Source organism: Boleophthalmus pectinirostris, unplaced genomic scaffold (assembly GCF_026225935.1).
Source record: "Boleophthalmus pectinirostris isolate CB_2022bp ecotype Guang Dong unplaced genomic scaffold, ASM2622593v1 HiC_scaffold_21, whole genome shotgun sequence".
In the NCBI taxonomy this organism is placed as follows: Eukaryota; Metazoa; Chordata; class Actinopteri; order Gobiiformes; family Gobiidae; genus Boleophthalmus; species Boleophthalmus pectinirostris.
Window position 1 is genome coordinate 22,845,575 of NW_026571175.1, and position 72,089 is coordinate 22,917,663.

The 72,089-nt window shown below is 38.4% G+C and overlaps 1 protein-coding gene across 2 annotated transcripts; it reads right to left on the minus strand.

The window, feature by feature from the left end:
• Positions 1 to 3,312: 3,312 nt before the first annotated feature.
• efna1a (ephrin-A1a) lies at positions 3,313 to 38,568 on the minus strand. Of its 2 annotated transcripts, none has more exons than XM_020932757.2 (5): positions 38,240 to 38,568; positions 9,006 to 9,301; positions 7,457 to 7,522; positions 6,027 to 6,125; positions 3,313 to 4,423 (listed from the first exon to the last, which is right to left on the minus strand). In XM_020932757.2, the coding sequence occupies exons 1-5, from the start codon at positions 38,335 to 38,337 to the stop codon at positions 4,302 to 4,304; spliced, it is 681 nt and encodes a 226-aa protein (XP_020788416.1). In that variant the 5' UTR covers positions 38,338 to 38,568; the 3' UTR covers positions 3,313 to 4,301. The 2 variants fall into 2 exon arrangements, with proteins under 2 accessions (XP_020788416.1, XP_020788415.1); XM_020932756.2 differs by having other exon boundaries at positions 3,313 to 4,426.
• Positions 38,569 to 72,089: the final 33,521 nt, after the last annotated feature.

The following is a 72,089-nucleotide window of genomic DNA, read 5'->3' on the forward strand; positions in this document are numbered from 1 at the left end:
TGGCCTGACTTGCTTCGTGACAATAGAAGATAATGGTTGGTGAAGGTATCTGTGGGTGGAGGCCCGAGGAGAGATAACACAGGAACAAGGAACCTGAACCAGAGCCAAAAGGGACAACACTGATAGTGCCATATCCGTGGGTTGAATTCAGGTCAATCTTCAAGCTTTCTTAGCATATTGTTTCATTGCAAACATACCTGGAGTTGTATTTTGTTTCATTTGCATATGTTAAACACATAAACCATGCATTTTTAGGCTCTCAAACTGAAAACACTCTGTGCCATCTTATAATGTCTTGTCATCATACAGGAAACTGTGCTTTTAAACTCAATACACTTTCACTATAATTATTTGGATAATTTTGGGCCTGGCATTTCCTGAACTAAAAGTAAAAGAAGCTCTTAACATGAAAACTACCACTTCATGACATCACAAGGTGAAGCAGAGCATTTTCAGCTTTAGAGATGTATATAGACTAATAATAACTATACAAACATGTGTGAATGAAACAAAACACTTGTTTTTGACAAGGTTACAACATTATAACTGCAAAAAGATAACAATAGTAATATAGGACTTTTAAACTAGAGCATATAAACACTAATGCACCTGAGAACACTTAAAGATGCATGCGTGACTTTTCTGGTGGAGGATCTTGGAGATTTGATTTTTTTTTTGCCTGAAAAGCTCCATTGTAAGGCACACTGCAAAAAACAAAATCTAGTCAAGTTAAGATGACTTAAATTAAGAAAGTTTTATTATGATTTGAGTAAATTTCACTTGACAAGTAAAATTATTTGCCAGTAGTTAAAACATGAAAATACATCTTGCTACATTTAAAATAAGAAAAACAACAACTTTTGCAGTTAAAATAACAAAAAAAAAAAAAAAAATCAAATGTTACTTGAATGAATAAAAAGTCACTTATTCCATTGGTAGTTAAATTTACTTGTCAGGCTGAAACTACTCAAATAAAGTCAGATGTTCTTAATTTAAGTTAATGAATGAATGAATGAATGTTTATTTGGACAGTAATGCATAGAACATGCATAAAAAAAAGGTAAATACAAAAATACAAAAAGTAAATATTTCTTTTCTATAATAATAAAAATAATAATAATAATAATAATAATAATAAATGTCACTCAGATTTTACTTGTGTCCGAAAAAGGAGTGGGAGGAAGTAAGTAATTTTAGATATTGTTTTTTTCTAGTGCATTCAGTTAAAGTTTTCTTGTATATATTAAATACTTGGTGTTTTTATTGGTTTAAAAACATGGAAGCATACATTTTTGGTGGGAGTGTGGTTGCCGCTCCATAGATCAGACCTGTAACTTGGCCTAGTGTGATTATCTGCAGATGACTTGCCCTTCAACAGAAAAGATACATAGCAAACCTTTAAATAACCATAAATGCATAAATAAACATGCAGGCATACAAGAATTACGTTTACAGTGTCACTCCCTATAGTCTCCCATCTCACTTTTGGTCCAGTTTGTCAAAGCAGTGAGATGTCGTTGCAAAGAAGCTTAAATCCTCACAACAATTTTATTATCATTCATTTTTGTTCAAAAATTGTATACAGTATTGGCACTGTGTACTTCTCAAGGTTTCAAACATTCAGTAGAGGAATGACAAACTCTATAATGTACCAAGGCTACCAGTTTGCACTTACACTTTTTCTTATATTAAGTATGTGTCCCTGTATTGACACTTCCATATCTCTATTTTGTGTTTTTAGCATCTGAACATTGATTTTTTTTTTCTTTTTCCAACCTTCATATGAACCAAAGCATAGCATGTTTCTTTTCATTTCCAACTTTGTACTGAGATCATTATTTCTGCTTGTTGCTGAGGGATCGCAGATCCTCATTTAAGGTCCATTCTTTGCATGTTCTGTGGTTTTGCTGAAGGCATTAGGACTCTTGCCAAGAAAGATGAACCCCCCACTGGATAAACTGTTAAAGCGCTATCTCAATGTTGCTTTCTCTCTATCTGGTCACCTTGGCCCAGATCCCATTCATTCTACTGTATACAAACCTTTTCATTTATTTTCCTACCTCCACAGTGTTCGTTATCTACATCAGAAATTGACTAGTTTTCCTCACAGCTTTTCCAACACCAAAACCACCCCATGAACCCAGATTAAACCTGTGAAAAAGCTCATATAAATCTATTTTCTGTGGTTATTTTCTGTTATAATGTTGTCTTCTCACCAAAAACATACCAGGAGTTGTGTTTTGTTTCATTCACACGTTTAACACGCAAACCAGGAATATTTACACATTAGAGATTTTCTGTCCTACAGAAAATACACTGTTCCACCTTGTGATGGTCGTGATGTCGTGGTAATACAAAGAGTGCTCCACTGTGTTTTTAAACTCCATACACCTTCACTAGAATTATTTGGATAATTTCTGCCTTGGAATTGCCAATCTCTAATGAAGAAAAAGTAAACTGTACATGAAAGCTCCTCTTCATAACATCTCAAGGTGGAACAGAGGAATATGAGCTTTGGTGATCACTTAAAATTAGTCCAGAACTCAACTGCACATCTTTTAACAGGGAGCAAATGCACATTACCCCAATTCTTGCATCATTGCACTGGCTTCTTGTTAATTTTAGAACTGATTTTAAGATTTTATTGGTTGTTTTTAAAGCTTTAAATGGACTGGCACCACAGTATATCTCGGACCTCATCCAGATTTACAACCCTGCATGTGCTCTGAGGTCCGAGGATGAGACTTAAAACCAAGGGGAACAGGGTCTTCTCCGTGACCGGCCCCAAACTCTGTAACGCTCTGACCCCCCGACATCCGAACAGTGTTTTAAGTCTTGTCTTAAAACCCACTTTTATTTCTCTGGCTTTTAACACCACGTGAGTTGTGTGGCCCTCTGTGTCTTTTATTTATTTATTGTTTTTATCTATTTTATATTTTTTTGTACTCCTTTTATATATTGAGTTTATTATTTTTGTTCACTGATTTATTATTATTATTTTATTTACTGATTCTATTGGTTTCCTAATAAAGCACTTTGTTTTGTTTATAAAATGTGCTATAAAATTGGATTGGATTGGATGTAAACAGACTGATAATAAAGGGTCTGAACGAAACAAAACACAACTCCAGGTATGTTTTTGATGAACATTATAACATCGCTTAAAGCTCACATGAGTCAATTTTGTGTAATACAGGACCTTTAACACAACCAAAAACAAGGACGTTAGTTTGAGTTTCCAAAAATATCTTTTATTTCACATGAAAATTTCACATTTAGCATATTTCTCAAACAGTTTAATATAATCTTATGTAGGCTATGTACATATAATACACTCTTAATTACACATGTACAAAATAAGTAACAAGAATTCATGGTTTTACAAAATGGTAGTCATACACTGTTGTGCTTTTGTCCGTCAGTGTGGTGTGTGCTTGGCAACTTGGGAGCCGCGTCCAAATATAGTCTTTTCAAAAAATCCGGTGTAGCTAGAATTTGTGAACAAGAATGAATGGGAGAGCACCATAGCACACAAGGTTAGCATTAGCTTCAAGATCATCCATAAACCAGTTTCTTTTTGACATTTTATGCAGAAAAAAGTGGCAAAAATCCAGCAATCTGAGAAGTCCTGCCTCTCGCAACAACAAGTCCGTATTTGCTTTTTTTGGCAGCAAAACATACCATGCCACATTTTTCCTCCTTGCGCACATATACAAGGAAGGAAAACTAGTAAACATTTTGAGAGAACTTACTTAGTATTTACAGTAAAACAGCTGTCATAAATTATCTTCACAGAAATGTACACAAAACCGCCGTGTGGCACAAAGCGTTTGACGTCACCGTAGCGATGAGGAGATTGAACTGTGCAGTGGAGTGCTACAGCAAAGGTAGAACGACAGTATTCCCCTGCTACATATACAGAAAAACACAGGGAGATTTCAATACTTTTACGAGAACAGTACAACCAAAAGTACACAATGCACAAGGGTGGACAGGTCAACTGGTTTTGGACTCAAACCAGAATACGCTGATTGTTCATCTGCCGTTTTAGAAATCCATAAATCTTCCAAGGAACATTGTCACATTCAGAAGACAGACCTTGCATTGTCTTGAATTCTCCACAACGGTTTCAAGATCCGTCTCATCTTGTTCCCATGTGACCAGCACTGGGCAAAGGCAAAACCGCCATCTTGTTTTTTTTTTTTTCTAGTTTTAAGTCAGTGGTTAGATCCCCTACGGACTTCATGTCTTCATTGTAAGTCCCTGAAAAAGTCTGTAAACAGCAGTCTCATTGTCTCTGCTCAGTGTAATAGGAGCAATAATGAAAAGGGGATGAGTAAAGAGAAGATGGAGAGTGACGTCGTAATTGCTGAGTTTGTCCGGACACTTTTCTGGACATCGGGGAATATCACCACCGGGTCGTCTGCTTGAAAAACAAAAGAGAAACCAATATAAGTTAAAACTGTGGAAACTTAAGCCTATCTATATAATCCCATTGTGCTGTAATCCCAAACAACACCAGATACATTACAGTGGTTCAGAGTTCTATGACTGATGGATGATCCTCATATATAGATTTTATTTGAATATTTAAAGCTGCATTGTGTAACTTTTCTGGTGGAAGGTCCATCACGTACTTGTTTCTATAGATATGTCATTGCTCTGCCAGAAATGTCCAAACAAAAACCTTACATTTATTCAATTACAGGTGGTTTTATAGCTCAAAGAAACCTAGAAAAACAATTATTCGGACTGTGAGCAGAGTCGCCTCTCCGCAGGTCTGACCTGTAACATGGTCTGGTTTGGTCTCCATGAAGATAGGAAGGTTTATCGTACTGTGAAACATTTTAGACAAAGCAATTACATCTCCATGAAGAAAACCATTTGACAGACCCTCTACCAGAAAAGTTACACAATGCACCTTTCGCAAAAAACAAAAATAGACAAAATAAGTAAATAAAAACGAAATAAAATAAAGTAACACCCTCTCACGCCCCATCTCTCTCTTCACACGCTCAACGCAAACATAAACACTCTGAAATATTGTTTTAAAGCAATTGAAAATGCAAAAAAATATGTATAAATAAATAAACTGCTTACTAAAGTAATGATGATGCCATTTTCTGATTTATGTTATAATGTTGTTTCCTTTTCACAAACAAATCTGAAGTTATGTTTTGTTACATTCACACATGTTTATTACACAAACACTGCATATTTAGGCTGATTTCTTCTCTCAAACAGAAAACACTCTAACTAAATAACATCATAAGTTGGACCATAGCATTTTGAGCTTTGGAGATGTAGATAGACTAATAATAAAAAGGATTACTCAAACAAAACACAACTCCAGGTCTGTTTTTGAGGGGGTAACAACATTCTAACATGGCTTAAAGCTCACAAGAGTAAATTCTGTGTAATATATGACCTTTAAAACAATACAACAATATTCATTAATAAAGTTAGAGCTACAGAAGGGCTTTGCAATTTTCCTTGATTGATTACGATTATTACACCACAATTAGAAAAACTGCCGAACAATTCAGAGCAATTAAACACTGCAAAATGTCTGTGATTTTCAGTGTTTTATTTTTTCCACTACTCAGTTGCAAACAACACAGCACCATACCCTTGTGTCTTATGTACTAGTATTATGACAAGATAATTTAAATGATTTACAACCAGCTGACCACCTCCCTATTATCTCATTTATAACCCAGCCATAAACCCATTACAGTGTTTTCGTAAGGGCCCATCGAAGAGTAGGAGCTAAACACGCATTAGTTACACGTGTTGGAGTTTTAAAGGTCCCAAATTATGCAAAATTGACTCTTGTGAGCTTTAAACCAGTTTGGGATGCTGTTACCTATGCAGGATTTGTGTGTTTTAACATGTGTGAATGAAACAAAACACAACTCCAGGTATGTTTGTCATGAGGAAACAACATTATAACATGGATTAGAAAAGTGAGTGTATTGTTTTACAGTGCATGGTAATTAAGCAGGACTTTAGCTTGGCCCATATACCTGCTGGCAGTCTGTTGGACGGGTTGTGAGCTCCGCCCCCTGCCCCGACTGTCGCTGTGCCTCCTGGACCTGCTTTGCCCACACGAGCTTCTTTAGAGCCTGGAGGAAAACAAAGAATGTTAACTCTACTTAACCTGAGCATTGCAAGCATAGCCACGCTGTACGTAAGAGTGTTGTGGTCTTGTATTTTTGCTGTAGAGTTAGATGTAAAGATGCTCTTGCTATTTCTGCTACTTATCTGGAATTTATTATATCACTTTTCTTCGTTATTATAATACGCTGTGAGCTACTGTGTCCAAATAATTTCCCTTGTGGATCAATAAAGTTTGTCTAAGTGTGTCTATTGTGTAACTTTTTTGGTTGAGGGTCTGTCAAATGCTTTTCCCCATGGAGATGTTTTGCTTTGTTTGGAATGTTTCACAGTATTAAACCTTTCTTTCTTCAAAGAGACCATACAAGGCCAAGTAAAGGGTCAGATCTGTGGAGAGACGACCCAGCTCACAGTCAGAATGCCTGTTTTTCTAGGTATTTTTGAGCTATAAAACCACCAGTAATTGAATAAATGTAAGATAGAGCTGTTTAATGTCATACTGTGGAACATTCCAGGCAAAGCAATGACATTTCCATAGAAAAAAGCAGGTCTGTTTCTAAAAGCAAGCAAATTAATCTTCACTTTGATTACTATTCTCCTGGTGTTCTTGAAGTTGCATATGTTTCTTACCGTTGACAAGTACTGACATCCAGTCATACATGTGTAATATGCAGTACTTGACAGTAAGATAGATTCATATGTGGTAATGTTTGTGTACCTGTGTAAAGGAACTCATTCTGCCTGTACCATGAATTAATTAAAAGGATGAATTACATCAATAATGCAGGTACTTTTCTTCTCCTCAAACTAATGAAGTCAAAGTTTAGGTTTTGATATTTTTTTAAGGTCCTATATTAAACTAAACTGACTCTTGTGAACTTTAAGCCGTGTTATAATGTTGTTACCTCCTCAAAAACATACCTGGAGTTGTGTTTTGTTTCATTCACACATGCTTGAGTAATCCTGCACTCAAAATGCTCTGTTCCACTTTATGATGTCATGAAACAGCAGAGATTGGTAATAGCAGGGCTAAACTCATCCAAATGATTCTAGTGGAAGTGTATGGAGTTTAAAAACACAGTGGAGCCCTTCCTGTATTAACACATGACATCATAATGTGGAACGTGGAATGTTTTCCGTTTGAGAGAAGAACCAAGTCTGAATATTCAGGATTTGTGTGTGGGAATGAAACATGTGAATGAAATAAACACAACTCTGGTTGTTTTTGATGGGGAACCAACTTTAAAACATAGATCATAAAATAGTGTAATATGGGACCTTTAAAACACTATATATGTCATAACAGCTTGCTTTGATGTCATCACTGTGGGACACTCACCGTCTGCGGCCACCACGTCCACGCGGAGTCGGAGGCAGTCCTGTCCGTGATGATGCAAGGGTTTGGCTGTGAACAGGGACACAAGAGGCGTTAACATCCCAACTTAATGCACTTATCCTCCCATAGGCCCCTTAATCCACTGACCCCCATACACGAGCTCTTGGCAGCGAACAGAAGGCTGGACAGAGATTTAAGGGGACCATCTGTGACCAAGTATGTCCTATGTCCTACTGTGTGTCTAATTACGCTTATAGGCAGCACTGCTCACTTTGCGGTTGTGTTTTTGGCAAAGGGAACTCCACAGCGCTTGCCAGAACTAAGCAGCTTCAATTCAAGTCGCCAACAAGTTCTATCATGTCCCAACAAATCAGCAAGCACCCAACTCTGACCCAATTACAGGCCTGTTGTAACCCAATCTGACTATTACTACCACACAAGAGATTGCTATCAACAGTGTAATAAACTTTGCTTATTCTGGGCATATACTGTACTGATTCAAGTTTGAGAAATTGCCACATTTTATTTTTTATGACTTTTCTTCTTTTTTTCTGAAACCAAATTGTAGCCACAGTGGAGCATGTGTTCCCAAAGCCACCATTACAAGCAAAATTAAACATTTTCGACATTTCTCTTGGATATGAGAGGTAATGTTTAATCCTAATTGCATATTATAGAAGGAAAATGTAATTATAACATAGGCTGCTTTAAAACTGAGTGTACAGTCCTCTTTTGAAACTTAAGCCATGTTATAATGTTGTTTCCTCCTCAAAAACATACCTGGAGTTGTGTTTTGTTTAAATAACTCCACCTTGTGATGTCATGTAGTGGTATTTTTAAAGTTAACAACTACCTTTCACCCTTTATTCAGCAGAGATTGGCAATTCCAGGGTTGAAATTATCCAAATGTTTCTAGTGAAGGTGTGTGGAGTTTAAAAACACAGTGGGGCACTTCCTCTATTACCACATGACATCATAAGGTGGAAGCCTAAATATGTAGGATTTGTGTGAATGAAACAAAACACAACTCCGGGTATGTTTGTGATGAGGAAACAACATTATAAAAAATACACAACTGATTGTGTATGAAAAGTATATTTTCATACATTTTACTAAAAAATATTATCACAACATTCTGGCCTATGACGCAGCATAGAGATCGATTGTTAATAATTTCTTTAGTATTTGCAAACTTTTTTCAAATTCAGTGGTTAGTGGTCAATAATAAAAATTATTCTAAGAAAATAGCATTGGAAAAAATAATGTACAATGTCAATCATCTTATCATTTTTGCACTGCTTTCCTTACAACCTCATGTATCTAGCTGAGATATATTTTTATAACTATATTTTATTTTTACTTGAACATATGCATATAATACTCTCTTGCTATTTCTGCTACTTATTTAGAATTTATTATACAAATTCTCTTTGTTATTATAATATGCTGTGAGCTACTGTGTCCAAATAATTTCCCTTGTGGATCAATAAAGTTTATCCAAGTCTAAGTCTATAAATTCAAACTATGTAATTATCATTGTGAATCTACTTACAGATATAATAGTAGCTTTCTCCTTGGCGAAACTCTTTGCCCAGCGTGAATGGCGTGAAGCGTTGAAACTTCTCAGAGAACTTCTCCGGGGCGTGAGGGGCAAAGGGGTGTCCACACTCCCACCTCATCTGGTCATAGGACTGGGGTTTGCAGGTCTCATAATCCTCTCGCTCCACCATGTAAAGAACATAACGCTCTGCATCCACCTGAGGCACCTCCCCCTCGGGATAGTGAGGGCACACGATGTCCAGGTAGTCATTTAGTCGCACCTCTACTGCATAGTCATCCCATACAAACCTGTACAAACAGAGAGAGAGAGATGATTGGTCAGTGAGATTTTAAATATCGTGTAACTATATGAAATAACTTATAGGTGGGATGTCTTATGCAACCACCATTCACTCATCCAAGCTTGGGGGTATGAATAAGAACTATTGCAACCCACATACTGATCACATATTTCCCCGATCCAGCTTTTTTATTTCCGATTCCAATTGCTTTATGTATCTTCCAATACTCGATATTAACCAATATCAGTGCGGAGAGTGAAAACAGCATTTATTTCCTTAAAACTAAAAATACAATAAGATAAAATGTATCCAAACGCGTTATGTAATCTGTTATTTATCACTCAAGAAACTACAGAACAACTTGTGTAAATAAAAGTTCAAACATTTCTGGGCTGACTATGACCAGTATATAATCATATCACATCTGATTTATACTGTATGTCTAACCAGGGTATCGAACGAACCAATATTTGGAAGCCGATACCTGATCTAGCAAATTTTTCAGTATCAATGCCAAAGATTAATACCAGTACTGTTATCAATTAAAGAAATTACTTCAATATTAATTTTCTAAATATAAACCATACAGACTTTAACCATTTAAAACTCAAAGTCTGAACTTGGCTCCAAACTACATGTTTCTACTCACTGATCCAGCTTTTTCTGTTTCGATACTGATGGTGATACTGTGGCTTTAAGTATCTGCCAATATCCAAAATCAACCGATACCAGGACGGATTATTATTTATTTATTATTTATTTATTAAAACAATGATCCAAATGTGTTGTGTAACTGTTATTTATCCTTTAAGGTAACTACAGAGCAGCTTTGATAAAACACAAGTTCAATTTTACAAGGTGTTTTGGGCCAACATTGTCCAGTATATAGTCTAATTACACCAGTTTACAGACCAAAATAGGATATAAACTGAACCGATATCTTAGGACTGATATCTGATTTACAAAATTTCAGTGTCTGTGCCAGTATCTTATGGGTGCATGTCTATAATAAGGCAAAACTATGTATTCAAAGACAGTCGGCACAATTTTAGGCTCAAGAAAAGTTATTAAAAGTTGATGTTGTGAATTGATGATTGAGCTATGCTACGCTAATCCAACTAGCAGGAGACTGATCACACAGGTAATGGCATCTGAGTGGGGACAAATATACGTCTCAAAAGCTGATTACGTATTGATCAAGCGCGTGCCACAGAGCAACAGGGAAATCAGGAAGCAGAGAGGGGGGAGAGAGAGAGGGAGAGAGTCTGGAGGCGCGGCAGTGGAGGTGTGAATTTGTACTAAAATGCACATAGCGTGATTTGCAGAGAACATGTGTATAAATATGGATGAGGGAGCAGCTAGCGTAGCATCCTCAGATATGTTTTTGAGAGCACTGATCCAGCGAGCCGCCCTCAGAGCCTCAGTGTTTACAGACAAAGATTAGTAAGCCGGTCCAGACAGAGGGGACTGCATCGACCACTGTGGAGATTCACAACGCATATGTATTTTACTACAGCAACAAATAAGTACTGCGGGAATGAAGTTCTATTCACTTACACAACTAGGATCGGTTTTAATTACACTGTAGGACTACTACTACTACTACTACTACTACTACTACTACTACTACAGAACTACCAAGTACTACTACTACCACCTGCTACCACCTTCTACTAGAACCTACTACAACTACCACTACTACTACAACTACTACCGAGCCACCATGAATTACTACTACTACCTACTACAACCTTCTACAAGAACCTACTACAACTACCGCTACTACTACTACTGAACCACCACATACTACTACTACTACTACTAATACCAAAATACTAGATACTGATACTGAATCACCTCATACTACTACCGCTACTTAATACAATCGCTACTATTGCTACTACTACTAATACTACTACTACCTACTACCACCTACTATTACCATTACCTACTACTACTACTACTTCTAACATGACCTACTACTACTACTACTACCACTACTACCGCTATTAATACTATTGCTACTACCACTACTACTGTTACTATTACTACTACTACTACCACCTACTACCATGACCTACTACTACTACCACCTACTAGTACCTACAACTACCACCTACTATCACGAAGTACTACTACTACCTACTACCACCAACTAGTACCTACTACTACTACTGCTACTGCTACTACTGCTACTACTACCACTGCCACTGCCACTACTTCTACTACTACTCGTCCCTTGCATGTAGTGTATATAAACACGCAAACTGCCTTAAGAGGAGCAGTGGTAAAAATAGTCCGTTGGACATGTGTAGTAAACCACTCATTAGGGTCAAAGGGACTGGTCTGTGGGTCTGAGCTGTATTGAGACCTGTCATTACACCGACAGACAGTCAGGCTGCCTCCCCTCGCCCTCGCTCCTCCACCCGCTGCTGCTCCAACAGATACACCCTCCTCCCCTCGCTCCTCCACCCGCTGCTCCTCCAACAGATACACCCTCCTCCCCTCGCTCCTCCACCCGCTACTCCAGCAACAGATACACCCTCCTCCCCTCGCTCCTCCACCCGCTACTCCTGCAACAGATACACCCTCCTCCCCTCCTCGCTCCTCCACCCGCTCTGCCAACAGATACACCCTCCTCCCCTCGCTCCTCCACCCGCTCTCCTAAACAGATACACCCTCCTCCCCTCGCTCCTCCACCCGCTACTCCTGCAACAGATACACCCTCCTCCCCTCGCTCCTCCACCCGCTCCTCCTCCAACAGATACACCCTCCTCCCCTCACTCCTCCACCCGCTACTCCTCTAACAGATACACTCCTCCCCTCGCTCCACCCGCTCTACTCCACCAGATACACCCTCCTCCCCTCGCTCCCTCCTCCTCGCCCTCCACCCGCTCTCCACAACAGATACACCCTCCTCCCCTCGCTCCTCCACCCGCTACTCCAGATACACAATACACCCTCCTCCCTCGCTCCTCCACCCGCTACAGATACACCCTCCTCCCCTCGCTCCTCCACCCGCTACTCCAACAGATACACCCTCCTCCCTCGCTCCTCCACCCGCTACTCCTCTAACAGATACACCCTCCTCCCCTCGCTCCTCCACCCGCTACTCCAACAGATACACCCTCCTCCCCTCGCTCCTCCACCCGCTACTCCAGCAACAGATACACCCTCCTCCCCTCGCTCCTCCACCCGCTACTCCAGCTCCTCGCACACAGATACACCCTCCTCCCTCGCTCCTCACCCGCTCCTCCAACAGATACACCCTCCTCCCCTCGCTCCTCCACCCGCTGCTCCTCTAACAGATACACCCTCCTCCCCTCGCTCCTCCACCCGCTACTCCTCTAACAGATACACCCTCCTCCCCTCGCTCCTCCACCCGCTACTCCTGCAACAGATACACCCTCCTCCCCTCGCTCCTCCACCCGCTACTCCAGCAACAGATACACCCTCCTCCCCTCGCTCCTCCACCCGCTGCTCCTCCAACAGATACACCCTCCTCCCCTCGCTCTTCCAACAGATACACCCTCCTCCCCTCGCTCTTCCAACAGATACACCCTCCTCCCCTCGCTCCTCCACCCGCTCCTCCTCCAAAAGATACACCCTCAGACCAGACAGACGCTTACGTAAACAAACTGATTTCTCGGCTTTTTGACCCTTTTAGACTTGTTTGCGTTGCCAACAGTCATGATAAAACTACACACATCTAGAAGGATTTCATACAAAAGAATACATATCCAAAAACAGATTTGCAATGTGATTGAGGAGAGTTTTTTTTTTTTTTTTTTGAAAATTACAAATGCCAGAAACTGCTAGAATTAGAAATACAGGAATAGTAGTAGCCGAAGCAGTAGCAGTAATTGTTGCAGTACTAGTGTATGTGGTAGTAGTAGTAGTAGTAGTAGTAGTAGTAGTAGTAGTAGTAGTAGTAGTAGTAGTAGTAGTAGTGGATGTAGTCATATAGTATTTGAAGTAGTTGTAGTAGCCATAGTAGTATTAAAAGTAGTAGTAGTAGTAGTAGTCGTAGTACTTGTAGTAATAGTAGCAGTAAATGTTGCAGTAGCAGAAGTAGTATTAAAAAGTAGTAACAGCAGTACTAATAGTAGTAGTTGTAGCAGTAATAAAGATGTTAGAAGTTTGATATAGCACTTATAATTAAGTCTAGTTTTTAAAGAAGAATAACACTGCATATTATTTTGAGTAATTTTTCCCAATTCACTTTTTCTCGTTTTGGTGTTAAAATTCTTCTGACGTTCCACTTATCACCTCTCGCAGCTTTTACCACAAAGGTCAGACTCAACTCTCCAAACTAAATCACCTTTGCCTTCTCATTAACATCAGTAACATGAAGTACCAGGGCCCAGCAGCTCTAATCCTGTTTACTGCCCATGAGAAATGTCAGATATGCAGACAATTAAAATAACTACTCTGTGTCCATAAGCCCGGCCTTATCTGTGCCCCCCTGGCTCCCCTTTCACTTATATTAGTTTATCTCTGGGGAATAGTCACTGGAGGTATTTGAGCTTTTGTCCCCTCACCCCTGACGGAGTGGTCGCTTCAAGGGGGGCTAATGCTTTCTTCTCAGTCAAACTCGTCTCTCAGCAGCCCCGAGCAGTAGCGCGCCGCCAGTTAAAGATATACACTTCCCCGTAATTCTCATCTATCAACAACCTCAAAGCAGTGGCCACATAGACCAACAGTTCTCAAGCTGTGGGCCAAGGGCATTACCAGTAGTTTTAGTGAGGTTTTAGTCCATAAGTGGAGGCTCAGATTGCAAGACTGGTTTGATCTTGGTTTAGTCCTGATGTAGGCTGGGTTTAGTCCTGTTTCTGTCTTAGTTTATTCTTGGTTTAGTCCCAATTTTGATGTGAGTGCGTAGAATTCTTCTTAATCCCGGTGTAGACTCAGATTGCAATACTGGTTTGATCCTGGTTTAGTTCTGTTTCTGTCTTGGTTTACTCTTGGTTTATTTGTGGTTTATTCTTGGTTTATTATTTGTTTAATCCTGGTTTAGTCCTGGTTTAGTCCTGGTTTACCTCTGGGTTCTGCCCCAATTTTGATGTGACTGCAACCTCAAAACTTTGTAGAATTCTTCTTAATCCAAGTGTAAATTCAGATTGAAAGTGATTCTGGTTTAGTCCTTGTGTAGATTTGTTTTAGTTCTGTTTCTATCTGGGTTTATTCTTGGTTTAGTTCTGGGTTCTGTCCTGGTTTAGTCCCAATTTTGATGTGAGTGCAAAATCAGATTTGTAGAATTCTTCTTAGTCGCTTGCAATACTAGTTTGACCCTGGTTTAGTCCTGATGTACCCTTGGTTTAGTTCTGTTTCTGTCTTGGTTTATTCTTGTTTTATTCCTGGTTTAGTCCTGATTTAGTTCTGGGTTCTGTCCTGGTTCAGTCCCAATTTTGATCTAAGTACAACCTCAAGAAATTGGTAGAATTATTCTTAATCCCGGTGTAGGCTCAGATTGCAATACTGGTTTGATCCTTGTTTAGTCCTAATGTAGATTTGGTTTAGTTCTGCTTCTGTCTTGGTTTATGCTTGGTTTAGTCCTGGTTCAGTTCTGGGTTCTGTCCCGGTTTAGTCCCAGTTTCGATGTGAGTGCAGTTTAAAATGTGTAGAATTATTCTTAATCCCGGTGTAGGCTCATATTGCAATACTGGTTTGATCCTGGTTTAGTCCTAATGTAGGCTTGGTTTAGTCCTGTTTCTGTCTTGGTTTATTCTTGGTTTATTCCTGGTCTACTCCAGGTTTAGCTATGGATACTATTTTGATGTGAGCTCAACCTCAAATGTGTAGACCCTTTCTTAGTCCTGGTTCGCTCTTGGATTAGTTTAATTATGGATTACTTTAAGTTTGTTTAGACTTAAATTATAAATAATGTCGTCTTGTTTAAGCCCAGTTTATTCCCTGTTTAGTCTTAGCCATAATTTGTTTGCACTACTTAGTGCTATTTAGTCTCAGCGGTAAAATGTCTAGACTTAACCTATAGTCTTTGTTCGGACCCGTTTATGCTTAGTCCTGGTTTGGATCTGGTTCAGTCCTAGTTTAGTCCTTACTCTGTTCTTCCTGATTTCAGTTCATTAAAAGTTATTAGCCAGCTTAACCCCCCACCAGCCCATCTCCTCTTGCCCGGCCTCCAGAGTTAATACCTATCACTTTACATCTCCTACTGTCCCAGACCACAGGGGGTGAGACAAAGGGGATATCAGATTTGACAGGTCTAAATATTTGGACAACACTCAGATAGACTGTGTGTGCTATATAGGGTTTTGTTGCCTTTGGAATCAATATATGCGCAGGTCAATGGGCAGCGAAAAGTGCAAGACTCCACAATGTAGACTGCAGTTGTATTTACATAGGTCTGACACGGCTACATTTGAGACGAGGAAGTGGTTAAAGAAATATCGAAGTCAGGATTTAGGGTTTTGTCTACAACAGTGATGTTTTCAAAGCGTGGCAGATTGAGGCTTCTCACAGCGTTTTGATAAAATATGAGACTAAGTGACGACATAAGGGTTTCCGCAAAGCAAATACCGACTGCTACTTTGGTTTTGAGGTATTTTTACATTCATTCTTCACTTTTCATTCAAAAATTGACATAAAGAAATTATTTTAAGATCATGAATTGGACCAGTTTTTATCTGAGTTGTTTTCATTATGTTTAATTTTAAAAGTGCATTGCGTAACTTTTGTAGTGGAGGGGCTGTTTGTTGCTATGGATATGGCATTTCTCTGCCTGGAATGTTCCACAGTGTGACATTAACCAGCTCTATCTTACATTTATTCAATTACAAGTGGTTTTACAGCTCAAAAAATACCTAGAAAAACAGGAGCTTTGACTGTGAGCGGGGCTGCTTCTCCACAGACCTAACCCGTAACTTGGTCTGGTTTGATCCACCAGAAAAATATGTACTTTGAAAACTGAAAAAAAGAAAGATCATGAATTGGAGAACTGTTCCCAGATTAGAGTTGCTGAACAAATCAAAACATAAAAATATGTACTAAGCTGGTCTCAGTCTATATCAAAACTAGCTTGTAAAACCACACAATAATCTTAATGAAACTGTAATTCTTTTTTATTGTCATTGTGGTTTTGAAATCTGCCCTTTTCAAAGCTTTTCCCACATGTGCCCTATAGTTTTTCCAACTTCGTAACGCCATTTAAACCACATCCTTCCCCTTCTTAGCCTTGTCCATTTATTTCTGTGACGCTCCTTAAGTTAAGTGACAAAAACCAAACTTTAAATTTATTTTCCCAAGCCTTCCGGGGGTCCACAGTGCAGCAGGCCCCCACTGAAAAGGCATTTGTTTCATTTTGGAGGCATGTTCTCATAAAACTTCAGCGTGTAACAAGTAGCATTCAGGGGTGTTAGCGTGACAAGGTCCATATGTCTGATTAACGATCAAAGTGGCCAGGCGCTAGTTAGTTTAGAGCTGTTGTTGTTTGCTACCGGGGGTCCACCTTATGACCGCCCCGTAGTAACAGGACAGACTCTGTGGCTACTAAATTACTACAACCCAGACCCCAGCGGAGGAGGAAGTACGTAAGGGTTGATAGTTTTGGACACAGATCAAAAGAAACAGGGAGAATAATTGCTTCAGAGTTTTCTATGGAATTGTTCATTGACTATTGTGAGCTTTAAGTCATGTTCTAATGTTGTTACCTCATCCAAAACATACATGGAGTTGAGTTTTGTTTCAGTCACATGTGTTTGAATAATCCTGCATTATTTGTCTGTCCACATCTCCAATTGCTCAAAATACTCCACTTTGTGATGTCATGTAGTGGTGGTTTTCAAGTTAACAGCTCCTTTTACTTTTAGTTCAGTAGAGATTGGCAAGTCCTGGACCCAAATGATTCTAGTGAAGGTGTGTGGAGTTTAAAAACACAGAAGAGCACTTCCTGTATTACCACATGACATCACAAGGTGGATCAGAACAGTTTTAGCTCAGACTAAATATGCAGGGTTTGTGTGTTAAACATGATGGACGAGTGTGACTGAGATGTTTGTTATTGCACGAGTTAACACTCTGCAAGCTGTACTAAGAACTTCAATCTACAGTTTTGTTAGCAGACTGAACAAATCAGACAGTGAAATAATAATGTCACTCACAAATTTGAGATTCAGTGCAATACGACACTGGGGAAAAGTTACAAACCTTTGCGACCCAAGTCAGTAGACATTATTCATAAATCACAAAATAAAGGTGGATTTGACCATTATTGAACATTAATGAGGATATTTTATTGTTGCCTGAGTGATCGTGTCTCTCTGAACAATTAGTATTACTCAAGTTTTAAACAATGAAAAAGAGTCATTGAACCAGCAATAAAAGGATCCATAAGTCGCCTATTTGAACATTAAATGTAGCCCATTTCTTTCTCTTTTCAACATTCAATTGAACCAGCAACATTGGAACAAAATAGTCTGTAGAACTGTTTATCACAGACCTACGTGCAGATTGTGACAAGGTGACCCCAAAAAAATCTCTTGAGACCCACTTGAGGGTTGAGACTCAGTCTTTGGGAAACAATGCAATACAATAAGAGTCCAGTATGTAGAGACACTGGTATGGCTGTCTTTTAAAAACATAAATGTTTATTGTTTTGTACTGTCACTGTCCTTGTCTGTTTTAAAAATGGACCATGACTCTGGAATAAAGATGAACTGAATTGAAAACACAACTCCAGGTATGTTTGTGATGAGGAAACATCATTATAACACAGATCAGAAAATAGCGTAACGTGCCCTTTAATATAGTCCTAAGAGTTATTGTAGCACTTGTCAGGTCCATTCAATTCCAACTGTTTTAATGGCTTCCAGTTATGGTAATCTAGGGTGAAAAGTTTGACTATTACAGCTGGGAAATAGAGTGCTGAAAGCGCGCACCTCGCGACGTCCATCATAAAGTAAAAATAAAAATAAATTGTACTTGTAATTTCGCAGCTGCTAGTCCCCGGACCTGGACCCGTGAGCCCTCTCCCGCACACCCTCACTTCTGATGATTAGATTAGAACACAACACAAGTCCCCTTTTCTTTTCCACCAAACTTGCGAAACTCCCAACTAACTGCGTCGTGATAATGGGACGCGCTTTCCAACTTTCGAGAGCAATAATTATCGTTTCGCCACAGTCCAAGCGGCTTATGGAGCTTATCTCCCATTCGGCCTGCCACGCTGTGTTGACCAGATTGCTGCTAAAATGTTTTTCCCCACTGCCACTTCAATTGAATCGATAACGGTGCTAAGCTAGCAAAACACTGCTGTCAGCGTGTCCCTGCTGAGTTATTGTCTCAAATACAAATATAAAATGACTCTACGCGTACCTCGAAATACGACTACTACTATATAAAAGAAATGAAAAATCAACATTGCAACTAGTAAACCAAAGTGACATATACTTCTTATTATCCAGTTGCTTTTAAAGGTTTAAATTACGTTATATTCTGATCTATGTTATAATGTTTCCTCAACGCAAACATACCTGAAGTTATGTTATGTTTCATTTACACATGTTTACCACACAAACCCTGCATATTTACGAGTTCTCCACCGTGTTTTTAAACTCCATAGACCTTCACTAGAATCATTTGGATAATTTCAGTCCTGGAATTTCCAATCTGTACTGAAGAAATGGTTAAAAAATGGTTGCTGTTAACTTGAAAACTACCACTTTATGAATAGGGGTGAGCAAAAATATTGAAATATTGATATATCGTATTGTTTAATTTGATGATACAGTAACGGTACCATGGGCTGCTGTATTGATATATCGCCAAGAGCATTTTTTGGTATATTGGTATATTTTGTTGCTTGTTCAGTGGAAGGAAACTCGTTTATGTAACATATTTCACATTTTCACTTTTTTGATGATTAAAATATTGGCATTTCGAACTTTGCACAAGAAGTGGTTTAACAAAGACTTTTCGTATCACAGCCATGACTTAGCCTTTGTTTTTCACTGAACCATGTCGAATCGATTTGAAATATATCATACTGAATTGCCTTTTGAGTTCACTCTATCAAGGTATGAATCTTATCGTGGCCTATGTATCGAGGTATGTATCGCATCGGCAACTTCTGAATGATACTCAGCCCTATTCATGACATCATAAGGTGGAACCGAGAATCATGAGCTTTGGTGATGCAGACAGAATAATAATAAAGGAGCATAAAAAAAAACCCAACTCCAGGTCTGTTTTGGTAACAAGCTTCTAACATGGCTTAAAACTCACATTTGCATAATATAGGACCTTTAAATTATTTTTGTATAAGAGTTGTCAAATTATTTTACTTTCTCTGCCTAATCTATCATCTCAAATACAATAAACCATGCAGAGAAAGTCAAAATCCCGCCTATAAGCATGATCCCAAACTGGTCATAGTATGGTCCCAATGTGTTGTGTCAAAAGAGGGTCTCAGGGGGGCGCAATTAAAAGACAAAAAAGGGGTATTAAAGTTGTCCCAGAGGGTGGTAATTATGTCCCGGAGCATTCACTTCCCAGAGTCTTTAGATGGGGGAGATTTTGGGGGGTGGTATGAATAGGTGTGGGTGAAAAAGGAGGGGTCAAAGGCCTTAAGCTGGGCTGGCTTTTGAAGTTGGACTCAGTAAAAGTTTCTATGCTACAGTTGCTTCATCAATGCCAGTTTCATACAGCGTCCCTATTCACAACCGAGATCGCTCTTTTCGCTGCCGCTCAATACGCCACGCAGGAGGTAGAGCTTTTTACTGCTTTTCTATATATATATCTGTAATATCAGGGTTATACTAAAGGGAAACCAAGATGAAAGCTCTCAATTATCAAACTTAATCATAACTTGGACTGAATATAATCCTAAAAAAGACCTAAGACTAAAACCAACAGAAAAAAATTATGTAATAAGAAATTAAAGTATATCTGGTATTTTTCTATATTTTTATTTTTACTTGTACAAATACATTTATATAATTATGCCTTCAAATTTATTATTACCATTTATATTTTTGCTCTTTGTTGGGTTATGATAATGGACTACTGTGTCAAAATAATTTCCCTTGTGGATAAATAAAGTTTGCCTAAGTCTATCCTTGGGTTTTGGAGGGATGAAATTTTAGCACAGTTGCCATAGAAGTTGGCAATTTTAAAACATGCTTTGAATGGGCAAGCATCCTCAGAATAACACACAGCTGAAATCCACAAATACTGTGGCTGAATCTGGAACTAAACCTAGACTAGACGAGGACTAAACCAAGTATAAACGCAGCCTAAAACCTAAAAGTGCATTGTGTAACTTTTCTAGTGGAGGGCTTGTCAAGTGCTTTTCTTCATGGAGTTTTTCTAGGTATTTTTGAGCAATAAAACCACCTGTAATTGAATAAATGTAAGGTAGAGCTGTTTAATGACACACTGTGGAACTTTCCAGGCAGAGCAATGACATATCTGCAAAAAAACAAGGAGGTGATGGACCCCCAACCAAAAAGCTGCACAGTGCACCTTTAAGCAGGACATTCACATTCAAAACTACAGCAACACTACATAAAAATGTAACTTTATCAAAACCAGGTCAAAAGATAGAGATAAAGAGCAATTTACCACAATTTTTTCCTACAGCGATCCTATTCAAACCTGCACTAATGGGGTAGCCTATTTAGCCTGGGCTCAATACAACCTGGGGCCTGCCTCTACCCCCCTTTTATTAAATACTTTTAATTATCTCAGTGCCTTTTGTTCCCCTTTGACGCCTCTGTATTGAAACGTTCCTACCTCATCAGCGTAATTAACCAAACGCACTAAACGAGCTTCAAAACAGAGCGCAGAAAAGGTTTAGCAAACAAAGTCCTGCCAACTCCACTTTGCACTGCCCAAATCCACTCTCCCCTCATGACACCCTCCAGGCGTCTCTTGTTATTTTCCTTCCAGACATTTACCCCTCTTTGTCAATAAGCTGTCGGCATTTATCTGCATTGTTTATCCAAGGATTCTCACTTTTAATGATAGCGAAGCCCGCATGTAGGAAGCAGGAGGATCTATGGCGTAATTATAGAGACATTTTGAAGATAGACGGACTGTGTGTCTCCTATTATATCAGAATGTATGTGCAATACACATCGAAATAACAGTCAAATTATTCAGTGATGGATAGCGCAGGGTTTGCATTTCAATAAATACTGTCAATTAGATAGACTGATAGAGGAGTAGAGGAATAGAGGAAAGTGAAGCTTACTCTTTGACTTGTGGTGTTTTGGTACGGGCAAGACCACATCACCACAGTGCTATTATTACATAAATAAAGAGTATAATGCCTTAGTGGTGGTCTTCCCTAGCCCAATGTGGTTCTTCTTGTTTTAACTTTTCCCTTTTTAGAGTTACCGTAACTAATATGCTGCCCACTAAATGTTATTGCAATTGCTTTTAAAGTGCCCATATTATGCTATTTTCTAATGTTAGAGAAAATATGTTATATCGCAAACCTACCTGGAGTTGTGTTTTGTGTCATTCACACTTGTTTAATGCACAAACACTGCATATTTAGGCTGAGCTCTTCTCTCAAACACACACACACACAAAAAAGCCCCCTGTTCCACCTTCACTAGAATCATTTCCTGGATCATTTCAACCCTGGAATTTCCAATCTTTACTCTACTAAAGGTAAAAGGCAGCTGCTAACTTGAAAACTACAGTACTGCTTCATGACATCACAAGGTGGAACAAAGCATTTTAAGGGGAACCAACTGGAAAGTCTCCTGGCTGGAAGGTCCCTAAGCTCCTGTACCCTTTATGAAACTAAGTTAGTTAATATATATACATATTAAAAAAACAAATATATATATTGTACACACATAAGTTACAATATATCTCAACACATCTGTTTATACATACAAAAAAAAAAAAAAAACATGCAAAAATGATGTGGTCTGAACTGTGCAGCAACTATTTCAGGATTTTACCTTTCTAAATGAAATACATAGTTAAGACCTTCCTAAAAGTGCTTCTGAATGATTTTTTAACTGAACTTTCGAAGTTGCTTGTGTTGCGCTGCTTGCAAATTATGTTCATGGCAGGTAAGGAAATCATTCATATTTCTTCCCATATCAACAGTTACAGATGCTATAGGACTCTACACAAGAAACAAGGGAACAAGAAAAAAATATTTAAAATAGGATTTCATAGTAAACTTCTATGAGGATTATATTGATATTACATACTGAAAAAGTGTGCTGCTTCGGGAAAATCAGTAAAATTACATAAACAAAGCCGACGTTTGGTCTCGCTACATTCACATTTCATTTTATCGGACATTCCTGCTGACAGAATAGGATGTTCAAGCTGGGACTTTCAAGCCAGGGGGACACTTGAGCCGGTTTTAATGTTAAGCTTTGGGGATGTAGTTTTTGTGGATATAACAACATTCTAACACAACTTAAAGCTCACAAGAATCCACTTTGCGTATTACAGGATCAGGTTTCATTTCGTAAAGTAACTTGGGACTAGCAGAGAGATGCTTGTTAACCATTGCAGCTGGATTGCCATTAAACAAGTTGATAATTTCCCAGGTTAACTTGAAACTGGAAAACGCCATAATCAGCGTCTATCTCTGTCTGTGGTATGTTTTTGTAATACACCCCGTTTCAAAATATGCATGTCTTCTCTGTCTCCAGACCTTTGGAGGAATCTGGGAGTTGGGTCATGATAGCCGTTGATAAAAACACAGGGATGAAAGCAACAAAAAGTCTATGTCAAATCTTCAAGTATGCACATGGTGAAAAATGGGATACGGGCTAATGTTAACATTCCCCCACTCTCGCAAATGCAAGGAATTCCTGATTTATCGCAGCTTCTTCAGGAGTCTAATCTGTCTACTTTAATCTTTGGTGACTATATAGCGTTTTGCTTTCTTCTCCGTCTCCTCCATCCATCCATCACCCCCCCGAACGTGCACTCTTCTGGGGCAGAGGAATGCTGGTGCCTGGGCCCTGCCTGGATCAAAGGTCGGAGCTGCCGCCAACTCAGCACTGGTCTGGAGAGGGTTTTATACAAGCAAAAAAAAGTGCCTCAGAGTCAGCAAGAAGTGGACCTGCTACAGCTATGTGAGCAACAATCAATTCAGATCTCATTTAAAACATGTAATGAGTAAAACCAAATTAAGGTTATTCATCACTTTTTGAAATTTGCTGGTGTATGCGGTTTGTAAAGTTTGTGTACGTTGAAAGATTTTGAAGTTTTATACCTGTGGGGATGTATTGCGGATTTTGTAAGTTAAATGAGAAAATTGTTTGGGCAGATCACAAAACAGATTACAGCGCTTTCTGTTGCGTTTGCATAATCGATTTGCATTTACAGCATAAATTCTCACATTATGGGGAGTCAAAATTGTGTTTCTGAATAAGATTTGGTTAGACAATAAAGCAAAGAGAGGACGACACTGCAAAAAACTCAAATTAGAAAGAAGAGTAAATTTCACATGACAAGTAAAATTATCTACCAATGGAACCAGATGTTTTGTACTTAAAGGTTCATTCAGTAACTTTTCTAGTGGAGTGTTTGTCACTTTCTTGTTTCTATGGATACATCATTGCTCACCTTGGAATGTCCCACAGTATGACATTACACAGCTCTACCTTACATTTATTCAATTACAGGTGGTTTTATAGCTTAAAAATAACTAGAAAAACAGGGTTTCTGACTATAAGTGGGGTCGCTTCTCCACAGATCTGACCTGTAACTAGGTTTAGTTTTGTCTCCATGAAAATAGAAAGGTTTAATGTCATACTGTGAAACATTCCAGACAAAGCAATAACATAATCTGACAGACCCTCCACCAGAAAATTTACACAATGCACCTTTAAACCAGAAAAACACATCTTATTACACAAAACATAAAAATAACAACTCTTTGCACTTAAAACAAGAAACTAAATCTTATTTTGCTTGAATTGAGAAAAATCGTTTTACTTGTCAAGTCAAATCTACTGAAATCTACTGAAATCTTCTTAATTTGAGTCATTTTAATTTACTTAGTTATATATTTTTGGCAGAGTACAAGATTTATCCAAGTAATTTTGCCATTAATTCACCATTATCTTAAAAGCCGCGATGGTACACCGAACATGTCTTGATATTCTACTGCAGTACTAACATCAAAATACATCCAAAGAACATTTTCTTCTGATTGCATCATTGGTGAAACTGAAAACATCATTATCTTGAAGTATTTTGACCCAATTTGTCCAACCTCCTCACCTTTACTCGGCTTGCGTGCATGCCTCATTTACAGTATTCAATTTAACTAACGAACTTTAACAACGTCCACTGGGCCCCTGGCTGACCGTGTAAACAGGGCTATTTACCTTTAGTTTGTACACATGCCAAAGCAGTGACCTCAAAGGTGACTGATCAACCGCAACATGGATGACTGAACCAGAATACGGGGACCACCTAATCGTCCGCTCCGAGCTGGGATTACAGGCTGGGGCTAGGACCTATTCACCAGGCTCCAGAGCTGGCTTAGTTAAGGGGCTTATGGTGGACGGCGAGGCCCAAAATGAGGGGCGCTGCCTGGGTACGGAGTGAAGGGGCGAGGGGGTGAGATGTGGACATGGGTGGGGCTGCAGTGGGATGTCATTGTTCTCGCACAGAAAAGGGTATTAGTCCTTTAAACTGGACTTATGCAGTTCAAAAAGACTGACTCTGTGTGTGGGGCAGAGAGTGGGAAGTACAATGACTCCTACTGCTCTAACCGCCACAACTACTACTAAAGTACTACTATAAAGGTACTACTACAAGATACTACTGTAAAGGTACTATTATAACGTACTAATATAAAGGTACTACTATTACTCCAAGATACTTCTATAAGGTAATATTACAAGGTAGTACTAAAAGATATTACCATAAGGTACTACTACAAGATGCTAATATAAGGTAATATTATAAAGGTACTAGTACAAGATACTACTATAAGGTACTATTATAATGTACTATACTATACTATTATTACTCCGAGATACTAGTATAAAGTAATATTATAAGGTACTACTATTACTCCAAGATACTACTATAAGGTACTATTATAATGTACTAAAAAAAAGGTACTATTACAAGATACTACTATAAGGTACTATTATAAATGTACTACTATAAAAGTATTAATATTACTCCAAGATACTACTATAAGGTACTATTATAAGGTGCTGCTATAAAGGTACAACTACTACTAAAAGATACTACTACAAGATACTAGTATGAGGTACTATTGCAAGGTACCAATATAAAATGGTACTACTACTAATCCAAGATACTACTATAAGGTGCTATTATAAGGTACTACTACAAGATACTGGTATAAGGTACTATTATAAGGTAATACTATAAGGCACTACAACCACTACTACTACTACTACTACTACTACCTACTACTACTACTACTACTACAAGGCATGAATATAATTACTATATTATAAGTACTAGATGTGTAAAATGCTGTTATATACCACAGTACATTTGTTGATGAAAAGTATCTTGTTCCCTCACACTATTCACACATCGCAGCTAAAAAAAGGATGCACTAAGTTAACCCAGACTGTTAAACGCCGTTGTCCTAACTCTTCTCTTTTTCTATCTGTCCATCACTTCATCCGTCTCCGTCAGGCTGCTCCTCCCACACCTTGTCCATCTTTTATCACTCAATAAGCAAAGCAGATCCTCGTGTCAACAGGCCCTCCCCCACACGGACGCCCCGGCCAATCAGAGCCCATCGCTGCTGTGGTATCCCAACTATGCAGCTTGTTCTGTCCCACAGCGTTTGCAAAAGAGCAGACACAATGCTCTCTATGGGGTCGTCATGGTGACCAATATGACCCCGCCCACTCAACATCATATTCCCATCCATCTCCATAAGCTTGGCCAATTCGTTATTCAACTTTTGTCATGGTGTGTTTCAATACTTCATTTAAATATGCAAATGTGGAAATACAAACGTTACTACTGCTGATACTACCACTACTTTAGTTATGAACCTTTTCTTTCAAAGTTACCATAACAAAAACAAAACATCAACTTTCTATACATAAAATTATGCCAGATGCCCTCCCTACTGTGTCTCTCTTCAGTTATCTAGACTTGGGACACTGGTTTGTGCAAAGATTGTTTTAGTAGTCAAATAATTTTATTCTACTGTACATTGACTTGTTTTAACCAAATTTGACCAAATAAAAATTTAAATACAGGAACTTAAGACTTCTAGAGAATATTTACAAAACAATTAAAAGTACAATTGCAAATAATTACTACTACTACTACTACTACTACTACTACTACTACTACTACTACTACTACTACTACTACTACTACAGGCCTAACTGGCTCATAACCACTCTTAGTAGATTTTACAACTGTTTTCACTACAGTTTGAATCTCTAAACAGACTGCCAACATTTTCATGTGAACACCTTACATAAATCCTTCTTTGAGCACTGATCCAAAAAGCTTCCGACTATAAAAAGTAAATAAGCTATGACTAATAAATAGTCAGATTTACGTTCAATTCTCCGCCTGTGTTTTCTGTGATTGGGACATCCCCCCCACACACACTTCCTTTACTCCCTCTTTCCCTTTAACGTAGTTCAGTCCCACACAACACGCAGGAAGCAGCTCTCCGCCAGTCAAGTGTTCTTCGATCTTCGATTATGATCCTAGCCCACGCGTTGTGTTTCTGTGTGGGAGAACAGAAAGCTCCTCAGACTTGTTTGTCAAGTCATGCTGACGTTCAGACTCAGATCGCTGCACGGAAAGAAGAATTAACTTTGATTTTATCTTCAAAACCAGTCATTGTCTTGTTGTGCAAATAGGGGCCATTGTGAAACGCTTATGCTTGTTCTGAGAAAACAAAAAGCTGGAAGAAAAAACTATCTTTCATTTTGAATTTTTTAAGGAAAATTTATTCTCAGACTCTAAATTTGGGTTTGCTGACCTTTTTGTAATTTGAAAAGTTTTTAAAATGTGTCACGAAACTGAAAGTTGTAGCTGTAGACGAAAATGGATTTGTAAAATAATACGCGTGTTCTCACTAAAATATAGCAACAGTATTGATACCAGGGGTGTTCTACATGTATCTCTATTGATGGAATGTTCAGCAGTTACCATGGTAACATGATGCACACATTGGCAAAAACAGACAAAAAGTTTAAAGCTTGTCTGAAAACCCAAGAAAAAAATACAAAATGGATTTAAACTGCTAATTTTCAGGAACCTGTGATCAATACAAGTGTTCATATTCCTGTTTAGATGTTTGATTTCCCACAAAATATTTGACTGACTGAAAAAAATTTGTGTGAGACAGTTTTTTAAGAAAACAAATCATCTCACCTGATAGTTCCAACCAAATCAGCTCTTTCTGATCAGATTGTGTTAAAATAAAACTCAGATTAAGTCTAACTTGAGTAATGGAGTCTCAAACAGAGTAGTACTTTCAGTTAGCATCACACCCCCAGGAAATGTTAATGACGACAGCTGCAAAAGTATCAATAACTTGCATTGTAGTCTATCTTTGAACAGACATGTCCTGAAGTCTCCCATATTCCCACTTCGCAGCATGTTTGATCACCTATTGCTTCCTCCCCATAAGAATCCATTATAACGTTCTTTAAACCACCGTGTTCATGGAAAAACCCTTGACCACTGCAGTTGCATGTGCTGCGAATCAATCCAAACCAAATAGATTTTTCTGTACATTGATTCTCATGGTGAGAAATGCGATGTCAACCCTGACCTTTCTGCCTCGGCCCTTACGAGATACAAATGGCTCCGCGGAGAGTCCAGACAGGAGCAAAGATCATATATATTCATCTCAAGCTTTCCCTGGTTCACTTCTAAAACAGCCAATTACTTCCCTGTGGCTCGGCTTAAAGATTGTGCCATTGTTTTAGAAATATAGAAAAGGAAACTGGTATAGGAAGCAAAATGGCTGGCGACATGGAGAGACAAAAGTTGAATGATGAATGGGGAAAGCTTATTGAGATGGATGGGATCTTGAGTGGGCGGAGTCATGTGTGTTTCCGATGTGTTTCCATGACAATGCCAGAGTTAGCATTGTGGCTAATGACAGTTTCACAAAAGTTGTAAATTCAACATTTTTAAAGCCGCGTAAAAACATAGAATTACATATGGGGCCCATCCCTCCATTTGAGAACCAAGGATTTAAAAGCTCAGCTATGCAGCTGTAGTAGTAGAAGTAGAAGTAGTAGCAGTAGTAGAAGTAGTAGAAGTAAAAGTAGTAGCAGTAGTAGTAGTAATAGGTAGTAGTAGTAGTTATTGTAGTTGTTGTAGTAGTAGTCATAGTAGTAGTTGTAGTTGTTGTAGTAAATGTAGTAGTAGTAGTAGTATTAAATGTAACAGTAGTAGTAGTAAATGTAGTAGTAGTTGTTGAAGTTGTTGTAGTAAATGTAGAAGCAGTAGTAGTAGTAATTGTAGTAGTAGTAGTAGTAGTAGTAGTACTAGTAGTAGTAGCAGCAGCAGCAGCAGTAGTAATAGTTGTAGTTGTTGTAGCAATTGTAGTAGTAGTAATAGTAGTAGTAGTATTTGTTGTAGTAGTAAATGTTGTAGAAGTTGTAGTTGTTGCAGTAAATGTAGTAGTAGTTGTTGTACTTGTTGTAGTAAATGAAGAAGTAGTTGTTCTAGTAATAAATGTAGTTGCTGTAGTAAATTTAGTAGTATTAGTAGTAGTAGTAGTAGTAGCAGCAGCTGCAGTCAGTTAGCTGTGACAGTTGTGCGTGTATATTTCTAGTTAATGCTGTGCTGGTATCAGAAGGTTTGTTTTATTGACTGTGTAAGATAATGAATGAGGTCAAAGGTTTCTGAGCTTCCTTGGTCGCGTTACACAGTACATCTGCACACGTCTCCATATACTCCTCCCATGTACTCCTATGAGCCCCTGTGTCTATGAACTACTGCTACTTCCTCCTTCCCCACTTTTCCCGGGAAAAACGCAGTATCCTGTCTGCACAATAAACAATGCCGTTCTCACACTTCACTCACGCCATGGCTTCAAAACATAAACCTGGGAGCTGAGTTGGTTTCCTATCCCCAAGAACTGAAATAATATTAAGAGTGATATTAAGATCTGTGAAATAACAAGAAGTGACGATTGGGATTTATAGGAAATGAAGGAATGAGTGCTGTGAAGCCGTCTTGCCAGATTTGTAATAAAAAAATTGGGAGAGGAAACTCTTATATGTAGTAACACAGACTAGTAGGCGACTTACTTCCTACTACTACTACTACTACTACTACTACTACTATTGCTACTACTGCTACTACGAGAAATTTGGGGGCCCAGGGCAAGACATGCCCCCCCCCAATATAAATTAATAGGAAGAGGGTCAAATTTTGGGCCCCTAAGGCATTGGGACCCAGGACAACAAACCCTTTTGTCCCTCCCCGTCGACTCCTCTGACTACTACTACTACTACAACTACTACAACAACTACTACTACTATAACAACTACTACAACAACTACTACTACAATAACTACAACAACTACAACTACTACAACAACTACTACTATTACTACTACTACTACTAAATTTGTTGTCACCAAAACGTATTTCTGTAGCAATACTTGAACAATATCAGTACTTTATTTTTAACTATCAATACAACTACCACTATATTTTCTTACTTCGGTAATATAAACGTGAAATGGATTGCAAGGTATGCATGCTGTGTAACTGTCAACAAACTGAGATCTGTCTTTTGATGACATACCTGTCAATACTACGACAGTACGCTATCACTACTACTATTACAACTACCATGTAGACTGTGGAGTTGAAAATGTCATTCAGTTTATTTCAACAAACGATTACCAACCACAAATATGATCAGCTATATTTCATTATGTCCTTCTGTTTGATCTGTCCATTACCTGAGAACAGCACGGATCATTGAGTCTATAAAAGACGATTATCGTGTGTTTGTCAATCTCTTTTCTGTAGATTGAATTTACCAGACAGATTATAGAGGCAGATTAAGGAGCTGGGTCTGGGGGGAGTGACAGGGGAGGGGCCAGACTACACAAGAAGAGGGAAAGACATGTGTGCGTATGTGTGTTACTCTTTGTGAGTGTATGTGCATGTGTGAGTGTGTGTATGCATGTGTGAGTGGGTTTAAAGAGCTGAGGAGGTTGGATTAAGGAAGTGGGAAACCTGGATGCTTTCAAAGAAAGTGGCGTCAGATCAGATTACACAGAAATACACAAGAAATCTGATGTTAAGAATACCCGAGCACTTCTGAGGAATAGTGACATTTTGTCTCTGTAAAGCCATGAGCCTTTCAAAACATTGGTGTTATGTCTGCAATTACTGCAGTGTAATGTTACCCAGGTTGTTGCAGAAGTAGCCAACAAAATAAATCTCAGGTGAAAATGTATCATGCAAGGTTTACAAAAGAATAACAGTCTACAGTACTACAGGACCAAGATAAATATTCAAAGAGATGGATATTCTTATATACTCAAATAAAAATGCTTATTTAACTCCAAAAAATAATTATCTCAAAGAAAATGGATATGATTTATGTCATACTATGGAAGATTATAGCCAAAGCAGGATTTCCATGGAGATAAACAGGTTAGTGTCAGGTTTGTGGAGATGCAAGCTCGCTCACAGTACGAATGCATGTTCTTCAGTGCAATGGAAACATACAGAAGCTGTTACTTTAGTCTTAATATTTTTGTAATTTTTGGTTTAATGGTTCTACGAATGTCATTTCTCTGCCTAGAATGTTCCACAGTATGACATTAAAAAGCTATATCTTACATTTATTCAGTTACAGGTGGTTTAATAGCTCAGAAATACCTACAAAAACAGGCATTCGAACTGTGGGCGGGGTCGCCTCTCCACAGATCTGACCTGTAACTTGGTCTGGTTTGGTCTACATGAAGATAGAACAGTATAATTCCATACTGTGAAACATTCCAGACTAAGCAATAACATTTTCATGGAGTAAAGCAGTTGATGGACACTCCACCAGAAAAGTTACACAATGCACCTTTAGGAACACTGTTAAACAGATTTGCTTTTTGAAAAGGCTAGAAGAGCACGAGAAAGTCATAGGAGGCCAGGCCTGGGAAAGGGAGCATGAAGCAGAGGGCAAAGAAGCGTGTGACGGGTGTCCACGGGTGCCAAAAACGATAAAAAAATTCCACACCTTTTTAGGCCAGCTTCCCCTCACCAGGGCCCTTCTCTCACTCCACCACAGTTTGGAGCAAATAATGGACTGAAAAGGGGTAGCTTGTAAAATCCAGATAAAAGAGCGGAGAAAAGCTGGAGGAGAGGAATTGAAAAAGTTTCCCAGAGGCGGAACAGGATCGCGGGGAAAAGAAAAGCAGAGTTGAGTGGCAGGGAGCATTCAGAGACCACCGGTGTGACAAAATGACTGACGCATTGATAGAAGGCCGGCCACTTCATCACCAAAACCACCTCTGACCTCTCCAATCGGTCACACCAGTAACCTCTCCTTTTCTTTGCCTCACTGTGAAGACTAATTTGTATGGGCGGTGAGACAAAAAAAGCTCAAATTGACTGGATAAACTCTGCCAAAAATCACTCATGTGGGCACCTTAAGCCCTGCTACGCACAAAAAAGTTTTCAAAGACATGAATTGGACCAATGGTGCGGCAAAGGTGCAGGCGAAAACAGCTAATTTTGTGGTTTTAGCAAATCAAAGCGCCCCATTAGAAAGTCAGGGTCTGTAGGTTGTGTTATGGTAGAGCTCGGGTAGTGATTGAGGATGAAATGTAAGCGAGGAAGGCAGGAAACAGTTAACAGATGCACAGGAGTTAAGTTAAAAAGAGGGTAAGTCGGGCCAAGGAAAAGGGGGGAGGGAGGAGAAGGAGAGACGGAGAGACAGGTACGGGGCAGTCCCAGAAACAGAGGGGTCAAACCTTGCCTGAAGAGAGAAAGCAGAGGATAAGGAAGGTTTTGTACAGAACATTGCAGTCTTGTATCTAAACATGCACATTGTCTGCATTCTTAAACGGAAATAGAAAGTTAAAACCACAATTCAGAACATTCTCCACACCATGTTGTAGAATATAATAGCCAAAAGGAGCCAGACCAAGTAAGAGTCACGTCTGTGGAGATGCAATCCCGCTCGAAGTAAGAATATGCGCTTTTCTGTGTTTTTCAGTCCAATAAAAACATTCAAAATTAAAATATGTAGTCTGTTTTTGCCTAAAAATGTTACATGGTGGGGCTTTAAGTGAATTCTTTACATTTCTCAAGTCTAATAATGAATAAAACTTTTGTTCACTTAAAGGTGCATTGGGTAATTTTTCTGGTGGAGGGTCCATCAAATGCTTTTTTCTTCATGGAGATGTTATTCCTTTGGTATTAAGACTTTCTATCTTCATGGAAACCAAAGCAGACCAAGTTACAGGTCAGATCTGTGGAGAGGCAACCCCGCCAGAATCAGAATGTCTGTCTTTTTTGGAGTATTTTTGAGCTATAAAACCACCTGTAACTGAATAAATGTAAGATGGAGCTGTTTAACATCATACTGTGGAATATTCTAGAGCAGTTACATATACATAGAAACAAGCAGATGAGAGACCCCCAAGCGAAAAGTTACATAGGGTGACTTTAAATCACTTTTTTCTTTATCTTATCTTTTTGAGGAATGCAGTATCTTGGGTCAGAATGCCATGTCCTATTACTGCAACTACTACTGCAAAATGGAAGACAAAACTAAACTAAACAACACTATTTAAACACGTTATAATCTATGGTTTCACAGGTCATAAGGAAGTTAAAATAACATCATAGCTAATATTTAATCTCAGTTAAAGTTTGTAAGGATTGGGTTAATGTGTATATCTTGAGTCATCCCATCGTGCTAATGTGGTGAATGGGCCAGTGGTATGCCCTCACGGAGCTCACAGCGCATTTCAACGCACTGACTGTCCTTCTGGGAATCCTGCTGCAAATTTATAACATTTCTGGTTCCAATAAAGATTCCCAATCGAGGTTATTTTGAAATATAGCTTTCATTATACACACTGAAGTTCCAATGGGGTTTTCAAAGTGTATAGGATTGCATAGAGGGTACTTTCTGTGGAATTGGGGAGGGAGTTTTCAACAGTTAAGTAAGCTGCGCTATCCAGGGAGCTATAAGTCATGTGTAATTTGTTTGAAGAAGAGTAATGCTCGAGTATTGTGCATTTGGGGAGGGCGGACTTCTCCATTTCATTATTGAAGTTGATAACAAAAGCCAGAAGTGAGTTTTGCCAGTTCCAAGTGTGGATAAAAGGTGTCGGGGCATCTGATATAAAACAGGTCAATGTAAATTACTGCACATTGAGGAGTAAGATTATCAAAAAATGAATAAAATCAATGCTCAGGAAAAAAGAACTGATACAAAAACAAAGCTGTAGACTCATTTAAAGAAGTGCTATCTTTAAATAAAACTTTTCTTGAAGTTTTACAAGGTCATCAGGTATGAATATGAAACAGCAATATGAAAATGAATTATTATTTTCTGTTCAAATGTTGTCAACTGTTTTTCTCAATGGAAACCAAACAAAGTTACAGGTCAGATCTGTGGAGAGGCGACCCCGCTCAAGGTCAGAATGTCTGTTTTACTAGGCATGTTTGAGCTATAAAACCACCTGTAACTGAATAAAGGTAAGGTAGAGATGTAGAAACAAGCAGGTGATGGAACCTCCACCAGAAAAATTACACAACACACCTTTAAATCATATACATTATTATGATTTATGAGATTTTATGGTATTAAAATCCAGTCTTTCTTAGTATGGAAATCAAGTTTGAAACAGTGACAAGTGTAATTGGGAAGCAGATGGTTGTAAAAATATATCTTGGCTTTGCTCAGGGCCTTGGTAAAAGTTAATTTGGTGAGTTTCTACTAAATTAAATAGACTTGGATGACCTTTACAGTCAGGAAGCCTTGGGGCACACAGGCATGAGTCAGTACTCAGTAGGATCTGCATGTTTATGTATGAACTAACACGTGTTACTTTACCCTTTAAAGGTGAACTATAACTTTTTGGTTGGGAGTCCGTGACCTGCTTGTTTCTTTGGAAATGTACGCAAATGCTCCGCTTGAATGTTCCACAGTATGACATTAAACTGCTCTACTTTACATGTATTTGATTACAAGTGGTTTTATAGCTCAAAAATACCTAGAAAAACAAGCGTTCTGACCTTGAGCGGGGTCACCTCTCCACAGACGTGACCTGTAACTTTGTCTGGTTTGGTCTCCATGAAGATAGAAAGGTTTAACATCATACTGTGAAAGATTCCAGACAAAGCAATGACATTTCCATGAAGAAAAGCATTTGACGAACCCTCCACTGGAAAAGTTACACAATGCACACAAAACATCAAAATCAATATGAGATCAATACTATTAACAGCAACAAACGGAGGATCATGGAACAATGTTGGCAGTCTGCGCAATAACATATGAGCATGAAATAGGTCACAACAACAAATGAAAAACAGAGAAACTTGGCTTTTTCTACGAAGGATTAAGAGTAGCCAAAGGGTCTGATTTAGCAGTCATCTCCAGAGAACTGAAAAAGAGGGATTAACACTATTTACAATCTCAGCATCCACCACTTCATTTCATTTGACGTAAAATAAAAAAAAAAGCTTTGTCATCGTAATTATTTCTGAGAAGTGACATTTTCAAACTGTTAGAAGCCGAAGGGGGAATATTAATACATAAAGCCTTGGGTTGACGTATGTGTACTGGTCTGACATTGATTGACAGACTAAGATGGAGTGGGTGGGTTTGAAAAGTCATTGTATTTTTAAATAAACCTACATCCCTGTATGAGAACGTGCTCAAATTTTCTGTCTTTATTACTGCAAAAAAAAAACTGGTGGTTCTGTAGTAGTGGTGTACGGGATTCCTCTGTAATTTGCTGAATTTAAGTCAATTTAATCCACATTTTGACTCTTTAAAACTAGATGTCAAATTTAAGCCCTATTTTACACCACATTTAGCCCTGGTTTGAACCTAAAATAATCCAGTTAAAGACCTGGTTTTACATCTTTTGGTACTCGGAAGAAAGCCAAACAAAAAAGAGAAATTGCCACTACCAAGACTGCAAATACTACTTGTAAAACTGCCTATTTTACTAATTCTAAGTCAATGGACCTGGTAGATTGGCATATCTTTTCTCGTATAAATCTTATAAGCACAATAATTGAAAACATTTCAAACAGACACCAACGCAGAAAGTACTAGAACAATGCAATGCAAATATTGACCCTGGAATGATTGATTGATGAGGTTGGTGTGATGTTGCATATTGACTTATGGCCAACAGTCCTGTCAGGGCTTGCCTACTCTTTGCATGTGTAAACCTATAACCCACTGTGCACTGTAACTATTTCACCCCAGCTATTATTAAAGCGCCCGTATTACGCCATTTACTGATCATGTTTACATATTTGGAGTTGTGTTTTGTTTCATTCACACAAGTTTAACACAAACTCTGCGTATTTACTTCCACACCTTGTGATGTCATGTGGTAATACAGAACGTGCTCCACTGTGATTTCACTTAAATTATTTGGATGATTTCAGCCCTGTAATTGTTAGGGGTTTAACGATATCCAAGTCTCATTATACGATATCGTCATGGTATGAACCTCACGAGACGATATTTATTGCAATATCATGGGAAAGCTTGCGATATGATAGAGAGGCTCATGATTAGGGATGTAACAATATCCGAATTTCTCTCGGTACGATATTTTCACTCTATACATCTCACAGTATATTTATTGCGATATTTAGTGGAGGCCAACAAAACTGCAATATGCTACTTTTTCCTCTTAAAATGCTTTGAAAAGACTTAATTCAAAGAACTAAGACTTAAAAGTGCTTAGAACTGTTATTTTTTCATGTAGTCTACACTGAAATGGAACAAAGGATCATGGTCTATGTACTTCTGTCTTTTTTTTAGCTATTTCTGCACCAACTCTTAATTTAAGCAAAGCGACTTGTAATTCGATATATTGTTTACAGGTCAGATCTGTGGAGAGGCGACCCCGCTCACAGTCAGAATGCCTGTGTTTAGGTAGTTCTGTATTGATGATCCACAATATTATTGTCAGACCTTTGACGATATGATATCACGATATTTCGGTTATTGTTATATCCCTAGTTATTGTCAATCTCTACTGAACAAAAGGTAAGATGTAGCTGTTAACTTTAAAGCTACCACTACATGACATCACAGTGAAACAGAGCATATCAGGCTCTGGAGATGTAGACACCCTAATAATAAAGGGTTACCCAAACATCTGTAAATGAACCAAAACACAATTTCGGGTACATTTTTGATGAAGTAACATCATAACATGGCTTAAAGCTCATAAGAGTCAAGGACCTTTAACAGTAATTCTCAGTGACCCCAAGTTATTCCGCGTGACCCTTCACATTTAACAATCTTGTAATTTCCAGCTCTCATGTTTCCTCTCTCTATCTGTCTCTCTGGGTCTCTCTTGTGGATGCGTCTGACCTACTGCGCTGGCTTCAAGTTACCTCCTCAGTCTCTGTCACCAAACATTATTACTTGTCTCGGCAGTGTGATATATGACCACCACTATGTCCTCATGACGGCCAAGGCGAACCCCCACGCCCCCCCACGCCATCTCCGGGTGATTTAAGAGGCGCACTCCGAGTCTCTCTCCGGCACGGTCATACAGGGCTGAAAATGTGATGTCAGATGGGGAGGTGATTGCAAAAGAGATTTCAGCACAGTCTAAAGTGGCTGGTAAAAACAACACTGAAGTATTCCCTGTAGGTTTGGTGCTGATGAATGAAAACAACTGCTATCAACCTCTATTTGAGCTTTTCCATCTATACTAATGGGACTTGGAGTTAGCCAGGCGGTAATTAATGGCTCGAAAGGATTCAGAGATAAACATAACATTTACTTTACAATGTGATCCAAATTTTCTGCTCTGGAAATCAAAGTTCACATTTTTCCCTCACATAAAACACTGAGAAATCCATCAATTTATATGGTAAATAGTCAGCGCTTTTCCACCTTCAAGGCACTAGAAGCACTAGAACCTCTCACCCATTAACATATTCATTCACACACCAGCGTACACACACACTGGGGTTAAGTGTCTTGCCCGAGGACACAACGACAGCATTCATCTGTAGGAGCTGGCAATGCACTGTCAACCTGTGGGCCAGTGGGTTTGGCCATTTTACCAAAAATGTTTATGTCGAGCGCAGGATGTAAACCATCAACCTTCAGATCAGAGGACAAACACTGTACCAACTTGATTATCTACATCCAAAAGTGTGAATTGGTTTAAAATATCATGATATAAAAATATGTATGCCTACGTAAATCCAGTTGACAATGTAATTTCTTCTAATAGCAACTTAATTTAATCTAGTTTAAGCATAGTTAATTGACCAAATAACCTAGAATCAGTGCTGGCCAGGCTAATCCACCTTACTTGCCTCACACGGTGCTTCCTGTGCTGATTTAACTCTGTGCGCCAAGTTGTGCCAGTAGGTCTTTCCAAAGCGCGTTGCGACTAGTTTCCAAATCTGGTTTAGAAATGAGTGCCTTGCCTTGACTAAAGCGGCCAGGTAAGAGGAGAGCCGCAGGTAAACAGTGCTGCGTAATAACAGGTTGGAGAGGAGATAAGGGAAAGGGGGGAGGGCGAGAAAGACTCCCAACTGGCTTTAAGATTATCATTACAACAGACGCTACTTGTTACCATTACAAATTTCAACATGGTGAATGTGCATTGCGTTTATTTGACTCCTACGGAATAAAATAAGCGCTTTTTCAAATGCAACTCAGTGAATCCGCAAAACGAGTAAATTTGTTGAAGTCTTGCACGCTTTAATTCACTAGGAGAGAGAAAAGAAAGAGACGCACGGTGATATTTTTACATACTTTGGGTTGGTGCTGTTCCAGTAGACGCTGTGTCGCTCCGTTGACGCACACCACGCACAAATGCTCAGAAGGCAGCCCGCTATCCAAAGCAAATCCATAGTGGCGGTGCAGGAGAGCGACGGGAGCTTGCAAAGGAGACCAGTCAGTGCACAACTCTGGTAAGTAAACTGCGCAGCAAAAATCGACGACAAAAAGAAACACAAAAGCAAAAGCGTGCAAAACTCAATGGGATGCAACCGAAAGAGCTTGGACGCACGACAGAAAAAACGTCAAAACATTAGTAGTTAAACAGAGAGATAAAACTCGTGTAAGGTGTAGTCACTCCGACAGATCCGTAGTGAATGAATACGCCGCTTGTGTGCGCTTTGGTTTTGTGAAACGCCCACAAACGCAAACCCCGCCCACTTGAGACGAGCGGACCAATCAGAGCCACGTCCGAAAAGCACTTCTCTGTAGAAAAAATCCTGCCCTGTGCCTACCGTATATTTACATGTTTGATTGAAACTGCTACTCCACTAAGTATGTGTATTGCAACTCGTGGCTAATTAATGTTAAGTGCAAAGTTTTCCCGCTCAAAATGATGATCCTGAAGTGTGATAACCGGCAGTCTAAAGGCGATATATTATGCTAAAAATACGTGCCGTTGTCGTGCATGCAGAGGCGCGCATTAGCAGCTCGTTGACACAATGTAATTAAACCCGAACATGGTAAACAGTGCATTATGCCACTCCAGTTATCTGTCCGCCCAGCTCTCCTCACAGTAAACAGTGAAGAGAGCATCCCATTCATTTGCATTGATTGGGTCACAGCTTGTATCTTTTCAGTAATATTGCCTTTGTAGTGGCTACAGGCTACAACTGCATGTATGAATTATGATTAAATAAAAAAAAAAACTCGCAAAACTTAAAGGTGCATTAGGTAACTTTTTGATGGAAGGGGCTTTTCTCTAAAGAGCTATTATTGCTTTCTATGTCTTTCTTTTTTTTATTGGTCAAAAATACCTTGAACAACATCCATTAGGCCAATGTTTCCCAAACATTTTTTCTGGGGACCCATATTTTAAAACTTACAAACTTTCACGTCCCAAGTCAATAGACATTATTCGTAAATCACAAAATAAAGGTGGATTTGACCATTATCGAACATTAATGAGGATATTTTATTGTTGACTGAGTGATCGTGTCTCTGAACAATTAGTATTACTCAAGTTTTAAGCAATGAAAAAACAGTAATTGAAGTAGCAATAAAAGGATCCAGAAGTTGCCTATCTGGACGATAAATGTAGCCCATTTCTTTTTCTTTTCAACACTCAACTGAACCAGCAACACTGGAACAAAATAGTCAATAAAATAATTACAAAAACATTAGAAATTATACAAAACATGTCTTAACATTTCAACATTTCTAATGAGATAGGCTGGCCTCTCTGTGTTTTGTATCGTGTTCCAGTCCAGGGTGCAGGAGGAGAGCGCAACACACATATCAAGCACAGCATTCAGTCTGTTTTTGTGCTTTGTCTTCATTTTTGTGAGGACAGAAAATCCCAATTCACACATGTATGTAGTAGTGAAAGGAATACACATAGCAATACTGGCCCTACTGAGGACAGGATATTCTGACAAAATGCTTGTCCAGAATGACGATAAGGTCACAGATCCATGTAAACAACTGTATATTCCAGACCTACATGTAGATCGTGACAAAGCAACCCAAAAAAAAATAAATCAATCTTGAACCAGTCTTTGGGAAACAATGCATTTGGCTATCACTGTTAGTGGGCTTGCCTCTGACATCTAACTTGGCCTAGTGATGTCTCTTACTTGTTAATATGATATAAACAAATTTAATGCCATACTGTGGAAAATTTCAGGAAATGCATTAACATGTGTCCATGGTGACAAGCAGGTGCCGGACCCTCCAATAGACAGATTACATTTTGTACCTCACTCTCTGCCTTTTTAATATGCACCTGAGTGTTCGTTTTGGCAGAAGTGAACATCTGGACATCAATTTTTAAGAATTACAAAGAAGCTAGGCCTAATTAGAATGTCACTATATCAGACAAATTATGTGATACATTATTTGCTCAATACATCTCCAAAACAGCTCCTGTGGGCTGGTCCTGATCGGCAGTGCTCAGAAGTGTCTCAAATAAGTACAAGCTGTTACACGGAGTGATGCTGTTACTGAAGTTAAAGCTGTTTCTGATGGACTGAAGGCTGCAAATACTTGGGCTGTATATACTGTATAGCTGTCCTATATAGTATGAGTATAGTTTGGTAGTATAAAAGTGGTGTGTGCATGAGTGATGGTGGTCGGATGGGCTGATGGTGCAGATCAGCAGCCACTCTTCCTTCAATCTGCCCCAGGGTTGGGGTGGCTACAATAGTACTTATACCACCGTGTATGGAGAGAATGAATAATGATCTGTAAAGCGTCTTTGTGACATACATGTCTGTAAAAAGAGCTATATATATATATATATATATATATAAGTCCTTACTTACAGTATTTAATGCTACACTGCATAAGCTAAAATCTAGCCATAACTTTTATAATTTAATTCTAACTTTTAATTATTAATCATCTGAATTATGAAAGTTCATAATTTGAATAAATTTCACTTAACAAGTAAAATAATCTAAAATGGAACAAGACTTTTTGTAGTTAAAATATGAAAACACATCTGGCCACACTTAAAGGTGCATTATCTAACATTTCCGGTGGAGAGTCCATTAAACGCTTTTCTTCATGGAGATGTTAATGCTTTGTCTGAAATGTTTCACAGTATGGCATTAAACCTTTCTATATTCATGGAGACCAAATCAGATCAAGTTACAGGTCAGATCTGTGGAGAGGCGACCCCGCTCATAGTCAGAATGCCTGTTTTTAGGTATTTTTGAGCTAAAAACTGTATTTGAATAAATGAAAGGTAGAGCTGTTTAATGTCATACTGTGGAGCATTCCAGGCAGAGCAATGACATACAGAATGAGTAGGTGATGGACACACAATCAAAAAGTTGCATAGCATCCTTTAAGATAAGAACATAACTCTTGGCTCTTAAAATAAGAAATAAACTCAAATGTAGCTTGACTTGAGAAAAGATATTGCTTTTTGCAGTGCCTGCCTGATCACTGTAAGTCATTTTCAGATTTATTTTAATAGCTCTGGCCGGATCAGCCTCAGACATGCATTTCTTGTTGTCAGGGCTTTCTTGTGGTCAAACCCTATTGGTCGATGGACTCGTAGTAATGCTGTACATACCCCTCTCTGTCAGATACATAGCAAATCTCCAGTCTCATTTTGGGTTGCAGTGACATGGATAATCTGAGCTTGTTCAGCCCTAGTGAGCCCATCGCTGGAGGGGTTCACGCCTGTTTTTGCTTCACATCACACTTTGTCTTGGCTCTGGCTCCCCAGTCCTGCTCAAACCACAAACAGCCAAATTGGAAAGTGAAAATGAGGCTAGACACTTTGATAATGAACATGTAATTATAAGCAACAAAAGTGTATTCAAATTCAGATGCTGCAAGGTCATTGAGTACGACCGGTGAAAGGACTCCAGAGAGAGGTTCAGGGTTTTGTGGTTAAAAAGCAGCCTCTAAAAGTCAGTGTACTTAATATTCACCATTATGAAATAGGACCAGTGCACTAGGAACTTGTAATATTGCATTTTTAATATATCCTTTCACTTTCTTTCTGCATTAAATGGACATTATTGCATTGTAAGGAGGATAGATAGAAACATGGCAAATAAACAAAATGTGTAATTGTGATATTCTAGCTCATATGAAATTACAATTATTTGAAACATTTACATATATTCTGTTAAAAATAAGGGCTCATATTTGATTATTTTTTAATCTAAGTTATATCACAAACATACCGGGAGTTGTGTTTTGCTTAATTCACACATGTTTAACACACAAACCCTGCATATTTAGGCTGAGGTCTTTTCTCAAAACACTTTTTTATCTTGATGTGATGTCATGTGGTAATACAGGAAGTGTGTGTGTTTTTAAACTCCATATACTTTCACTAGAACCATTTGGATAAATCCTGCCCTGGAATTTCAAATTTATTCTGAACTAAAGCGAAAAGGGTAGCTGTTAAATTGAAAACTACCACTCCATGACAGTATTTTGAGGACAGAGTAATAAAGCGGGATTACTCAAACACAACTCCAGGTAAGTTTTTGATAAGGTAACAATATTCTAACGTGGCTTAAAGGGACAGTCCAGAATTTCGTACATAGGACCTCATTTCTCAGTGAGCCAGAATGTTGGAGATGTGTGGAGACACTTTTTTAAATATTCCATCCAGTCCTTGTATTTGCAGAGGTCACTGGTGTTGATATCACCTGGCACCTATCTTACAGGCGAAGTAAAATTCCACTGCTGTTGAGAAAATAGTCCCTCAACATGCTACGATTCATGTGATGCAAGGTTAGTTTTATTTCAAACATTATTCTATCAACACAGACATTCACATCGGCAGTCTGGCGTAATAATAGATTTGCTTCTGGTGCTTTGTGGACTGGGTAAGACTGTTTTTAGTGGCAGTGACTGGATGGAATATTTTAAAAAGTGTCTCCACACGTCTCCAACACTCTGGCTCACTAGAAAATCAGGTCCTATGTCCAAAATTCCGCACTGTCCCTTTAAAGCTCACAAGTCAATTTTGGGTAATATAGGACCTTTAACCTGTGGACTTTAATTCTCAAGATCTGGAGAAAAATGTGTGTGCCTTATCCGTAATTAAAATATATCTTAACATTAATTTATATTGCGGCACCGATACAAAATGTGTGCTTTTAATTACTACATCAGGAAAGGATTGTAATGTAAAACCAAACCCAATCAATACCCCACGCCACAGCACACTGCTACAGCACGCCAGGAGCCAGATGTAGGGACAATATGCTGCTTTGTTATTCAAATTGAGTGTTTAGACAGTTAATCTTTAAATCTCGGGATTATGGGTAATTAGTGGTTTCATTGATTAAAGGGAGTTTCAGATAATCCTATAAAATTCCCATACCTTTTCATTACCCAGCAGATAATCAATACCAAGGCATCACATTACAACACTGTCCATTAATCATGTTTTATAGGCTACTGTTTTGCAATATTTTTGATTTAAGACTAATGAAGTTAAGCCAGTATTGAGACAAAATAGGTTTATTGTTCAGTATTCGTCAAACTTGGGATGCAGAGATACGTCATATGAGATCATCAGTCAATAAATCTCTTTTATAGGAGAACACTTTGCAACATTTTGACACAGGCTTTCTGAAACCTACTTCAGTCTAATAGATTCTTGCTTAATACTTGTTATTGTTTGTTTATTGTAGTGGATCCCAGAGTCCCCAAAGTCCCCGGGGGGCCTCAGAACCACAGCAGGGGGGCCCCCAAAAGTCTGTCCACACAACAAACAAGAAAGAAACTTGAATTTTAAATCAACTTCACATGTAATGTGTTTATATTTCTTTAATTAAGTTCTTTAATTTATTTAATTAAGTTCACCAGAATGTGTTGTTTTATCATATAAATCTAAGGAGAAAACATGACATATTCTTTTTATATAGTGTGAAATATTATTAAAGGGCCCCGTGTGCAGCCAGGTTGGTGCCACCTTATGCCTCTGCTTAATTTAATCTCTCTCCAGCGGCTAGGTCAGGAATCAGAATACACTAGACTAGGTTCACAAAAACCTTGGAAGTGCAAGTTCGAGCACCAGCGAAGAGCCATACATTCTGTGTTGGCAACAATTCCTGAGATCGAGGATTTAAAGCCGGAACTAAGAGAATGTTTGGTGAATTTTTATCAAGGGGAAAGACGTTATTGCCCTTCTTCCTACGGGATTTGGGAAAAGCTTAATATACCAGTTATCCCCAGTTAGTGGCGCATTACCTACGTCACGACCAAATAGCAGCGATTGGTTAAATAAAAAAGCACCTGCCTACCGTCGAGCGAACAAATTCCAATGCTACGATTTTAGACGGTTTCTACGAAGTGAAACCAACTGATGAATCAGGCTACCCTTTGTGATCTTGCCACCCAAAAAAGAAACAACAGGTTTGCAAAAAAAGTTCTCATATTGAACTAGAAGATTTGGTGATAAAATATAGATTTTTTTTAATTACAATTACTTAATTTATTTTTCCCTACATAATGCTACACAATTCCATACATCTTGTCTTCTGTAAGTATATCAAATGTAGAAAGTAGTAAAAATACACAAAAAAACATTGAATGCGAGGGTGAGTCCAAACTTTTGACTGGTAGTGTGTAATGAACAATAATTCGATATACTGTAGTAATTATTGTGACAGGCCTAAATATATGATCTCCAGTCCAGTGACACAACAGACTGGCCTCATGTAAACAGATGGTAACAGTGCGTATCCTTAAGCTCTTATATTGTGCTCAAAACTCCTGACCCATGCAGGATCTGTGCCACTGCAGCATAAACACTGTGGAGCTGATATTTGTGCTTAAATTGCCCTTCTGCAGATGGGATTATCCACATGAGAGCACACGCACGGTTTCACAGGCGCTGGCTCTTTTTACAAATGCCCTGAACGCTCCTCAGAGTAATTAAACTGTCAGGTAACGCTCATTGCAGATCAGTTTTCTGACATGGACGCCGAGCAGTAATGGCCGCACCTTAAATCGCACGTGGATGTTTATGTCTCTCCTCTCAGCTTCTGTCATCCCCTGCTTTGAAAAATGTAACTGACAATCCTCCCTCATGTGTATTTTGTGTATTTTGTGTACTTTGTGTATTTTGTTCTCAGTGTTCTAATGCTGCAGAGATGACAAATCTGATTCTAAAAAGGTGAGGGCCTCTGTGGAGAAAGTAATTGAAACAGCCAGGAGTGTGGAGTATTCTGTGAAGCTATATTTTATTCAGAAAAGAGCATTTTAAACAAGGAGACGTTTAATATGATGAAAAACTAAATTAATACAAACAATAAGCCGGTACATAGACTTTTTTTTTTTTTTTTTATAGAAACCCAGTAAGCTCAGTGTATTGAACACTTGTGGCATCGAGATTCTCCAAAATAAACAGCTCTTGAGTTATGAGGCCAGCAAAATGGATATACTTGTTAAAGGTGCACTATGTAACTTTTCTGGTGTCTCCATGGTGATGTTATTGCTTTGCTATGTCCATAAAAACAGCAGATGATGCAAGCAGATGGAGCAGTCCGGCCACAATATGAATGCATGTTTTCAAATGTAATATGTAACAATAACGCCTGAAATTACATAAATGCACGCTGGAAGAAAAACAGTGTATGTAAAAGGCAAACAAGTGGAAGTAAAATGAGCCTGTATAGACATATATTTACAGTTAGCATGCATGGATGAAAGAACTGCTGCTTTTTTTACAACCCACTATTGTTGGTGATTTTACAGCTTTTTAAGGAAAACTTTTAAATATTGTTGAAAATGTATGCGTTTTTTTTTTTACAGTGATAGATTTAATGGGGTATTCCCAGCAAAGCAATCACATCTCTACTGATATAATACATTTATACCTGATGCCCTCTCATAAGTCAGTCAGTTTAATGGTGCACTGAGCAGCTTTTCTGGAGAAGGTCTCTATGGAGATGTAAATATTTGGTTTAATTTGTCCAGAGAATGGTATTAAAACAATTTGTCTTGCATTTATTCAACTACAGGTGTCATTTATTGCTCAAAAATATCTTAAAAATATCCATTCTTAGCGTGAGTGGGTCGCTTCTCTACAATCTAACCTGTAATTTCCTTCCAAGGCTCCATGGAGATTCTTAAATTACGTTAACATTTTAGGCACATCTCCATGGAGACAAGCAGGTGACGGACCCTCCACTGGACAAGTTACACAGTGCGCCTTTAACTGTGCTCTGGACTGGCACAAATACTACAAGGACAATTAAAACAGATCAAAACAAAACGGATTGAACCACAGTTTGAAAACTACTACACTAGTTGTTCCATAAGTACAATCACATCTGTATAGAGTGATGTCGTCATTTGTGTATTACCCATATTGGAGATTTTAACATTCATAGTGCAATCTGCTTTCCAAAGAGCGTGTCCAGACGCAGCTATTCGAATGCAAAAAGAAAAATATACATGGTAATTGTATTGCTTTTTCCACTCGGGCAGGTCATCCTCAATAATGTGCTTTGTATTCATACGCAGCTCTGGTCCTGACAGATCCATTTTACGTTTGCAATGTTTTTTTTTTTTTTAGCTTCGTGGGAAGATAAGAGTGTAAGAGACACTGGCAACGTAATTGTCATTCTCATCGAAAATTGCTGCCCCTCTCAGACCCTTATCAACGCATAAATGAGGACATGTTTAATTTCACAACATCCAGGAAATAGGTGAGGTAGAACAATGCCACACTGCAATCATAAACGTAATTTTAAACTGAAGGATGGAAAAATAAACAACTATACGAAACACGCATAAGTACAACTCTACACGCTGGCTGAAATGGCTCTCAGTTCGTTTGTGGCAGGAAAATGAGATACAGGGAAATCATAGGGACAAGCATGGGAACACAGTGCACTATCCACAAGTGTCTCTACAGCCAAATGTAGTTAGATGATGTCATGCTATGGACTCTGCGTGATCCCAGAAAAACTAAACAAAATACACGCGATCTCTACTGAAAACTATAGCTTTTTAGAGGTGGAGCTGCACAGTCGAGTTTATCATTGTAAGATCAGCTCCCAAGTTACTAAAGGTTCTATATGATGGAAAACTGACTCTTGTGAGCTTTAAGACGTGTTATAATGTTGTTACCTCCTCAAAAACATACCTGGAGTTGTGTTTTGTTTTCATTCACACGTCCTTCAGTAATCCTTTATATAACGCCAAAGCTCAAAATGCACTGTTCCGCCTTGTGATGTCGTGAAGCGGTAGTTTTCAAGTTAACAGCTCCTATTATATTTTGTTTAGTCGAGATCAGGAGTGTAGTGGGCGTGGTATGTAGGGGTATGTTGTCCACTCACTCTTGATATAAGATGTAAAAAAATAACTAATATAAAATAGCTACAAGTTAAATGTCAAACTGGAGCTACTGGCAATGGTGAAAATAACCTGCAAAGGCTTATGATATCTGCAGTACTGTCCTATAGTGACCTGCCACATGAGGGACCAGGACTGAACCAGGAGGAATAAAACAGGACTAAAACAGGACTAAACAAGGACTAAATCAGAACTGAACCAGGACTGAGTGTTGGGATGGGCCCGGAGGTGCACCCACATAGACCGTTGGGTGACCGCAGGAGAAAGGACCGGCACAGAGCTTCATGCCTCACAGGGCAAATTGCAGCCGTTGCCCGAATGTGGACACCCTGCTCCATGGGCTCGGGGTTCTCCCTCTCTCTCTCAAGTCCAAGATTAGTCCTGGTTTTGTCTTGGTTTAGTCCTGGTTTAAACCTCGTTTAGTTCTGGTTCAGTCCTGGTGGGCGGAACTCATCACATCAATGACGTCACAAATCGTACCCCCACTACACCAAATCCCCACTACACCACTGGTCGCGATTGGCAATTCCAGGTCTGAAAAACACAGTGGAGCACTTTCTGTATTACCATATGACGTCACAAGTTGAATCAGAGTGTTTTCTGTTTGAGAGAAGAACTCACCCTAAATATGCAGGGTTTGTGTGTTAAATGTGTGACTAAAACAAATCACAACTCCAGGTATGTTTTTGAAGAGGAAACAATATTATTACACAGATCAAAAATAACATAATATCGGCCCTTTAAGTTCTGGTTTAGTCCTGGTTTAGTCCTGGTTTAAAGCTTGGACGGAAAGATTTGTTTCTATTGACAAAATAGCTGTTCTGAAATGGCATTTGTATTATCCAGTATGCTTCTCTGTCTAAAGCTTTTAGATAATCAATGCATGATTTCAGCCCCAACTTTACCTGATAGACCTGCTCATTCACTGTTTTCTTTTCTTTATTTTGACCACTTTCTACATTTTATTTATACATACAGAAGACATAAAATAAATGAAGATATAGGGAATTATGTAGCAAATACAAAAAGTTAAAGGTGCTTTGTGTAACTTTTATGGTGGAGGTTGAACAGCACCAGTCAAAAGTTTAGTCTCACCACCAAGACTCTAAAAAGTCCCTATAGTGGCTTTACTATGTGTTGTATTACAGGATGCAGGAAGCCAATAGTTCTCCACACAATGAATGAATTCAGTTTAAATGAACCACAATTTCTAGTTTTAGTAGGAGTTGGTGTTGGACGGAGTATTTTTACGTATGTTTGCAAGTTTAGTGTGTGATACTAATAAGTGAGTCACTGTTTACTGTGGCTATACCTCCAGCTGGTTTCATTCACTTCACAAGGAAATACTCATGATCACCACATATGGGCTCAAGCTAGTCCTGTATGTGGGTTTTTCTGATCATCTCTCACTGTCTTTTTTGCTTATTTAGAATTTATTATTACCAGTTATCTTTTTTACTCTTTGTCACTGTAATATATTGTGATGTAAAGTAATTTTCCTTTTGGATCACTAATGTTTGTTTAAGTCTATGCCTATATCATCCCCAAAACTTCCATGTAAATGTTGGATAGTTTAAAGTACACTTCCTCCAGCTCTTTGAGGGGACCCCAAGGCATTCCCAGGCCAGTCGAGAGTCCCGGGTCTTCCCCGGGGCCTCCTCCTGGTGTGACATGCCCAGAACACCTACAGAAAAAGGCGGAACATCCAGAACAGATGCCTGAGTCACTTCAACAGGCTCCTCTCAACATGGAGGAGCAGCGGCTCTACTTCGAGCTTCTCCTGTGTGACCAAACTCCTCACCTTATCTCTAAGCAATATAGAGAGAGATAAGTTTTATTTTATTATTTTTTTTTAACCAATGGGAAGAATTATAGTTGTAACTTTGATCTGATGGAACAATAAAACATATTTGACATTTTCTGTGAAGCATATTCAAATCCAGAAACATTAAAATTAAATAAAACTACTGCATCTTTACCAGTCCAAAGTGTGAATAATTTGAAAGGAATTTGTAAACATAGAAGATAACTATTTGATTTACTAGCACACGACCTTTTCACTGCACGGCTAAAGACAGATGATTTCTTACGTTCATATCTAAAGTGTAAAGATTACGACACGTGTATATTTTCTGTTTCTCTTCCACACTGTATTTAGGCCATACCTTCCCCATGACATAAAGCAGTCCCCCTCTAAGCATATGTTGACTATATTTCTAGGTTGTAATTTGAGTTGTAATCTTGTCGTTGCTTGGCCAGTCTTCCTCCTTCACCTCTCTCCAGAGCTGGATGCTTTCTCCATGGCCATTAAAGGAGAGAGCGTGGTCTTTGGCTGTGAATACAAATGCAGGCTTTAATGACAGACTGTGAGCAGCTCTAAACACCAGCAGCACCTCTCTGTGTATTTACACAAAGATACAGTGTGTCCCACTACAGCAGCTCCGGACCAGGGAGTCGACAAAGTAACAGCATAAGTCCATTAACAGTGGACTAAACCAGAACTAAACCAGGATTTAACCAGGACTAAACCAGGATTTAACCAGGACTAAACCAGGACTAAACTAGGACTAAACCAAAACTTAACCAGGACTTAACCAGGACTGAACCAGGACTGAACCAGGACTAAACCAGGACTAAACTAGAACTAAACTAGGACTAAACCTGGAATAAACCTGGAACAAAACTATGATTTAATCAGAACTAAACTAGAACTACACCAGGACTAAACCAAGATTTAACCAGAACTAAACCAGGATTAAATCAAGACAACAAGGACTAAACCAACACTAAACCAAGACTAAATCAGAACAAAACCAGGATTTAACCAGTACTAAACTAAAACTTAACCAGACTTTTTAACTAGGACTAAACCAAAACCTAACCAGGGTTAAACCGGGACTAAACCAAGACTTAACTAGGACTTAACCAGAACTAAACCAGGAGTAAAACACAACTAACCCAAGACTTAACCAGGACTTAACCAGGAGAACCAAACCATAACTAAACAAGACTTAACCAGGACTGAACCAGGACTAAACCAAGACTAAACCTGAACAAAACCAGGATTTAACCAGAACTAAAACAGGACTAAGCCAGAACTAAACTAAGACTAAACCAAGACCTAACCAGGACTAAACCAAGACTTAACCAAGCTTAAACTAGGCCTAAACCAAGGCCTAACCAGGAATAAATCAAAATTTAACCAGGAATAAACCAAAATTAAACCAGAACAAAACCAGGATTTAACCAGGACTTAACCAGAACTAAACCAGGACTAAACCAGGATAAAACTAGTTCTAAACCAGGCCAGATCTGAGTCTTAACAATATTTACACATGCTCATCATAACCAGGAATTATTCAGAACTAAACCAGGACTGAACCAGGACCAAACCAGGACTAAACTAGTTCTAAATCAGTCTCCATCTGAATCTTAACAATATTTACACATGCTCATCGTAACCATGAATGACTCAGAACTAAACCAGGTTCAAACCAGGACTAACACCCTAAGAAACGTTCTAAATGAGTTCCCATGGCACATTTTGAAAACCACGTCTGCTCTAATCCAGTGTCTCTTTGTACATCCCCTCTGTATTGTTTCTCAGTGCCACTCCTCTGCAGGACCAGTTCCCAAATGCATGAGCCCTTTCTTTTCAAAAACAATGGCAGTAAGTGCTTCCTGTAATTTGCATCGCTCTGGTCTACCTCCGCTCTCTCAAATGAAGAAGCTCCTTTCACTCAGAACATAGAAATGAAGAAGAAATAAATAAAAAACATATGAGCCAATCTGGTTGTTCTCAGCAGTGGTGAATGAAATACTCAGTGTTGTTACTTAAAAGTGCAGCTCTGTCAAATGCTTTTCTTCAAGGAGATGTTATTGCTTTGTGTGTTATGGCATTAAACCTTTCTATCTTCTATATAGTCCAAACCAGACCAAGTTACAGGTCAGATCTGTGGAGAGGTGACCCCACTCACAGTCAGAATGTCTTGGTAATTTTGAGCTATACAACCCTCTGTAATTGAACATATGTGAAGTAAAGCTGTTTAATGTCATACTGCGGAACATTCCAGGCAGAACAATGACGTAACCATAGAAACAAGCAGGTGACAGACCCTCCACCACAAAAGTTGAACAATGCACCTTTAAGTAAAAGTACAGACACAGGAGATAAAAGTTACTCAAAGTAAAAGTATCACATGAAAAAATTAAGTAAAAGTATTAAAATACATCTTTAAAATGTACTAAAAAGTAAAAGCATTTTGCAGAGATTTTTTGAACAGTTAAAGAATGAAATGTAGTGATTTTGAGTGACTCAGCTCATTTCTTAAATTTTTTAGCTGTTTTTGTGTATATGGTTTGCTCAAAGTTGGGATGGGAACTCAGATTAAATGTGCTAAAAATGTCTTACTTTTCAGTCCAGATACCTGCTCTGAAATATAATAAAGTAAAAGTAAAAAGTATCCACTGTAAAATGTACTTAAGTAAAGTACAGATACCTAAAATTTGTGCTTAAGTATTGTACTTTTACTTTTGTACTTCGTTACCTTCCACTACTGGCTCTCAGTTTTGTTTTTACACGCTCCAGCAGTGAAATTGTCCAAGTTTCCTGAGGCGATGGGGGTTCGATGTTGGAGTTAATGATTAGAAGGTGCAATCTGAAAGCAAAACAAAAGTAATCAGGAGGTAGTATAGCATTACAGCAAACAGATGAGGTGCAAAGTGGCTAAAAGCTCAAAATGCAACGCTAATCATTGTCCAGGGACGTACAGTAATAAGAGTAAGGATCGCACAGTCACATCGGTTCAGTTGAAGACAAACTAAATCTTTCAGTTGGATCACAAATGCAATTTTTTGCACAAAAACGTAGTGCGAGTCTATTTTTAAAGAACTCAATCTGGTCAAGAGGATCTGGCAAGACAATATTTGGGGTTTGATTATATAAATCAGTGTTTGTGTAGTTATTCAAATGAACAAAATGAATAAGTGCACAACAGATGCTTGTAGTATTGGGGTGGGGTATGCCAAATTTAAAACTACATTTCTGATTTGGAGGAAAAAACAAAATTATCTCTGCCTTATTACTGTGTTTAAAGTTCATATTGTGCTATTTTCTGATCTCTGTTGTAATATTTCCTGATCACAAACATACCTGGAGTTTTGTTTTGTTTCATTCACATGTTTAACACACAACCCCTGTAGATTTAAGCTGAGAAAACATATTTAGGCAAAACGAAAACACTCTGTTCCACCTTGTGATGCCATGTAGTAATACAGAAAGTGCTCCACTGTGTTTTTAAACTCCATACACCGTCACTAGAATAGTTTTAGATCAATTCAGCCGGTTTACTAATGTCTACAGAACTAAAGGTAAAAATAGATGTTTAAAATGATGATTAGATGTAGACAGACTAATTATACAGTGTTACTCAAACATGTGTGAATGAAACAAAACACAACTCCAGGTCTACTTTTGAGGTGGCAGCAATGTTCTAACATGGCTTAAAGGTCTTAAAATGGGCCCTTTAATATAACATGCACATTAGTTTGCCTATAGTTTGAATATTTATTGTTTGTACCACTTGCCCTATTTAAAACAATGACACAATCTTGCATAATTTGTTCAGTTGGTTATGTCCAAACCCAAATGACATTAAAGCACATTCTGCAGTTCAAATGTGCATTAATATTGTCTGGTGTACACAGATGGGACTTTGAGATCATTGTAATCTGAGGTTAGTGGGTGTAAACCTTCAGCAGAAGTGAACATTTTGTCTTTTACGTGTCAAACGCCCAAATATGAAAGCGAGGGCTGGAGGATTTGGTCTGAGCATCTCTGAAAGAGCAGATTGTGTGGGGTGTGTGAGAGCACAGTACGTCTATGGAAAGTCAAAGTCGAGGAAGGAACAGTAGTGGAGATGATTTCTGAGTGCGTGTCGCTCTGTAATCTCAACATTATGATGGGTCTGATTTTAAGATCACATCCATGGGGAAATTACCCACAAAGAGCACATTGCAAGCACAAGCACATGCAGAGACAAAAAAGCAAGATAATAAAATACAACACGGTGAAAGTAGAGTAAAAATAATATACAAAACTATAATGTTCAATATGAATGCAGTACCACATATGGACAAAAAGAGCAGGTTTAGTCCTTGATGTTTGTACCAAATTACAAAAGCACAGTTTGTGAATATAGGGTTTTAGCATTTTTTTTTCCCTTTTATGACCGCACTATAATGTTGTTGCTTATTTAGTGGAAACTTGTTTATGCAATGCACTTGACATATACACAGTTTTGATTTTAGATGCATTTCATATTCACTATTGCACAAGCAGTAGCCTGATTCATCAGTCGGTTTCACTTTGTGGAAACCGTCTGACCTCACAGCATTAGGATTTGTTCGCTCGACGGCAGGCAGGTACTTTTTTATTTAACCAATCGCTGCTTTTTGGTCATGGTGTATGTAATGCGCAGCTAACAGGGCTAACTGGTATATTAAGCTTTTTCCAAATCCCGTAGTAAGAAGGACAATAAAGTCTTTCCCCCTGATAAAATTCACCACATTCTCTTTGCCAACATCGTTGCCAACACAGAAAAGTATGGCTTCGTCTACATCCATCTCGACTGCTTTGTTTACTGTTGTGCTGTACCACAAAAGGGACCCAGACAGGCGCTTGAGTTTGATATCATGGTTTCACAGCTCTTCGCTGATTGGTCGGTGTGCATCCTCAACTTCCAGCTCTTCAGTTCTTGCAAACCGTCTAGTGTATCCTGATTCCTGACCTAGTCGCTGGAGAAATGAATTTCTCTCCAGTAGTGGTTTAACAAAGAAATACCGTTGCTAAAATGCATTTGGTTCTTAAAAACCAGCAATATATCACAGAGTATCATATGTAATACATTACTGAGTACCACATACATCACCATATCGTGATATCGTATCGTGAGCCATGTATCTTGCATCGTATCAAATCGTGAGAGACCCTGTGAGTCCCAGCCCTTTAGTGAGTGTTGGTCACTGATAATAATGATAACTAGTTTGTGATTTCTGTCAAAAGGTTTCTGTAAAGGTTATTTTACTCTGTATGACAATGTGGCATATGGTAAGAAGTCACAACACATGTACTTATGGATGTAGATAGTCATAATTTAACTTGATTGGTGTATAATAACAACTTCCTCTGTGACCTTCTCTGATCTCTGCGGCTTCATGTAACCATTATATACTGACACCACACACACTGTTTCCAGTCTCAGTCTACATTCTGTGGGTTAGACTTGCTCCAGACTAAAATAAAGTCCCAGCTAGTGTCCTTGTGCTGTAGTCCATGCCTAGACATCCAGGAAAACACGCTGGGAGATTGAAACGCCTGCACACTCAGCATACACGCCAGATCTGCGAGACAAAGAGCAGATGAGCAGGGGGAGGCTGAGGGGGAGGATATACTAGCGTTAGATAACACAAGTGGAAGTCCAAGCATGGAAGTATAGTGGAGGCGGGATAATAGAGAAATGGAGAGAGAGCTTATAAAAGAATAGCCATAAGGACGATATGCAAAGTATGAACAGAGCAATAAAGATGTTTTCACCAGGAAATGATGCAGGAGACCTTTGGGTTTGTAATTAGCAGGAATGTTGCCTCTGCTCACCTGTAATCATGGGGGAGTGTTCAGGGGAAATGGGAATTTAAAGGTGCGATGTATGATTTTTGTTTGACTATTGAATACAAGCAGCAGTGAGAAACAGAACTTGATCTAAAAACAAATGGAGTGGAGAAACAGTTCACAGGTGGTAATGTAAAACTGGACACTGGATAATATTTCTAAAATAGACTTCTTATTTTTTTATACACATTTTTTTTTGTGGTTGCAGGTTGAATAATAACTCCATTCTATCCCAAATGCCTTTCTGACACAACAATGATGCAACTCCAAAATACAAACAGGTAAAAATAAAAGCAGATTATTGTTTTGTATTTTTTAATGATTGAAAGATTAATTGTTTGTCATTTGTTTGTCCCTTTTGAATAAAGAATCTTTCACTGTTGCGTCTTTTCCTTGTTCATTAGTAAAATAAAACGTACTTGATGAAGTGTATGATGTCTTCAGAAATGACTAAATATCTGAGGTACAAATGGAGAAACCAGGCTTCAGGATATCAAATGGATTTTTTTTTTGTACCTTGCCTTGTATAAATGTGGTGGTCAGAGGGGCCGATGACACAGATTGACAGCCTCTGCTCAAGGGCAGCTGTGGCTACAATAGCACCAAACGCAGGAACTGATTGATGATACAATGTAAAGTGCTAAATCCAGTGCATTATTATTATTATTATTATTATTATTTAAAGACCCCTACGGTATGCTTTTGGTATGGTATACTTTGTATTTGTACAGGAACAGTGCACAAAAATACATGAACCAAGACAGAAGTTATTGGAAAGATGTTGGATTATAGCATGAATGCTACTTTACATCTGAGGTGGAAATACTAAAATACAGATTCCGTGTTTATAAATATTACACAAAAGTGACTCTTATGAGCTTTAAGCCATGTTATAATGTTGTTACTTCCTCAAAAACATACCTGGAGTTGTGTTTTGTTTCATTCACACCTGTTTAGTAATCCTCCATTATTAGTCTCAAAAATCTCCAAAGCTAAAAATGTTCTGTTCCACCTTATGATGTCATGAAGTGGAAGTTGTCAAGTTAAAGAATACCTTTTACCTTTAGATCAGAAATTCCAGGGTGGAATTATCCAAATGATTCTAGTGAAGGTTTATAAAGTTTAAAAACACTGTGGAGCACTTCCTGTATTACCACATGACATCACAAGGTGGAACAAGGACAGTTTTTTTTGTTATTGTTTGTTTTTGCAGAAGAACATTATGATATACAGTAGATCACAAAACAATGCAACATGAGCCTTTTCTGTCTCAGTTAATAGACTAATATAAAATCAAAAGCACATTTTAATGAATATTTTTAGTTTTATAAATGACTTCACAGTATGTTACAGAAAACTGTTTTCCCACACACTGCTGGGTAAAGAAATATGAGTACACATATCATCTTATAACGGGAGACAGTACAGGAAGTTAATAAAATGGAGGATATGAAGTAGGAGTTTTTTGGATGTGAAAGGAGAGGTGAGGTGTAAACAAAAATATATTCTAGTCAGGATGAGAAGAGGCACTTGAGATGGGGAGAGGCCCCTCACTGAAAGAGAAGAAACAGGACTAGACACAAAGCCAGTGATGGAGGGTAATGAAGTACAAAAGTAAAAGTACAATACTGAAAAATTAAGAGATCAACTGAATCACTTAAAATATACAAACTTTTTAAAATCTATATCATTCTTTAATTGTCCTAAAAATCTCTCTACAAAATACTTGTTTTTTGCTCTTTAAGTACATTTTTTAAACAGGTACTTTAATACTTCTACTTTAGATTTTTCATGTGATACTTTTACTTTTACTTGAGTAAAAAAACTGTGTATGTCATCCAGCACTGCACAATAAAAAAGAGGGAGGACATAGGGAGAATACAGTAATGTTCAGGTTAGCTTCAGGAAGTAATAATAAAAAGTCAGTAGATGCTGCCATTATAATTTTACGGGGGCAGAGAGAAAGAGGGGGAACCAAAGATAATATAATATGCTATAGTAATTACATTTAGCATATACGGCTGACATTTCAGGCACAGAGATTTAAACCGGTATTACAGAGATATTAACAGAATTCATATTTTCATTAAAGCCTAATTAAAGTTGCTCCAATAAACCATTTCCTTATTATGCACTAGCGGTGGATGTACAGTTTTGTTCTTGGCAATCTATATTATAACTGTTTTAATTAAAAGTCATATGCAAATTACAGACAAATGAATCATTATATCTACTTTTTAGCTCTATTTATTTATTTTAGATTTCCTGGTTTACATTGTAATCCTCAAAATTCACAGATTTCCTTATTCTAGCTGTCACATGAATATCCTCATCACAAACAAACCCAGAGTTGTGTTTTGTTTCATTCACACATGTTTAACACACAAACCCTGCATATTTAGGCTGAGTTCATCTCTCAAACAGAAAACATTCTGTTCCACTTTGTGATGTCATGTGGTAATACAGGAAGTGCTCCACAGTGTTTTTAGACTCCATCCACCTTCATTAGAATCATTTGGATCATTTCATGACATCACAAGGTGGAACACAGCATTTGAAGCTTTGGAGATACAGACAGACTAATAATAAAGGATTACTCCAACTTCAGGTTCAGGAGGTAACAATTAAGGGTGTGCAAAAATATCAAAATATTGATATATCGTATCGTTTAATGTGATGAAACAGTATCGATATCGTGGGCTGCAGTATAGATATATCACCAAGAGTGTTTTTTGGTATATTTTGCTAAATTATTTTGTTTCAGTATACAGCTACAACTACTTTTGTTGCTTGTTTAGATGAAGGAAACTTGTTTATCTAACACATTTTACATTTTCACAGTTTTGATGAGTAAATGTTTGTGTTTCATATTCACTTTGCACAAGAAGTGGTTTAATAAAGACTTTTAGTGTCACAGCCATGATTTAGCCATTATTTTTATTGAACCATATTAAATCTATTTGAAATATATCATATTGAATCGAAAGTGCACGGTATGGCGATATGTATTGCATCGTGGCTTGTGTATCGAGGTATATATCGTATCGGCAACTTCTTAATGATACTCAGCCCTAGTAACAACATTCTAACATGGCTTAAAGTTCACAAGCGTCAATTTTGAGCAATGTAGGACCTTTAAATAATGCCATGTATGCATCCCCTTAATGCATAATTCATTTTCTATTGACCTAATGATAAATATTGACTATGAAACTTGATGGATGCCCAAGCCACTCCTTATTATCAATCATGTTTAGAAACCAATCAGCCAATCAGAATCACGGGCAAACTGAAACTGGCAACGAAAAAAGGTAGTTTTCTAGTTTGGCTCCTTGTATTACAGTATATCTACCATTATATCTACCAAATAAGGGAATGATTTCATGAAAGCCCCCTGTACTTTTGTATGACTAACAGCGCTCTATATGTTCCTCATAGATGGATAATATGGATAGGCTCTGACGTTGGTATGCCTTTTGAAGAAGACTACAACGAGCTCCAGATGTAAGTCCATACTACATCATCTCTGACAGTCAATCTAATGAAAGGCATGTCATAAATACATTACCCAGACCCCTATATTTTCATTATAATCATGTGGCAAAAATATTGGAAAAATTCCCACCCAGGTTTAAAGTAGCTACAAGACGCCTACCAGAACTTGAAAGTCCTGCGTATGGTGTTTAATTTTAGATCAACAATTGTGATTGATTTGTAATCCAACCAAAAAGGGTCAGAAGGCAATGTATTCTCTGTACTCGCTCCTGTGTTTGCTGACAAAACACAAAAAATGGTCCACAATGTAATACAGATTGTTCATTGGAGACAGTTAAAGGTGCATTGTGAAACTTTTCTTGTAGAGGGCCTGTCACCAACTTCCTTATGTGGAGATTTGGCCTAGAATGTTCCACAGTATGGCATTACATTATTTATATTTGCAGGGACAGCAGGTGATGCCATAGGGCCAAGTTGCATTTCAGATCTGTGGAGAGGCAAGGCTACTCACAAATAGAAGTTGGATACATTTATTGCCATACTGGTACATTCCAGACAAAGCAACAACATCTTCATAGAGACAAACAGATAACAAATAGCCAGGCTGGTGCCACCTAGTGCCTCCGCTCAATTTCATTTCTCTCCAGCGACTAGATCAGGAATCAGAATACACTAGACAGTTTGCAAGAACCCTGGAAGTTGTAGACCTTGCACCAGCCAGTCAGCAAAGAGCTGTGAAGCCATGACATCAAATTCAAGCTCCTGTCTGGGTCCATTTTGTGGTTCAGCACAACAGTAAACAAAGCGGTTCTGATGGATGTAGACAAAGCCATGTGTTTGCAACGATTCCTGAGATCGAGGATTTAAAGCGGGAATAAAGAGAATGTTTAGTGAATTTTATCAAGGAGAAAGATGTTATTGCCCTTCTTCCTACAGGATTTGGGAAAAGCTTAATATACTCGTTAGCCCCAATTGGCGGGGCATTACATATGCCACAACCAAATAGCAGCGATAAGTAAAAAAAAAACTTACCCGCCTACCGTCGAGCAAAGGAATCCTAATGCTGTGAGGTCAGATGATTTCTACAAAGTGAAACTGACTGATGAGTCAGGCTAGTGGCGGACCCTCCACCAGAAAAGTTGCAAAGTTGCAACTTTAAGTTTATTAGATGACCCCAAAAGAAAAGTAAACATAAAAGAAGATAAATTATTATATCTCGATGTGTTATGGCTTTAGATGGTGGGTTCAAGACCTTCTTAAGAAAATTACTGGATGATAAGTGATCACACTGGCAGACAGAGTATAAATGCCTGGGAATGTAATGCTAACTGTTGGCTCTGCTCTGTCTGAGCCTTGTTAGACTTTAATCTGAGCTTTATTTGAATACAATCTGACCATAAACAACTGACCTAGCTAGAACTACAACAGGTGAGCTGATTTGTGCTGTTAAACAAGTCCCTTTCAAATAACACCACAGTAACAAGAAGAAGAAGTCACAACAGTTAGTCACTCTCCTCTTTTTGTTGAAAATTAAACACCTAGACAGGAATGCTCTTAGGCTCCTAAAAATGTGTTTTTTAAAATCCATTTTCTTCAGTTTTCAGACTGTCTTAAAATACAGTATCCAGACGTCCCTATTTACTCGGGACAGTCCCAGATTTGAGCTCTGTGTCCCCTGTCCCAGCAAATTCATTCAAAACCATTAATTTGTCCCAGTTTTATACAAGAAATGTTCCAAGTGTCCCTATTTTTGACCAATTTGATCCCTGCCAACAGTAAAGAGAGGCATCAGTTGTCATTTGTTTAGGTAAAATACAGAAAAGCTGTTTAAAAATGACCAAAGCAAAAAGAAAACGTGACTATATTGACACATGTTAGTCATCAAAGGGCCGAGTGCAGAACAGTTTTCCTTAATTATGCACTCATTTCACAGTTTTATTATTACCAACCACCAGAAACTGGGGTTGTCCCAGTTTTTGATTTTGAAAATCTGGTCACTCTATCTTAAAACTTTTTTGGCTGTATTTGCTAATGAGTGCAGTGTGTCACCATGGAAACTACTACTTTCCACCATATACATACATGCAGAATCCCCCCAGCATGAGCATCACTGCAAAGCTTCAGTATCAGGGCCTGTTTACATGAGAACATTTGCGGGTAATAACGACAAAATATTTTATTGGAAGTGCCTTTCGTTTAGATGGTGGCGGCGTTTTTGGGGATTAAAAATGCAAAAATCTGAAACCACCCTCCAGAGTGGAAAAGTTGAATACGCTCCGCCGTAGCGTTTCCGTCTACACTGCCCAAGACACAAAATTCTGGTCCGATCTCCTCATGTCACGTACGCGTTTACGCCACATACATACAGTACACAGAAACAAACATGTCATATCATTTCGATGCTTCAGACCTTCAACCACCACCTGGCCGCCTGGCATGCATACCCAATCGAATTCCACACACTTTTGCGTCACCATATGCTCATCTAAATACAGAATAAAAAGTGAAGACGCGACGCCACTTTTGCATCTTCTACTGAGATTGCTGGACGTGGTTGAACATAAAGTATTGATAACTGTTATTGAATTTCAGCTGAACTTACTGTACTTCCCATTGCATAGGAGCCAAACAAATAAAGTTAAGTCTATTTGAACTAGATCTAGCCGAAATTGTCCAAGGCTTTGTATGACCTTTAGAAACTGAGACCCTTTACAGAGCTCGCAGTCTTCTTCTTAAATAGCCAGCACAGCCCATCGTGGCAGTCCCAGAGAGAGGCTCACAAAATGTACAATACAAACCCTTGGAATACTTTTGCCTGCGAACTGTGCTGTGAAGGAGCGAGGAGATGGTGGAAGTGGGCAGGTGGTACGGTGCGAAAAACAGGAAAAAAGAATGCCAAAGTAGTTTTAGAGCAATGTCGAGAGAAAGGAGAGAGAAAGAGGAAAGAGGTAGAGGGGTCCGGGAGTGACACTCAAATGTAAATAAGGAGACTGGGAAATGCGCCGCACACTGGTGGATTCCTCAAAAGCTCATTTAATATGTATGAGGCCACTTGGAGCGAGCAGCAGCCACCAAACGCATAAAGACTAGCGCTCCTGTCAGCAGACCCCAGTCCCTGTCTGTCCCTGTCGACTCAGGAAGGCCATAGAAAGAGAGGGACCACCCAGATGTAGTGTTTACCTCCCCACCGAGGCTCCTGACAACAATCCTAGAGCTCTGGAAGTGTGAAAGGGAGAGCGGTGAATACCAAACTCACAATGCATGATTACTGTGTTATGGCAGTGATAGAGTGGCCAGTTGTTCTCACATCTGGGCGTCACGTGAGGTCTGTAGTTCAATGCCCACTTCAGATTAAAAGAGAGATGACTATTCTTTTCTATAATGAATGAATTTGAAGAAAGAAAACTTAGAGTTGGTCCAGATACTGATACTTTGCAGCTGACGTCATCAACATTCCCCGAGATTGTGATGCTAACAGTAGGCACTACTCTCTCTGTCTCTCCTGTTAGACTGTTATCTGAGCTTTTATTTACTGCAATCTGATCATAAAGTAAACTGACGTGATTATGCTGTTAAACAAGTCTCTGGAAGTGTGAAAGGGAGAGTAGTGAATACCAAACTCACAATACATGATTACTGTGGTTGTTATGGCAGTGTTGGAGTGGGCAGGTCTGTAGTTCAATGCCCACTTGAGATTAAAAGGCCAATGACAAAACAGGCGTAGTTCAAATGGTCCAATAGTCGTCTCTGTGAAGAAGAAAGAAACATTGTGGACAAGTTCATTATATGTAGGAGACTTTAGAAAGCCCTTTCATCACTTTTTGCAGTCTGTCTCAAGGAGCTCTCTGATTGGACAATTCTTTCTGCTTCAAGCAAACATCTTTGCAGATCAGTTATGTAATGTAGTATTTTATATTTAAATTAATGTTGTGTACAGTTTTAAAGACAATTTTTGGCCTATAGATTTTCTTAGACTAAACCATATACACTGTGAAAATGAGGTGAAGAGTACAGAACGACATAAGGCAGTTGGTTGCAGTTGCAAATCAGTCTCACAGGTCTGAAGCCTATAAGTCTATCCATGGGTTTAAGAAAAAAAAAAAAAAGCTATTTTATAATTCAAAATATATTTATTGTATATTTCGTGTGAAGTCCCCAAAATGTCTAGCCAGGCTGGTGCCACCTAGTGCCTCCACTCAATTTCATTTCTCACCAACAAGGAATCATAATACACCAGACAGTTTGCAAGAACCTTGGAAGTTGTAGACCACGGACCGGCCAATGAGCGAAGAGCTGTGAAGCTGGCAATTACTTGGACACCACTGAGTGTTCCGGAGCATTACATACTTCTCAACCAAATAGCAATGATTGGTTAAATTAAAAAAAGTACATGCCTACCGTCGAGCGAACAAATCCTAACGCTGTGAGGTCAGACGGTTTGTGTTGGCTGATGAATCAGGCTACAAAATGTCACCTGCAAACAGGGAAACTGCAGCCCATATGTTAACTAACCATTCCCTAACCATTAACTGTAACCCTCATCCATTACCTATTATTTTCATCTTCTGCTGCCTTTTTTTTTCATATTATACACATATTTACACCATATGTGGCAGCAAATGTGGTGCTGAGACCTTCCAGAGGAAATATTTTGAGGGAATTGTTCATTTCTTCACCAACCGAAACAAAAGAGTAGAGTAAACATGAGGTGTTGTGTTCACCTGGCTCATACTGTACACCACTGCACAGATAGAAACTTTTCAAATTCACTATACAACTTGCCAGACACACAGTAGCTCTAAAATAACAGAAAACGAATGGCTGTTCTTCTCTAATCATTATACTGTAAATGTCAGTGTTACTTTTACTAGCTTTGCAACTTTTCGATGATGATAGGGTCTGGCAGTCTGAAATACCCTCATAAAAATCTATATGGATTCAGTAGGTTCATGTTAACTGCTTATTATATTTCCTTCAAGCACAAGACAGAAAAACATGTTTTTGACTGCTCTGAATAACTTGCTTTTGTAATTTGGAGCGATGGTTCAGACATTTGGTGGACAGCCGTAAATGAGCAGTTTGTTCGGAGGAAACTGGACATCAGATGAGTGGGAGGTACATCCGAGATTTTTACACTTCAGTCAGGGCTTTGGTCAGGGGTAATTTCTAGTTTTGTAATGATTTGACACTAACTCCTACCTCTTAATGATTTGCATGTTTCACAACTTAAATGGCTATTTGGGACATATTATGCAAAATCTGTGTTATAATTGTTTTTACTTGAAGTTTTACAGTCATTCAAGCATGTTGTGGTAATCTTTATTCTCCTGCATTCAAACACCATTGCTCTGACAATCTATATTTTCACCGGTCCCTCTGTACAGCTGATTAGTTTCTTTTATTAAAGGACCTGTATTACTCTGTTTTCTGATCTATTTTATAATGTTGTTTCCTCATGGCAAACATAACAGGAGTTGTGCTTTATTCACACATTTAGTACACAAATCCTGCGTATTTAGAGATCTCCTCTCAAAAAGAAAACACTTGTGATGCCATGTGGTTATACAGAAGCTGCTCCTCTGTACTCCATACACTTGGACTAAAATAATTTGGATGAATTCAATCCTGAAATGTCCAATTTCTGCTGAACTAAAGATAAAAGGTAGTTGTTAACTTGAAAACTACCTTCCAATGACATCACAAGGTGGAGTTTTGGAGATGTAGACAGAGTAATAACAAAGGGTGACTCAAACATGTGTGAATGAATAACATTATAAATAAATAGTGTGCTTTAAAATGTCCAAAATATGAAGCTAAAAGAAGTTCATTTTTTCTTCTTATGTACTTTAACTTCATGGGTTCTTTTTAAAGACAATAGAGTAAAGTGTATATATCTTGTTGACATGATGACGTGATGATGGAGCGTTCCTCCTTTCACACACCTGGGACACCCTCCTCCAGAGAACACCACGACGGGAGGCGTGGTCAGTCTGAGTGACCTGCCAGACTGACCACACCTACAGGAAGTAACAACAGCTAATATATGACACATTACCACCAACACCGGTGACTGTTCTGAAGATGACTTGCAGCAGCAGCCGAAACATGTCAACAAGGTAAATACACTTTACTGTATCGTCTTTAAAAAGAGCCCAAGAAGTTAAATGTCCAAAATATAGTATAATCATATGTAGATTATAACTATATAGCAGAGAAATGCATATGTCTTCTTCTATAAAATAAATAAAATGATCCTAAAAATAACCCTGCTTTTTACATTCACTAGAACAACATTGTATACTGGGCACTTTTCTTACCAGTGCAAGGACTGGAGTCTGAATACGAACATCCCATTAGAATGTTTTCAGATAAGTCCAGAGATGGGTGCACCTGATCCCTCTGAATATAGTCAGATTTAGCAGGAATAGCGTGTCCTCTCACTGTCACTCCAGAGCGTGGCTGTTTACTCATTACTGCGGGGGACATGTTCAAAGTGACACCCCCCTCCCCCCTCATCCCCCCCTTATTTTTGTCCAAAGACTGTGAGGTGGAGAAAGGCTTGGGGCAGCCTCGGAGGGACAGAAGAGACATGGGGAGATAAAATACTTAATATCATGCCACCCTGACTGATAATATAACTGCAACTGCAAGTGATAAAAGAGCATATACAAAACTATGCAACAAACACAAGAGTATGTAGTGAAAATAAACACTATTACAAAAATGAAGAAGAAGCAGAAGAAGTGTAATATAGCAATAAAGAGACAGCAGACCTATCTTGTAATGGAAAAAATACAGTTTAATTTAGTATGGTCTCTATTGAATCACCCACACACAATAAAATGGACTAACTCCTAACCAGAAAATCTATGGTTTGAAACGGCTATGCCATAAAAAATACCATTATCAGGTAGTGAAGTGCTGTCTGTGTCACCTTTTTCCATTTAATTATTTTAAGTTCTTCCAACCAAATCATTTGAATTTTAAAATAAAAAACAAAACAACTAAAATCAATACAAAAATAATCCAAGAAATGCAAAATGGGGTGATAGTAGTTCAGTTGGTAGAGCGTTTGTTCACTGATTCAAAGTTTGCTAGTTTAAATTCCTCTCTTAACATCTGATCTATTGACCCACAGGCTGGCAGTGCAGTTCCAGTTGTTGCTGTGTCCTTGAGCAAGACAGTTAACCCAAGACAGTATGTGTGTGTGTGGGTGAGTGGTTCCTTGATGTAAAGTGCTTTGAGTTAGCCGAGGCTAACTGCAGCAGTTACAGAGAAAGGGACGACAATATTTCCATGTGAGATGATTTTTTTTCCACCTAGTGCCTCCGCTCAATTTCATTTCTCTCCAGCAACTAGGTCAGGAATCGGAATACACTAAGCGGTTTGCAAGAAACCCGGAAGTTGTAGACCACACACCGGCCAGTCGGCGAATAGCTGTGAAGCCATGACGTCAAACTCAAGTCTGTCTGGGTCCCTTTTTTGGTACAGCACAACAGTAAACAAAGTGGTTGAGATGGATGTAGACGAAGCCATACATTCTGTGTTGCCAATGACTCCCGAGATGGAGTAGTTAACACTGGAACAAAGAAAATGTTTGGTGAATTTTATCAAGGATAAAGACGTTATTGCTCTTCTTCCTACGGATTTGGCGCATTACATATGGCACGAACAAATAGCAGCAATTGGTTAAATAAAAAAAGTACTCGCCTACTATGAAGTGAATGAATCCTAATGCTGTGAGGTCAGATGGTTTCCATCAAGTGAAACTGACTGATGAATCAGGCTATGCTTTGAGTACCTTGAAGATGAAAAAGCGCAATGCAAAAATGACTAAGAATAACAATAAGAAAAGAAACAGAGCAGAACATGCACGTTTTTCTTACTCCGAGACCCACATGGGAGCAGCACCGTAGCAGTAGCTCTGTATGTTCGCTGTTTGCAACTCTTCTTCTCAGTGAGGTGTTACATAACTCAGATACGAATGGTGTGAATGTACACACACACACACACACACACACACACACGCACACACACACACACACACACACGCACACAAAACAAGATAGTGAGAAAAACCTGCATTGCCCAAATGTGAGGGAGGAGAGTTTGCAGTAAATCTCATGTATACGTGCTTATGAATGAGTGGGCTGTGTGGACTACGTGTGAAGTTATTTTTATTGATTGATCAAGACACAAGAACAAGAAGAGCTGTGTTTCCTCCAGTCTGTTGAGTCTAGAAAAGGCAATACCGCTTTTGAAGTAAAATTACACTTATTGACAATTTTTGATTAGAACAAGGTTGCTTTTCTCTACAAATAATAACAACCAAAAAATAGAAGAGTCATGCCAGGTTATAATTCAGCTTTTCAGTTTTTAGATGATTGGGGAGAAAATTTAGCCTGGTTCATCAGCCTTTTTCATTTCATGGAAACTGTCTGACCTTGCAGCGTTAGGATTTGTTTGCTCCACAGTAGGCGGGTACTTTTTAAAATTTAACCAGTCACTGCTATTGGGTCGTGATGTATGTAATGCACCAAACCCCATAGGAAGAAGGGCAATAATGTCTTTCCCCTTGATAAAATTCACCAAACAGTCTCTTTGTTCTGGCTTTATATCCTCGATCTCGGGAACTGTTGCCAACACAAAATGTATGGCTTTGTCTACATCCATCTAGGCCGCTTTGTTTACTTTGTGCTGTAACAAAAAAGGAACCCAGACAGGCGCTTGAGTTTAACATCATAGCTTAACAGCTCTTCAGTGATTGGCCGGTGCGCGGTCTACAACTTTCGGGATTCTTGCAAAACCTTCTAGTGTATTCCGATTCCTGACCTAGTCGCTAGAGAGAAATAAAATTGAGCGGAGGCACTAGGTGGAAAAAAAATCATCTCACACGGAAATATTGTCGTCCCTTTCTCTGTAACTGCTGCAGTGAGCCTCGTGATTTTTGTCTTAAAACCCACTCTACATGATCCTGGTGTTTTCATTTCTCCATTTTGTCCATTTATAAATTCCTATTCCTACGACTCCAGATTCACTCCTATAACTGCCTCAAAGTTCATTTAACTGGAGCTAAACGCTATTAGGGACGTCAAAACTCCTTTAGTCCATTTCTTTACACAGTCTATGGGTTCACCAGAGGAATTAGTAGATGACAAAAAACATGATAATATTACAATAGAACTTTCATATTTTACATTTTAACATTTATCTGCAATTGACTCAGATCATTTCACTTAGCTTTGATCATTTGATTTGCCTTCATTCATTGTGACCCTCGGAAGCTGCATTAGAACGAATACATCAATTAGGATTACCCATTTGCTTTTAATACAGACAGACACAAACACAAGATTTTAGGAAGATTACAACTTAAAACTTAGACTATAAATCTAATATAATCCATTCCGAAATTGGTAGTAAAACCTGTTTTGTTGTTATAACGACAGCACTAAACCCACGTAATCTCCTGAGTGTATCTGAATGAGTGTGTGGTCTGGAGCTGCAGATGACGTGCGGCGCTAAAACTTCTGCTTAAAGACAATTACTCCACCTCCATTCACCCCGATGCACGCCTTCTCTCCGGGTGATTACTCCAGCCAATCAGAGACGAGTTTTACGACGAATGACCCGCTCCCCTGCTTTCCATATGAAGGGGTCCCTCTGCCACGGCACACTTCGAGCTCCTCTCCAAACAAAATAAAGCACCATAGGCTGAAGAAGTGCATTTTATGATCCCTTCTGGACGCCTTCTGCTTATTGCCTGAGACATGGCACTGACCCCCTTCCAGTGCTGCCATTACTTAAACAAGGAAAAGGGGGATATGTTTTATGGCCTTCAGGGTACATGAGGAAGTCCCTGTGTTGGCGATGGCAGATTCCACTTTCATTTATTGTACTCTGAAGATAGATAGTTGTTTTTGTCTATTGTTGGGGAAAACTGATTATTCAGCAAATCTTGAAACATGAACTTGAACATCTAAGTAGACTGATAAAGTGTATTGCACAAGGATATGGCAGTATGTGCAGGGAAGTATGGAGATTTGAAAAACTGAACTGCATCAAATTACCGTATTTTTTAGGCTATAAGTCGCTCCGGACCACCACAGACCAGCCAAAAGTTGAGTAATGAAGAAGAAAAAAAAAAAAATATATATATATATATATATATATATATATATATATATATATATATATATATATATATATATATATATATATATATATATATATATATATATAAAAGCCGCACAAAAATGTATTTTATAAAATCCGATACCAGGAACCCACACATAGTAATAACAACAGAATATAGAACAACAGACTGTTAACGTCACATATGAACAGTTCTTCAGATAAATATAGCATAAACAACAGAACAGAAACAAGTTTACCAAACTCTCCATCTCACTCCAAATCACTAAATCCATTGAATTCTTCATCCTCAGTGTCACTTCTGAGTAACTCCAAGACCTTTGGAGGTAAACGAAGAGCCACTTCCTCTTCTGTGTAGATGTCATCAGACTCAGCATCAGTTCCAGTTAGAATTATTCCGAACTTTCTGAATCTCGACAGGATGGTTTTGATTGTCACTGAAGTCCAGGCTTTGTCGATCCATCCAATGACTTCCAGGAAGTTTCATGGAGCACCTTCCCAGTTGTCGCTCACTCCAAACTTTCTTTCTGCCGCTCGATTACCTTTTTCAGCTGCATATTTTGCTACTTGCAGCTTGTAATCTGCAAAATATTATTTTCTTTTTGGGAGCATTTATGTTCAGTTTTCTCAGTCATCTTAATAAGTTTGTTTAAATGTTTTAATTTTCAGTGGTACAGAAGTAATGGTGTGATCGACTTGCATGATACAGACAGGACAGAGGCTCTTTCTGCACGAGACATGCGCAGTAGAGTGAAGTGACAGTGGTACAGGAGTAATAGGAGTACTAGATCCTGACACACAAGCCTAGAGCCTCTCGCAGATGTCAGTGTGAAAGATTTAATATATAAGTTGCACTGGAGTATAAGTCACAGGACCACCCAATCCATGAAACAAGTGCGACTTATTGTCTAAAAAATATGATAAATAACTTTTTTGCAAGAACTGACTGTGCTTGAGTCTTTCTTGCCTACTTTTGAAAACTGCCAAACACGATCCTCTTCTGTCTCTTTTTTTTTTTTTCCATTTGATTCATTCCATAATTTGAATCATTGTAGTAGTTTTAGGTATATTTTATTTTATTATTATTATTATTATTTTATTTATTTTTTTATGTATTTGTTTGATTTACTATTTGCAGTCTTTGATTGTCTTCATGTATCCGTGCAGCTCTTTGGAAACTGTGATGTTTATAAAATGTGCCATATAAATAAAAGTGAATTGGATTGACCCAGGTCAGTGGAGCTCAACAGTGACCGCCGGTTCCAGGAATGAAATTTTCCATTCATTTTTATTCCCACAGACTTTTGCGAAATTTCAGATATTAAGAGTTCAAACACATTGCAGAGGCTAACCAACTACGTGGTAACTAATAGTGCGGTTGTTTTAAGACCGAAAAACACATTTAAAACACGAGATTCTGCAAAATATTTTAAGGTCCTGGTGGTTTCAGAAAGTTTTTAATAAAATAATATGTCTGGTGATCATTAGTCACCACGTAGCTGATTAGCCCTGAGCAAGCTTTCAAACTTTAAAGATTTTTGGAAAGTCTATGAATGAGAACTTTACTTCAAGAACCAGGGAGTGGGCGGTCAGTGCTGAGCCCCATTTACACAACGGTTCTCAATTATGCCCCATATACTTATGAGCTTATAACTATGTAAATGAAAAAGACAGTAAATAATTCAAAAAGGTAAAAAAATAAGATTCAGTTGCTGAATAGGGGAAATAGCATTGGTTTTACATTTGCCAAGTACTCAATTTTGTTTCTTAAGTAAAAGTAAAGATACCTAGGCAAAAGATTACTCAAGTATAGGTAAAGGTATCACATGAAAAAATCTACTCAAGTAAAAGTTTTTAAAGTACCTGTTTAAAAATGTTTTTAAAGAGTAAAAGTATTTTGCAGAGAGTTTTAGAACAATTTAAGAATGAAATGCAGTGATTTTGATAATATGTGTAGTGGATTTTAAGTGATTCAAATAATTTGTTAATTTTTCCAGCTGTTTTTGTGTATTTCGTTTGCTTAAAGTTTAAGTTTAAAGATATTAACTCCAGTTTAACTTAAGTTTAAAGATGTTAACTCAAATTAAATGATAAATGACAATTTAAAAAAGTGATTGATGAAGTCATAAAAAGAAACATTTCAGCCATTTCAGCAGGTCTCAAATCATAAAGAAAGTACTTTTTACTTTTCAGTCCAGATCTAAACTGTAGTGGAGTAGAAAGTACAGATACATCATACACATACTCAAATTTAGTGAAGTAAAAGTAAAAAGTATCCACTGTAAAATGCACTTAAATAAAGTACGGATACCTCAAAATTTTACTCAAGTATTGTACTTTTGATTTGTACTTCATTACCTTTGACCACTACATACACTGTAAAAAACAAAATCTGGTCAAGTTGAGACGACTTGAATTAAGAAAGTTTCATCACGATTTGAGTAAATTTCACTTGATAAGTAAAATTATCTGCCAGTGGATCATGACTTTTTGTACTTAAAATGTGAAAATACATCTTTAAGCTACACTTAATATAAAAAACCAACCACTTTTTGCACTTAAAATAAGAAATAAAATTGAATGCTTTAATTAAGAAAAACACACATATTCCACTGGTAGATAATTTTACTTGTCAAGTTGAATCTACTCAAATAAAGTCAAATGTTCTTAAGTCATTTTAAGTTTTTTTTTTTTTTTTTTTTTTTCCAGTGTATAGCCTCAGTTTGGCCTTCGACTGTCCCCTTGTCTATCACATGGCACACTTACTTTCACTTTCATCACCACGTCTTTCCTCCTCCCCACATGGCTTCTTTTGTTTCTCACTAAACAAGGGGAAAATCAATTTAACAGCTCGCTCACTGTCGTAAAACTGGACACACTTCAGAGCTTCTTGATCCGAAAAAAAAGAGAAAAAGTCCCAAAAATCAATCCTGGGCTTCTGCTTGTGTTTGCAAAGGAACGCAGGGCACACTTAGCATTACCATTAACATACAGGTGGTGGCTTTGTTGTCCAGGGAGGCACACTTCGGCTCAGTCTATTACTCATGTGTCTGCTTTGAAGAAATGCCGCCGGGGCAGTTGTGAAAGGACAGGGGGTATTGGGGGTCGCTTAAGAAAACTGGACCTTCTGTTGCCACTCCTCCTCCAGCGCCTCCTGTAGACAACGGTGAGTCATTAGTCCGTGCACTTTCTTTGAACCATTCACCCCAGGAGTTCAAGCGACAAAGGCGGCAGAATATGGGCCATAGGTTAGAGGGCACAGCTATTTTCTGATCTATGCTATAATGTTGTTTCCTCATCAAAAACAAACACCCTGTCCCACCTTATGATGTCAGTAACGGTAATCCTGTGTGTTTTAAAACTCCACACACCGTCACTAAAATCATTCGGATAATTTCAGCCCTGGAAAGGCCAATCTCTGCTAAACAAAAGGTAAAAGGTAGCTATTAACTTGAAAACTACTGCTTCAGGACATCACACGGTGGAACAGAGCATTTTGAGCTT

Coding starts and splice junctions, on each gene's coding strand:
- efna1a (XM_020932756.2), bottom strand. CDS start 38,337: ATGGATTTGCTTTGGATAGCGGGCTGCCTTCTGAGCATTTGTGCGTGG. Junction 6,126..7,456: donor GGACGTGGTGGCCGCAGACG/GTGAGTGTCCCA, acceptor GTTTTCCTCCAG/GCTCTAAAGAAGCTCGTGTG. Junction 4,427..6,026: donor GTCCAACAGACTGCCAGCAG/GTATATGGGCCA, acceptor TTGTTTTTCAAG/CAGACGACCCGGTGGTGATA.